Raw genomic sequence first — 72089 nt, forward strand, 5'->3', positions numbered from 1 at the left:
TACAGGGCGGTATCTTTCTTTAATGGTATTATGGTCACCAGTGGGGATTTGATGTTGAACCCCTTTTACCTGCCCAAAGTCTAGAGGGTGTTTGCTGAAAACCCGCTAATATTCTTGTACCACCCAATAAACCCCATGCTTTTGGTGTGAAGGGGTGGAGTTGGTGCCCACATGTAATCTTTGACACCAGTTCTCCAGCTGTCCCTTGGATCCGTTGTCTTCCGCCTGATCAGATGGGATCAAGGGTTCCACTGTCATGATGGCATTATTACTGACAGTGTACAGCTTAGCTACAGTCGCGTACCGGGGTAATTTGGCTTCCTCCTCCCACAATTCAGGATACGGACGGGTACTCTCCCCTTGCGGACGTTTGCTACCCCCCTGGCTATCAGGATCCCAGGCCTACTGTCTGAATACACAGGTTCTACCAGGGCCTGGTAATCTTGACCCTTGAGGCCTATTGCTGCCCGACACCATATCAACATCTCACTTCTTGGGGGTATTACAATGGGGAAGGATTCACTTACCCTTACACTGCCAACTTCACCTCCAGCCAGCTCTACCTGTTGCCTCGTCATCAGGGCTCTGATCTCCCTCAGTAGGGTACGCTGCTGCCCAGAGCTGGCAGTTTCAGCCACCTGTTGCAACAAAATTATTACTTCGGCAAGACAATTTTCCATCACATTTGTACCGATTGTCAACATTGGGTGAGATTCTTTGGATCAACATCCACAATTATCATGAGATTGCAATTCTACCCGCCCCTCTTTAATTGTTACTTCCTTGTACCCAATTTGAAGCAATGGCTGACCATTACTGGCTACAATTGTGAAATCATCATCTGGGCCACGGGTAATGTCTGAATCAGACCAGTATCTTTTGTACAGTACATAAGGTATGGTCGTTACCTGGGACCCCGTGTCCAGGAGGGCAGTTAAAGGGATCCCATCCAGCACAATAGGGAGGACTGGTCGTCCTCCTACATACTTGTTGCGCCAGGAAGTCGAGCCAGATTTTCTTACACCTGGGGGTTGGCTCCTGACCCCAGGTTCTGCCCGTTTAAAGGACAGTGTCTTGTGTAGTGCCCCGCCTGGTTGCAGCGGCGGCAGATCGGTTGTCCAGTTGAATCGTAACGGTCTGTGTCTTTTCCTCGGGTTGGCGGAATCCTCCTCTGCCGCATCCACGGGACGTCATCTGGACTGTATGCCAACTCGATTGTCGCAGGCGATGGGGTCACCTGTAGAGACTGCACCGTTTTTGCAAGGGCAGCCAAAGTCTTGGTCAGTTCCTGGACCTGATGTCTGAGGTCTGCAGAGGGGTCATTATCCAGGGTATGGCCTCAGCCCCTGCAGTGGCTCGGGTTGCAGGCACCACCTCTAGGTATGTGCTAGCAAGAGGCCGGAGGGGTACTGTGCCAGTTGGTGTAGAGTCTCTCAGCACCCGAATGGCCTGATCCTTAAACCTTGCAAAGTCCAGGGCTGGGTTCTGCAGGACCATAATACGCAGCTGCGTCCTGTGAGCGTCTGACCGGAGCCCTTCTATAAACTGTTCAGTTAGTAGTTTGTCTTCATCACGCACCCTCTCTGGGTCCACCTATTTAACTGCTCTCAGTGCCTCTTGCAAGTTTAAGGCATAGACCCGTATACTGTCTTGTGCCCTTTGTTTGCACCGAAAGAATTTCATTTTGATTTTTGCTGCAGTGCAGGTGTCAAAAGTGTTCTTTAACTTGGCCAGTATATGGGTTACTGTCCCTTTATCAGTGTCATGCCAGGACTTTATTTCACGTTGGACTGCGCTGGTTAACTGTCCCATTAATATGCCCACTCTGGATTTCATTTAGGGGATACACATTAAACAAGCTGTGCAGTCTTTCTCTGAAGTCGCTCAGGGTATATGACTCCCCTGAGTACTGCGGTAACCAGTCCGCTCCCGGGAGGTACGGCATTGTGAGTGGCATAACCGGCGCTACAGCGAGAGCTGGGGCGACGGCGACTGGGATTACATTGGCCGGTGCCATGGCGTCCTGAGCTACAGCAGCTACCTGTTCCTCCCCTGCGTTAGACATTTTTCTTCCCCCCTTAGTGAACCTTACCAGGCCCCACTTCTTTTTCACCTCTCTTACGGGTAGCATACAGTTAACGACCCTTCGACTGATGGCGGGCTTTCCTTGTGCTCTTTTGCTGGCACGCCCCCTTTCTTCTTGTGCCCAGCAGTTTTAATGGCGGCGTCAGGTTTTTTTTCACAAATGAACAGTTTATTAAACACAGTTCTTTAAGGCACACGTCACCCCTATCAACGGCTCTTGTTCAAATCCTGGTCGTGATGCCAGAAAGGTGACTCGCCCATCCCAGGGCCTTAGGTGACTTGGTGGCGGGCCGGGCTAGTCCGGGGTAATCAGCGGTGGCGGGGCCCGACTCCGTGACCCTGGTGGAGTCAATTACAATGGCGATATGGGGGACCATGGTGATAAAGTTTATATAAAATTCGTGACGCCACCTGTGGTAATTTGCAGCTATGGAGCCACAGTTCCTGGAAGGGACCTCCGGGGCTGATCTTATGACAGCTAAGGTGTTTCTTGCTCTCCACAAGTAGAGCGGGTACCCCGGGGCAACCTCTGGTGCTTGGTAAAGTCTATGGTGTTTGTTAACGAGGTGCAGGGCCGACAGGGCGTTATAAAGGAACAGACAATGATTCTCTTTACCTTCTCCTTTACTTGTCCTTACCAACAAGTGAAGTCCAGGGAGCCTGTTACAGGTGGTAATGGCGATCCAGTGGCCTGGAAGCAGTCGGGGGTCTCACACTGGCCAGGTGAGTAATGAGGCCTGCTCCCTACGCTCTGTTTGGGTAAATGGGTCCCACTGTTTCAGTATACTGAGACCCGTTCTGCTGCCCTCTGAGGTAATTTGTTACCTCCCCCGTTTGGTGGGCTGCATGGACTGTCAAAGGTGCTGTTCTTTCTATCTGGGCTCCTAGTCCTGGCTGTACAGATGCACCTCCGGGTGCGGGGTGGACAGAGACCTGCAGTCTTCTCGTCCTCCGGATGTGACCACCGGTACTCGAGTACTCGAGTGGCCCTGAACTCCGGTATTCAATTTCTTTAGCTATGACGTCGGGGTGAGCTGGCTGCGCTCCACTCCCAATGTTCTTCTCCTTTTTGCCTCTCTGTGGATGTGTTTTCCTGGGCCGAGCAATCTGGCTCGGCTCCCAGCTTACACACCACACTACTCGAGTTTCTTTCTCTCTGGACTCACCTCACAAAATAACTAACTCCTCCCCCAGGTCAGGGCTTAAGAAATGCTCCCTGGAACTCCAGGTTTAGAGCTCCCTCTGCTGGCCTGGGAGAGAAACTGTGTTGAATGATGGTACTTACTGGCCAATGGATTTCCCCAACTACCTCCAGGCTCAGCATTAAACCTTTTGAGGAGGGCAACACTGCTGTGGCAACCAGACCGCTGGGGCGCCACATAAACATAATACATGCACACATACAGACACATTAGAGGTATTTTAAATATGGGAAACCATCAGCAGCCTCATTCATCTTCCTTGCTTGTCTCCTGTCCAGCTCTTCTCGGCCATGTGTCTGTACCATGCTGATTGGTGGCCATTACTAACAGGCATGGCCGCACACAGAGCACACTGACACTGCTGTATATACATCACAAGAGAGACTGGGGACATACACATTACTGGGGGCATACACATTACTGAGGAGGGGGTCACAGCTCCGGAGGGGCGCATACAGCTCTGGTGAGACTATACAGCTCTGGGGGCATACAGCTCTGGGAGTACACAGCACTGTGTTTGGGGGGGACAAACAGCTCTGAGGGATATACAGCCCTGGGGTGGTGGGTGACATGCAGCTCTGGAAGTATACAGCATTGGGGTGGGGAGACATACTCCTCTGAGGGGTATACTGCACTGGGGTAAGGGGTATACAGCACTGGGGTGGGGGATATACAGCTCTGGGGATTTATTCAGCACTGAGGTGTAGGAGTTCATACAGCTCTGGGGGGAATAGAGCACTAGAAGGAAAGCAAAAACATCTCTAGGGAGTATAGAGCACTGGGGTGGATGGGACTTACAGCTCTGGGAGGTATAGTAGTATTCTGCCCCCATATTTCTCTATAGTGCAACCAATATTAATCTATATAATATGATGCACTCTATTTTGCTCAACATAATATAATGCAACCTCATATTCCTCCATATATGTTATGCAGCCCCCATACAGTATTGTGTAGCCCCCCACATAGTTTTATGCATGCCCCATATAGCACTATGCAGCCCCCCATATAGCACTATGCAGCCTCCATATAGCATTACACAGCCAACATATAGCACTATACTACGCAGCCACCATATAGCACTATGCAGCCCCATATAGTATTATGCACCCTAATATAGTTTGCAGCCTCCATATCGTTTTATGCACCCCCATAGGCCTCTGGCCACCATGATTAAATACACTTATCCTTGTCCCCTACTTCTCCAGTCTCCTCAGTGTGTCCACTGTTCTGCAACTCTGCATATATTAGCACAGCAGGCGCGCAGTAGTAATATCATCATGCAACGCTGTGCTGAGCTATCCGAGCGCAGACACAGCTGGAGCATGATGACAGAGGGAGCGCTGCGCTCCTTCTCATCATTGCTTTCAATTGTATGGGCATCTGCGATGCCGATACAATTAAAAGTGCGATCCTTGGTAGGGAGCCCGTGGGAAGCGGGGTCAGTGCTAGTGCTGGCACTGGGCCATATAGTGGTCAAGTGGCCTGCCGCTATTGGCAGTACGCCACTTGCTCCCTGTCGACTGTGAGTAGGCCCCCCTGGCGGTCCAGGGGCCTGGCACTTGCCCAGATGCTGACGCCAGCCCTGATGAGGAGGACATTAAATAACATTGGATTGTATGGCAAGGAGCAAGCTTCTGCTCTCCAAAAATATTGTTGAGGACTATCTTGAGTTTGTTAAATGTCACCAGAATAAGACAGATTGCTATGGGAACAATATTTGGTGGAAGAATTGGACCAAAATTGAGCTTTTTGGTTTAAATGAGAAGCATTATATTTGAATAAACAAAACCAGTGAATTATATTTACAAATTTCAAATGTTATGTAAAACTCGGTGGTATAGTATCAGGGTTTGGACTTGTTTTGCTTCATCCAGGTCAGAATGGCTTGCCATTATTGATGGAACAAATAGCTCTGAGTATCATCAAGAAATTTTAAAGGAAAATGCCAGGAAGTCTGTCCATGTGCTGAATATCATGGGAATGTGGGTCATGCAAGACAATGACGCAGAGCACACAAGTTTTTTACAATAGACATGTTAAACTGGTATTCCCATTTTCAAGATCTTATTCCAATATGTTGCAGGTGTAATATTAATAATATTATCAAATACCTCCAATTAGAAATGTAGTATAGTTTTCCTGATTAGCTATGTCACTTACCTCATCTGCAGGGCATTGCAGTAGCTCATGTATCCATGGTTATAACCACGGGTGGGATTCAAATTTAAAACAACAGGTTCTCTGTAAACCCCGTCCATTTGAAAACCACTCCCATTCTGTAACCACACCCATTTTGTTAGCCACACCCATTTTATTGTACTTTCCTCAACCAAAAATACAAGTAATTTAAAGTAAAATCTCTTTCCTCTTCTTCCCCTCCTCTACCTTCACTCTCCTGTCCAGCACCAGTTGTTCCAGTCACTGTCAGTCATATTGTATTAAACAGTTTTTCTACAATTTTTAAAAATTATTACTAAAGGAGCCCTGCTAAAATTGGAATGGACGACCTTCCCCATAGAGATCTCATCCCATGTGGCTGCTTTTCCAGTTGAGATCCCATCACATGTGGCTCCTTTCCCCCTACAGATCCCATCCCATGTGGTCTCTTTCTCCTGCAGATCCCATCCCATGTGGCTCCTTTCCCCCTACAGCTCCCATCCCATGTGGCCTCTTTTCCATGCAGATCCCATGCCATTATGGCCTCTTTCCCCTGCTGATCCCATCCCATTATAGCCTCTTTCCCTTGCAGATCCTATCCCATTATGGCCTCTTTCCCCAGCAGATCCGATCATAGCCTCTTCCCCAGCAGATCCCATCATAGCCTCTTTCCCTAGCAGATCCCATCCCATTATGGCCTCTTTCCCCTGCAGATCCCATCCCATTATAGCCTCTTTTCCATGCAGATCCCATCCCATTATGGCCTCTTTCCCCTGCTGATCCCATCCCATTCTGGCCTCTTTCCCCTGCAGATCCTATCCCATTATGGCCTCTTTCCCCAGCAGATCCCATCATAGCCTCTTTCCGCTGCAGATCCCATCATAGCCTCTTTCCCTAGCAGATCCCATCCCATTATGGCCTCTTTCCCCTGCAGATCCCATCCCATTATGGCCTCTTTCCCCAGCAGATCCCATCATAGCCTCTTTCACCAGCAGATCCCATCCCATTATGGCCTCTTTCCCCTGCAGATCCCATCCCATTATGGCCTCTTTCCCCTGCAGATCCCATCCCATTATGGCCTCTTTCCCCTGCAGATCCCATCACATTATGGCCTCTTTCCCTAGCAGATCCCATCCCATTATGGCCTCTTTCCCCTGCAGATCCCATTCCATTATGGCTTCTTTCCCCTGCAGATCCCATCATAGCCTCTTTCCCTAGCAGATCCCATACCATTGTGGCCTCTTTCCCCTGCAGATCTCATCATCACCTCTTTCCCCAGCAGATCTCATCCCATGTGCTATTTTCCACTGCCGATCTCATCCCACGTGGCCCCTTTTCCCATATAGTTCCCTTCTTATGTGGCTCCTCTCCCCTGCAGATTCTTGTCTCCCTGCATCTTCGGCTCACTGAGCGCTAACCTGCTCCAAGCACTGGGGCGGCCTCTCCTCTGTCTTCTGTCCCCCTCCATGGCACACTGCAGTCACACTGACGCTTGCAGGCGGTAGAAGGATGAGCAACCTCACCTCGCTGGCGTGACCTCTGCAGCGTCAGCGCGTCACTGCACGTCAGGTCAGGTAGCAAACAGGCTCCACTGAACCCGGAAGTGTGGCACATATGGAGGTATGGGGATTCATTTGTGTTAGTGTCTTAAAGACACTAACACAAGTGAATACAGAGAACCGGATCGCCGGAGCCGTTTCTTGCCAGTTCTGGGAACTGGCTGCTATTTTAACAACTGGTTCGCCCAAACTGGACGGAACCGGCTGAATCCCACCCCTTTTTATAACCAATAGCAACTAACAGTTACTATATGTGTAGTCATAACTTTGGATACCTATGCTACCGTAATGCCCTGCACATGAGGTAAGTGACATAGGTAATCAGGAGAACTATACTACATTTCTAATTGGAGATATTTACTAATATTATTATCATATAGTGCTTACTGAGATACTATCTTGGTGATGGGAATATCTTTTTAAAGAAGAATAAAGTTACATTTTTCTAATGTAAGTGAAGTCCTGACCTTAATCCTGTGGAAAAGTTGTGGAAGGACCAAAAACGAACAGTTTTTGGTAAAAAAAAAATAATCAAACAAACAAAAAAAGTAAACAAAAGGTTAAGGCTGTTTTGTAATGAGAAATGAGCTAAATTTCTCTAAGCTGATTTGCAGGACTAAGTAATAAACATCTACCGGAAACGATTTTAGATACAATCATTGTTGTACAAGGGGATCACAGCAAGTTTAAAGCAAAGGTTTACATGCTTTTAACACAAAAGTGAGTGGATCATTTTCCTTAATTAAAAATTGACATGACGACATTGTCTAATATTTTTGAATGCATTATTATTAGTTTTCTTTATTTACTTTTAGAACTTGTGTAAAAATTGAAGATAATTTTAGATTACATTTATTAAGATAAGCGTGAAATTCTGAAGGGTTCACAAACTTTCAAGCACAACTGTAGTCAGAACCTTTAAGATCTATAGTAAATTTTTCAAAAGATACAGTAAAAAACCTAATTCCGCTATTTCGTTTGGGGTTTCACATTTACAACTATCATTTTGCAGTGCTAATTACATGGAAAACAAATATTTATTTATTTACTCTCATTTTATAATTTAGATGTTAAAAACATTCTTACTTTAGTGAAAATAATTTTTTATTTTTTGTCAACATTTTCAGAAATCCATAACTTTCTTTTTTGTTAATGAGTCTTGTTTTTTGCACGCTGAGTTGACTCGTATATTGATACAATTTTGAGATACATATGACGATTTTGAGTGTTTTTAGGGGGACATGCATCTGCCAATAATGAGCATTCCAGGCATTTTATTTTTTTATCATTATATTTATAGTGCAGGTCTAATTTTTATATTTTCATAGACTGGACTTGTATGGCAGCTACACTAACAAATTTATTTTGTCATTTCTTTATATTTGAAATGTGAAAGGAGAGGGATAATAAACTTTTTTTCTTTAGATTTATTCATTCTTTTACTTTTTTTTACTGTTTAGCACTTGAGGTATTTGAGCCTAAGATTGATGACTCCATAATATTGGAGTACATAGTGAAAATCATGGTTGCTTATGAAATCCAGGGGTACTAAGAGAACAAAGACACATAGAAAGTGCTTAAAAAGAACCTGTCATCAAGTTCATGCTAGCTAGAATAAAGGTTTGGGCATTATGGCACTGTTATACTGGTTCAATAGGTACCTTCATTGTTCAAATACACAGCCTGGTTTTGTTTAAAGGGAACTTGTCATCAGAAATGTACCTGTAAACCTAAAAGTTTCCCCCTCTGCAGCTCCTGGGCTGCATTCTAGCAAGCTTCCTATAGTTTTTGTGGCCCCTTTTATACCAAAACAAATACTTTATAAACTTGTACCTTTTCGTATGCAAATTTTGAAAATTATCCATGGGGGCGGGCTGCCTGGTGTCGGTTACTGTCCTCCTGCCGATTTACGCCGCCCCCGAACGCTGAATTTCAAACCTCAGGACGCCGCCCCTGGGCGCCCGTGGTCCCGCGCATGCGCTGTGCGACTGTAGCGGTGCCGTGCACTGTGTGCACGTGTGACCGCTGGTGACGCTTTGCGCGGACACGAGGTTATGGGCGGCGCTGTGAGTGTCATCAGCAAGTGCCGCCCATAACCTGGTGACCGCACTTTCCCCTATTCCTCCAGCGTTCTGCACAAGAGCTTGCTGGCCAGATGATCGGACGTCACCTCCTTCCCATTCTGCTCAGCAGCAGGAAATAGATGGGAGGAGCGGACAGAGCAGGAGAGCATAGGTTACCGGGAGACACGGCGAGCATCTGAGCGACGTACACAGTAAAAAAAAACATGTAAAATCAGTCACACATTGTCTTCTGCAACGTCAAAAGCACTAAACGTTGTTTTTTTTTGTCTCCAACTCGCTGACTCTCCCCGTGTCTATATCTCTACCTTCACACTCTTTTTTTTTTTCTGTTTTTCTCACTCCGTTTCACTCTTTGTATTTGTCTATTTCTCTTTATACAGTTAGGTCCAGAAATATTTGGACAGTGACACAATTTTCGCGAGTTGGGCTCTGCATGCCACCACATTGGATTTGAAATGAAACCTCTACAACAGAATTCAAGTGCAGATTGTAACGTTTAATTTGAAGGTTTGAACAAAAATATCTGATAGAAATTGTAGGAATTGTACACATTTCTTTACAAACACTGCACATTTTAGGAGGTCAAAAGTAATTGGACAAATAAACCAAACCCAAACAAAATATTTTTATTTTCAATATTTTGTTGCAAATCCTTTGGAGGCAATCACTGCCTTAAGTCTGGAACCCATGGACATCACCAAACGCTGGGTTTCCTCCTTCTTAATGCTTTGCCAGGCCTTTACAGCCGCAACCTTCAGGTCTTGCTTGTTTGTGGGTCTTTCCGTCTTAAGTCTGGATTTGAGCAAGTGAAATGCATGCTCAATTGGGTTAAGATCTGGTGATTGACTTGGCCATTGCAGAATGTTCCACTTTTTTGCACTCATGAACTCCTGGGTAGCTTTGGCTGTATGCTTGGGGTCATTGTCCATCTGTACTATGAAGCACCGTCCGATCAACTTTGCGGCATTTGGCTGAATCTGGGCTGAAAGTATATCCCGGTACACTTCAGAATTCATCCGGCTACTCTTGTCTGCTGTTATGTCATCAATAAACACAAGTGACCCAGTGCCATTGAAATCCATGCATGCCCATGCCATCACGTTGCCTCCACCATGTATTACAGAGGATGTGGTGTGCCTTGGATCATGTGCCGTTCCCTTTCTTCTCCAAACTTTTTTCTTCCCATCATTCTGGTACAGGTTGATCTTTGTCTCATCTGTCCATAGAATACTTTTCCAGAACTAAGCTGGCTTCATGAGGTGTTTTTCTGCAAATTTAACTCTGGCCTGTCTATTTTTGGAATTGATGAATGGTTTGCATCTAGATGTGAACCCTTTGTATTTACTTTCATGGAGTCTTCTCTTTACTGTTGACTTAGAGACAGATACACCTACTTCACTGAGAGTGTTCTGGACTTCAGTTGATGTTGTGAACGGGTTCTTCTTCACCAAAGAAAGTATGCGGCGATCATCCACCACTGTTGTCATCCGTGGACGCCCAGGCCTTTTTGAGTTCCCAAGCTCACCAGTCAATTCCTTTTTTCTCAGAATGTACCCGACTGTTGATTTTGCTACTCCAAGCATGTCTGCTATCTCTCTGATGGATTTTTTCTTTTTTTCAGCCTCAGGATGTTCTGCTTCACCTCAATTGAGAGTTCCTTAGACCGCATGTTGTCTGGTCACAGCAACAGCTTCCAAATGCAAAACCACACACCTGTAATCAACCCCAGACCTTTTAACTACTTCATTGATTACAGGTTAATGAGGGAGACGCCTTCAGAGTTAATTGCAGCCCTTAGAGTCCCTTGTCCAATTACTTTTGGTCCCTTGAAAAAGAGGAGGCTATGCATTACAGAGCTATGATTCCTAAACCCTTTCTCCGATTTGGATGTGAAAACTCTCATATTGCAGCTGGGAGTGTGCACGTTCAGCCCATATTATATATATAATTGTATTTCTGAACATGTTTTTGTAAACAGCTAAAATAACAAAACTTGTGTCACTGTCCAAATATTTCTGGACCTAACTGTATATCCCTCTCTTTCTCTCTATCCCTCTATATTTCTATTTCTTTCTCTGTCTTTTTCTCTCTCTGTTTCACTGTTTGCATTTCTCTGTTTATTTCTCTCTTTATTATTTTTCTCTATCTCTTTCTCTATCCCTCTCTCTTTTTTATCTCACTATTTCTCTTTATTTCTCTTTCTATGTTGCTCTGTCTCTCTCTTTTCCCCTCTATCCCTCTCTCTTTTTATTTCCCCCTCTTTTTCCCCCTTTCCCCCCCCTCTTCCCCCCCTCTCCCCCTCTCCACCCCCCTCTTTTTTCCCCCTCTTTTTTCCCCCTCTTTCTCTATCCCCCTCTTTTCCCCCCTCTTTTTTCCCTCTTTTTTTCCATCTTTTTCCCTCTCACTCTGTTGCACTCTTTGCATTTCTCTGTTTATTTCTCTCTCCTCTTTCACTCTGTTTCTCTCTCTTTCTATTTCTCTCTATCCCTCTCTTTCTCCTCTCTTTCTCTATCCCACTCTAACACCTCTCTTTTTACCTCTCTTTATCACTCTGTTTCACTATTTGCATTTATTTCTATGTCTATTTCTCTCTCTCTTTTTCTCTCTATCCCTCTCTTTTTCTCTCTATCCCTCTATTTCGCTAACTTACTCTATCCCTCTCTTTCTATTTCTCTTTCTTTTTCTCTCACTCCATTTCACTCTTTGTATTTCACTGTCTATTTCTCTTTCTCTGTCTTTCAATCTATCCCTCTCTTTCTATATTTTTTTTCTTTCTCTATCCCTCTCTATATATATCCCTCTATCTCTAATTCTGGTTTTCTCTCTCTTTTTCTCTCTTTCTCACTCTGTTTCACTCTTTGTATTTATGTCTGTTTATTTTGTTCGTAATCTATTCGTCTGTTTCGTGCAATTTCTCTTTCTCTCTTTTTTTCTGTCTCTTTTTTTCTTTCTTTCTCTTTTTCTCTCTCCCTCTGTTTCACTCTGTTTGTATTTCTTTGTTTTTTTCTCTCTCTCTGTCTATCCCTCGCTTTCTGTATATCTTGCCCTTTATTTGTCTGTCTCTCTCTTTGTCTCTATTGCTCTCTGTATCTCACTATTTCTCTTTATTTCTCTTTCTATGTTGCTCTGTCTCTCTCTTTTCCCCTCTCTATTTCTCTCTCTTTCTCTCTGTGTATCTCTCTATCTCAATGTTTCTGTGTGTGTCTCTCTGTGTGCCTCTTTCTCTCTATCATTTTATGTCTATTGACGGCAAAGTAGCGGAAGCCAAGTTTGTTACATTGCAAGCAGAAGAGAAGAACAGAAGAGAAGAAAAGAGAAAAGTAAAATAAAAATAAATACACAACTATAAGCACATATACGCCAAGAAATAATAAAATATTAATGTTATTGCACATCTCTCCTTTTTGTTATATCTATCCTTCATATTTTTCCCTCTCTATTAACCTGTATCTACACCTATATGTCTCTCTACATCTGTCTATATTTCTCGCTCTCTATATATGTCTCTGTTACCTTCTATATTTCTTTCTATCTTTCTCTCTCTGTTGCGCTCTCTTTCTCCCTCTCTATCTATCTTTATATTCATGTCTCTTGTTTTCTCTCTTTCTTTCTATCTTTCTCTATTTCTCTTTCTCTATTTCTCTCTGTCGCTCTTTCTCTATCGCTCTCTTTCTCTCGCTTCTTGTCTCTCTGTCTATCTGTCTCTCTTTCTCCCTCTCTCTCTCCGTCTCAATTTATCTCTTTCTCTCTTTTTTTCTCTGTCTCTCACTATTTCTCTCTCTATATTTCTATTTCTCTTTCTCCATCTTTCTTTATCTTTGTTGCTCTCTCTCTATCTCTTTCTCTCTATCGCTCTCTCTCTTTCTCTCACTCCTCTCTCTGTCTATCTTTCTCTCTTTTTCTCTGTCGCCCACTATTTCTCTTTCTTTCTCTTTGTCAATCTTTCTTTATCTTTGTCGCTCTTTTTCTGTTTCCCTCTCTCTATTTATCTCTCTCTCTCTCTCTCTCTTTCTACCTCGATCTCTTTTTATATTGATTTCTCTTTCTCTATCTTTCTCTCTTTCTTTTCGCGCATTTTGATACAAACCAAAGTAAAGGCATAAGGCTGGTATTCTCACACTGGTGAGCCCCACGTTATGGGAAGCCACCCACCCTGATAATTTCAGCCATCAGGCGCACGTAATTGCCGCATCCATTAGATGCGACAGTCCTGGGACTCTACCAGGCTCATCCCCAATTGCCCTGTTGCGGTGGCAAGAACGGTAATAAGGGGTTAATGGAAGTAGACCATAGCTGCCATCAAGTCCTAGGTTAATCATGGCAGGCGTCTTCCCGAGATACCTTTCATGATTAACCTGTAAGTTACATAAAATACAAACACATATCCCAAAAAAAACTTCATTTTGAGTAAAAAACAAAAAAAAAATCCAACCCTCTTTAACCACTTTATTAACAACCAAACACCCTGCCAGGTACGGCGTAATCCACACGACATTACACGACGCTCTCAGCTATGTTACATGAAACTGACAGGAGCAGTCACACACCATACCACTCTGTGTCAGCTTCACGCAGCAACTTAAGTGAGCCGCACGATCAACGATGACGTCAGTCACGTGACACGCGGCCACTGCTTCATCCTCCAACTGTGACAGCAATTCGCCCGAGTGACTTAAGTGAGCTGCGCGATTGGCGATGATGTCACATGTGAGTTGTGGTTTCGGGTGGAGGACTCCAGCTGGCCTCGGGTAAGCTGAGCAACGGCATCGCTGATCACGCTGCTCACTTATGGGGATCTGCGGCCAGCGTTGAGTATTTTACGGGTGACCGATAATCAGGACGCGACACACAAACTGAGCTTGGGGATGACAATGAAGTCGGGTGAAGTTCATCCCAGTTCATTCTCATCGCGCAACTCTGTCTACTGTCAGCGGGCATGTAGCAGAGCTCAATGCCGTCGGACCGCACTGTCAAAAATGATAGCAAAATGCATGCACAACGTATGCAAAATGTTTCCAAAATGCAGTGTTTACAGTTCTGAGGGTGCGTTATTTTTTGCCCTGCTCAGAGCGTAAGGTGCCCACATACCCTAAGGGGTACTTTACACGTTGCGACATCACTAGCATTTGCTATCGATGTCCAGCGCGATAGCACCCGCCCCCATCGTACATGCGATATCTTGTGATTGCTGCCGTAGCGAAAAAAACTATCGCTACGGCACCATCACATGCACATACCTGGTCGGCGAAGACGCTGTGACTGCCGACCAATCCCTCCTTTAAGGGTGAGATGCGTTTGGCGTCACAACCATGTCACCGCGATGTCACTAGGCGGCCGCCCAATAGAAGTGGAGGGGAGGATATGAGAGGGACATTACATCCCGCCCACCTCCTTCCTTCCGCATTGATGGTGGATGCAGGTAAGGAGATGTTTGTCGTTACGGCGGTGTCACACACAGCGATGTGTGACGCCACAGGAGCGACAAACAACATCATATCTCCTGATGTAGTGACATTATTGAAATGTACGATGTTACACAGATCAGCGATTTTGAACGCTTCTGTGCTCGTTCATCATCGAACTTAGGATTTACACGTTGCTATGTCGCTACCGGTGCCGGATGTGCGTCACTAACGCCGTGACCCCGACGATATATCGGTAGCGATGGCGCAATGTGTAAAGTATCCCTAAAGCCCGCTTTACACGCTACGATATCGCTACAGCGATGTCGTTGGGGTCACGCAATTTGTGACGCACATCCGGCCACTGTAGCGATCTCGTTGTGTGTGACTCCTGTGAGCAATTTTGAATCTTCGCAAAAAAATTCAATATCGCTCATCGGTGACATGGGGGTCCTCTGCCAATTATCGTTTCTATGGCTTGGGCGAAGTTGTTCCTTGTTCCTGCGGCAGCACACATCGCTACATGTGACGACGCAGAAACAAGGAACCTCACCTTACCTGCGTCCCGCCAGCAATGATGAAGGAAGGTGGTGGGCGGGATGTTCGTCCCGCTCATCTCCGCCCCTCCGCTTTGATTTGGCGGCTGCTTCGTGACGTCGCGGTGACGCCGATCAAAGCGTCCCCTTAGAAATGAGGCGGTTCGAGAGTCATGGACGGGGGAAGCGTTGATTACTCGATAAAATACTGAGCGGACGGCATTTTCAAAATACAAGTCGCCAGACCAGTGTGACTGCTGTGCATCGCCGCGCCGACAATTGATGAGTATGACAGAGGTGAGAGAGGGGGGAAATAGGGGAGAGATACAGATGTAGAGAGAATGATAGATGTAAAGAGTAGATCTAAAAAAAAAAAGAGATAAAAGAGGTGCAATCAAACTATTATGTTTTTTTATATTTCCTATATCTGCTTATAATACTGTATTTATTTATAAATAAATAGAAATAGAGAGCGACAAAGAAAAAGTGAAATAGAAAGAAATAGTAATAGCCAGAGCAAAATATAGAGAGAGATAGAAAGAAAGATATAGACAGAGAGAAAGAGATAGAGAGCGCGACAAAGAGAAATAGATAGAAATAGTCAGAGACAGAAAGAAATATAGAAAGAGAGAGAAAGAATGACGGAGAGAGAGAAATAGAGATAGAGAGAGAGGGAGAAAGAGATACAGAGAGAGAGAGAGAGGGAGAAAGAGAGACATAGAGAGAGTGAGAGAAAAAGAGAGAGCGAGATAAAGATAGAAAGAGACAAAGACAGACAGACAGACAGACAGAGAGACATACACAGAGAGACAGACACACAGAGACAAAGACACATAGAGAGACAGAGAGACAGACGTAGAGAGACACAGAGACACAAAGAGACACACAGAGAGACACACACAGATACACACACAGAGACACACAGAGAGACACACAAAGAGAAACAGAGACAGAGAGACACACATAGACACACAGAGAGACACACAGAGACAGAAAGAGAATTAGAGCGCCAAAGAGAAAGTGAAATAGAAAGAAATAGTGATAGCCATAGATAAATATAGAAAGAGAGAAAGATAGACTGAGACAGAGAGAAATAGAGACAGAGAGAGCGAGAGAAAGAGAGAGCAAGAGAAAGACAGAGAGAGAGAGCTACAAAGAGAAAGAGAAATAGAGCGAGATAGTGAGAGAAAAATAGAGAAAGAGAGAGAAAGATATAGACAGCGATAGAGAGGGAGAAAGAAAGAGAGATAGACAAAGAGAAAGAGAGAGGAGGAATATAGAAAAAGAGAAAGAGAGAGAGATATGAATATAAAAAGAGGGAGGGAGAAAGAGACACAGAGCAACAGAGAGAGAAAGAAATACAGACAGAGAGAGCGACAGAGAAAGAGAAATAGAGCCAGGGAGAGAAAGATATAGACAGAGATAGAGAGGGAAAGAGACAGAGAGAAAGAGCGAGAGAAATAGAGATAGAGAGAAAGAGAGAGAGAATAAGAGACATGAATTTAAAAATAGATAGAGAGGGAGAAAGAGTGAGCAACAGAGAGAGAAAGATAGAAGGAAATATAGAAGGTAACAGAGACATATATAGAGAGCAAGAGATATAGACAGATGTATAGAGACATATCGGTGTAGAGATATAGGTTAATAGAGAGGGATAAATATGAAGGAAAGATCTAACAAAAAGGAGAGATGTGCAATAACATTAATATTTTATTATTTCTTTTCGTATATGTGCTTATAATTGTGTATTTATTTTTATTTTACTTTTCTCTTTTCTTCTCTTCTGTTCTTCTCTTCTGCTTGCAATGTAACAAACTTGGCTTCCACTACTTTGCTGTCAATAGACAGATAAAATGATAGAGAGCAAGAGACACACAGAGAGACACACACAGAAACATTGAGATAGAGAGATACACAGAGAGAAAGAGAGAGAAATAGAGATAGAAATAGAGAGAGACAGAGAGGGGAAAAGAGAGAGAGACAAAGAGAGCGACAGAGAAAGAAATAAAGAGAGAAATAGTGAGATAAAGAGAGAAATAGAGACAAAGAGAGAGACAAAGAAAGGGAAATATATACAGAAAGTGAGGGATAGACAGAGAGAGAAAAAGAGAGAAAAAGACAAAGACATACAAAGAGAGTGAAACGGAGAGAGAAAAATAGAGAAAAAAAAAGTGAAAGAGAAATAGCACGAAACAGAGGGATAGATCGAGAAAGCAATAGATAGACATAAATACAAAGAGTGAAACAGAGTGAGAAAGAGAGAAAAAGAGAAAATGAGAGAGAGATAGAGTAATAGAGAGAAAGAAAGAGAGAGGGATAGAGAGAGAGGGATAGAGAAAGAGCAAAAAATATAGAGAGGGATAGAGAGAAAGGCAAAGAAAGAGAAATAGACAGAGAAATACAAAGAGTGAAACGGAGTGAGAAAAAGAGAGAAAAAGAAAGAGAAATACAGAGAAAGAGAGGGATAGAGTAAGATAGAGAAAAAGAGGGATAGAGAGCGGGAGAAAGAGAGATAGAAATAAAGAGATACACAGGGAAAGAGAGGCATAGAGAGAGAGAGAAATAGATATAGAAAGAAATCCAAATAGTGAAACAGAGTGATAAAGAGAGAGAAAGAGTGATAGAGAGAAAAATAGTGAAAGAGCGAGGGAAAAAAGAGGGAAAAAGAGAGTGAGAAAGAGGGAAAAAAAAGAGAGGGAAAAAGAGGTAAAAAAAGAGAGGGAAAAAGAGAGGGAAAAAAAGAGGGAAAAAGAGTGGGAAAAAAGAGAGGGAAAAAGAGGGGGAAAAAGAGAGGGAGAAAGAGTGAGAAAGAGAGGGGGAAAAAGGGGGGGATAGAGAAAGAGAGACAAAAAAGAGAGAGGGATAGAGAAATAGAGAGAAAAAGGAGAGATAAAGAAATAAACAGAGAAATGCAAAGAGTGAAACCGAGTGAGAGAAAAAAAGACAGAAAAAGAGAGAAATAGAGAGAAATAGAGGGATAGAGAGGGATAGAGTAAGATAGAGAAAGAGGGATAGAGAGAAAGAGAAAGAGGGATAGAAAGAGAGATAGAGAGAGAAAGAGAGGAATAGAGAGAGAGAGAGAAAGAGAGGGATAGAGAGAGAAATAGAGAGCTGGAGAGAGATAGAAATAAAGATAGACAGGGATAGAGAGGCATAGAGAGAGAGACAGAAAGAAATGCAAATAGTGAAACAGAGTGATAAAGAGAGAAAAATAGCGAAATAGCGAGGGAAAAAAGAGGGAAAAAGAGAGGGAGAAAGAGGGGAAAAAAAAGAGAGGGAGAAAGAAGGAAAAAAAAAGAGAGGGGAAAAGAGAGGGGAAAAAAGAGGGAAAAAGAGAGGGAGAAAGAGGGGAAAAGAGGGGGGAAAAAGGTGGAAAAGAGGGGGGAGGAGAGGGGGGAAAAAGAGGGGGGAGAGGGGGAAAAAGAGGGGGGGAGAGGGGGAAAAGAGAGAGAGGGATAGAGAAAGAGATAGAGAAAAATAATAAAGAGAGAGAAATAAACAGAGAAATGCAAACAGTGAAACAGAGAGAGAAAAAGACAGAGAAAGAAATAGAAATATAGAGGGATAGAGAGAAAGAGAGGGATATATAAAGAGAAATAGACAAATACAAAGAGTGAAACGGAGTGAGAAAAACAGAAAAAAAAGAGTGTGAAGGTAGAGATATAGACACGGGGAGAGTCAGCGAGTTGGAGACAAAAAAAAAATAACGTTTAGTGCTTTTGACGTTGCAGAAGACAATGTGTGACTGATTTTACATGTTTTTTTTTACTGTGTACGTCGCTCAGATGCTCGCCGTGTCTCCCCGTAACCTATGCTCTCCTGCTCCGTCCGCTCCTCACATCTATTTCCTGCTGCTGAGCAGGATGGGAAGGAGGTGACGACCGATCATCTGGCCAGCATGCGCTTGTGCAGAATGCTGGAGGAATAGGGGAAAGTGCGGTCATGAGGTTATGGGCGGCACTTGCTGATGACACTCACAGCGCCGCCCATAACCTCGTGTCCGCGCAAAGCGTCACCAGCGGTCACACGTGCACACAGTATACGGCACCGCTACAGTCGCACAGCACATGCGCGGAACCACGGGCGCCCAGGGACGGTGTCCTGAGGTTTGAAATTCAGCGTTCGGGGGCGGCGTAAATCAGCAGGAGGACAGTAACCGACACCAGGCAGCCCGCCCCCATGGATAATTTTCAAAATTTGCATACGAAAAGGTACAAGTTTATAAAGTATTTATTTTGGTATAAAAGGGGCCACAAAAACTATAGGAAGCTTGCTAGAATGCAGCCCAGGAGCTGCAGAAGGGGAAAATTTTAGGTTTACAGGTACATTTCTGATGACAGGTTCCCTTTAATTTACATTAGAAGGTTGGGTTTTCTAAGATCTTTGTACATCGTGGGCAAGACTGTGGGTAAAGTCTTTTGGCTCTGTCCCAGTCATGTCACTGCCTCTGGTGTTTGTAGCTTTGTATTGTTTTTTAAATTTTGCACTGTTACCTGCACACTAACCTCCTGGTGGGCTCCAGGAAAAAGGCACCAGTAGTGCCACATGCACACACTGATCTCCCAGTGGGCTTCAATAAAATGGTTCCGGTAGCGACAGATTGTGATCTCGGCTTAACGGAAAGCTCAATGATGCCCACCAGACCAGAAGGTCAGTGTGTGCCAGTGTAAAATTTAAAACAATATGAAGATCCAGAAACCAGATACTGTAGATGAGCTGAAGACCCTACCCACAGTCTCGCCTGAATGCACAAGGCGCTTAGAAAACCCAAACTTCCAATGTATATTAAACAAAAACCAGGCAGCAGATTTGTACACTGCTTCACCACCACTACCACAGCTGCCGCCTCACCACCGCGCGGAGCTACCGCCTCACCACCGCGCGGAGCTGCGACCCAACCTACACCCACCTACTGTCTCCTCCCCAAAATCCGATAGAATGTGAGCCTGCAAGGGCAGGGTCCTCTTCCTTCTGTACTAGTCTGTCTATTGTAACTTGTATATGTATTCTGTATGTAACCCCCTTCTCATGTATAGCACCATGGAATTAATGGTGCTCTATAAATAAATATTAATAAAATAATAATGATAATAATAATTATAATAGTACCAAATCCTTTATTTTAACAAACATGATCCTGATTACAGGTTCTCTTTGCTACCTCTGAGATGGCATCATGGTGGTTTCATGGTCCTGGTTTCAAATCTCACAAAGGAAACAAGAAAAGAGTTTGAATGTTCTCCCTGTGTTTGTATGGGTTTACCCTTGCACAAAGGCAACAGCACACTGATAGGGAATTTAGATCCCCCAGTGCTATGGAATAAATGGTGCTATATGAGTAAAAAAAATAAATATTAGTGCTGTTAAAAGCAGAATGCAGCTATATTACACAGTGTGCACCAACACAGCACACTCAATTCTTTACTTCTCACAGCATAACACTCACAGTGAAAGTAATTAATTATGTGTTGTTTTTAGATTTCTCAAGGTTAAAATTATGATTGCTATAATTTTCTGATCTTTCCTGTTTTGTTTTTTTTTATCCAGCATCTACTTCTACTGGTAAGTTATAATAATGAATTTTCTGCAATTGTGTTGTAGCATTTATGTAATGTATTTGCATAACTATGGTCATAATAAAAGTATTTCAAGCAGCAGAAGGACAATATAGAAAATGAAGGACAGGCAGGATATGGTCCAACTGCAATATACAGAGCCAGTGCTCATGTGCTAATGGCAGATGCAGCACAGTATGGAATATAAAGGACAGGCAGTAATGTCAAGCTATTTAGTGGCAGTAGTTGTAGCTATTCTAGTAGTGGCAGCAGCAGTACAATAAGAAATATAATGGAAACAGAGGAGATGTTTGGCAGTGTAGAGACAGAAACCGTACAGTATGAAATATATTGAAGAGCATGGAGATGTTTTTCTATGTAGGGATAGTGGTAATTGCCATTCTAGGATGGGCAGGAAAGTGGACATCAATATATATAATGGTCAAGGAGAAGATGTGTGGCATTGTAGAGACAGTGATAATAGCAGTGCAAGTACAGTGTGTAATATAAAGAACAGAAAGGAGATGTTGGGCTGTTTCAGGGCAGTAGCACTGGCATCAGCAGCAGTACAGTATGAATCATGATAGACAGAGTGGCAACAGCATAGTTTTGCTAGTGATAAATAGCCAGGCTTCACAAATAGCAATGGAAGACTTAGGGGTACTTTGCACGTTGTGACATCGCTACTGCGATATCGTCGGGGTCAAATCGAAAGTGACGCACATCCGGCGCCAGTAACGATGTCGCAACGTGTAAAGCCTAGATGCGCCGATTTATGATCGCAAAAGCGTCGTAAATCGGCAATCTGTGTAGCGTTGGTCATTTCCATAATTTGGAGATGACCGATGTTACGATGTTGTTCCTCGTTCCTGATGCAGCACACATCGCTGTGTGTGAAGCCGCAGGAGTGAGGAACATCTCCTACCTGCGTCCCGCCGGCTATGCGGAAGGAAGGAGGTGGGCGGGATGTTTACGTCCCACTCATCTCCGCACCTCCGCCTCTATTGACCGCCTGCCGTGTGACGTCGCTATGACGCCGCACGACCCGTCCCCTAAGGAAGGAGGCGGATCGCCGGCCAGAGTGACGTCGCAGGGCAGGTAAGTGCGTGTGAAGCTGCTGTAGCGATAATGTTCGCTACGGGGCAACTATCACCAGATATCGCATGTGCAATGGGGACAGGTACTATCGCACTCGGTATTGCTAGCATCGGCCAGCGATGTCGCAGCGTGCAAAGTACCCCTTAAACATTGGCATCATACAGAGGTTTGTGATAAAACTTAAGGCTCCTTTACTGACTAATTTTCTCAAATGTAAGGTTTTCCGCACATTTGTTGAGGACAATCTTGCCTGTTTTGGAGTGATAACATCATCTGCAACATTACATGGGAGGGTGAACAAGACAGTATACTGATGGCAAAGTGGACTGGTTTCTCCCACTATTTCAATCTGCAGGCCCAGATGTTCATGACCTCAAAGATCAAAGCATCTGATGGAGGAAGGACACAGTTCAACTATGACTGAACTTTGTGTCTCGGTTTGCTATTGCATGTTGGTGCAGTGCTTGAGAAAAACAGGTCCATAATTGCTGCTGGTTTGGCTATTAGAGATGAGTAGTGATGACCAAATATACTCGACACTATTCATTACTCACACAAATATTAAGGTAGTTAAAATATCTACTACTACTTGAGTATTTTGGTATTCACCTCATGAGCTTCGAGTCCCCTCCTAGCATGTTTGGTGCCTGATTTAGAGCCACTAAACATTTAGTTCAATTACTTCACCTGAGGTCAAAGCTGGAGTTCCCATGGTATCCCAGCTATGACCTGAGGTGAACTGACCTAGGACTAAACCTTTGAATTCACAATACAATTTTTTTCTCGGTATTAAGGAGTGGCTGCCAAAAAATAGGAGGGACTGCAATATACCCTGGATGACAAGTAGAGAAGGGCCCCAGAATAAAATTTGTATAATCTCTGCCCATATGCCTCTTAACTAAACCTATCCCTCCTCCAGAAGCTAACCTTACATGGAATGCAGCTAACAGCGGTATTAATAAGGAATAGAATAGATGTAACCTTGAGAAGGGATTTTGGTTTTAGGGGGCAGCAGCAAGAATTGTACGGCTATAATCCCTGCCTATATGCTTTTAATTGAAACCTATCTGTGCTTCAGCAGCTATCCCTGCAAATGAATTCAGGTAACAGCAGTATTAATAGGAAATAGAATAAATGTAGTCCTGACAAGCGACTTTTGGTTTTAAGGTGTAGCAGCAAGGACTGTAAGGGGGGCTTTGCACACTACGACATCGCAGGTGCGATGTCGGTGAGGTCAAATCGAAAGTGACGCACATCCGGTGTCGCAGTCGATATCGTAGTGTGCAAATCCTTTTTGATACGATTAACGAGCGCAAAAGTGTCATATCATCGGTGTAGGGTCCGACATTTCCATAATGCCGGTGCAGCGACAGGTACGATGTAGTTCCTCGTTCCTGCGGCAACACACATCGCTGTGTGTGAAGCCACAGGAGTGAGGAACATCTCCTACCTGCGTCCCGGCTGCGATGCGGAAGGAAGAAGGTGGACATCCTGCTCATCTCCGCCCCTCCGCTGCTATTGGCCACCTGCCGTGTGACATCGCTGTGATGCCGCATGACCCGCCCCCTTAGGAAGGAGGCGGATCGCCGGCCAGAGTGACGTCGCAGGACAGTTCAGTGCATGTGAAGCTGGCGTAGCGATAATGTTCACTATGGCAGCAATCACAAGATATCGCTGCTGCAACGGGGGTGGGGACTATCGCGCTCAACATCGCAGCATTGGCTTGCGATGTCGCAGCGTGCAAAGTACCCCTTAGGCTATAATCCCTGCCTATATCCATCTAACCAAAACCTATCCCTCCTCCAGCAGATATCCCTACACTGAATGCACTTAACAGTCATATTAATAGGAAATAGAATAGATATAGCCATGACAAGGGATGTTTTGTTTTAGGATGCAGCAGCAAGAACTATAAGGCTATAATCCATACCTATATGTCTCTAATCCAAAACTATTCCTCCTCCAGCAGTTATTCCTCAGTACATGCAGCTGACAGCGGTACTAATAGGGAAAAGAATAGATTTAGCCCTAACAAGGGACTTTTGCTTTTAGGGTGCAGCAGCAAGTACTATAAGCCTATAATCCCTGCCTATTTGCCTTTAATCCACCCATATTTAGTGTCTATAAATCAGCAGAGAAAGATGTGAGGCAGGGACTCGAGCATGGCACTTGAACACACATGATACTTGATTAAGTACCAAAGTGTGCCCAAGCACTCTGTTACTCGATCGAGTATCGAGCAGTGGGGAGCACGCTCACCCATCACTACTGCATACCTTCATTTGTTTTTTCTGCATCTCAAGCAAAGTAGGGGCTATTGCTTCCTGGACCAAGAATTTTTACAGCTGTAAAAATAAAATCCGAAAAACAATTGCAGAATTGACCTTGTTCTAAGATTATGCAAAGTAATAATTGTTTTCTTTTCTCTTTTTTTATCTACTCAGAATCACTGATCACTGGTAAGTGCAACTAAGTAGAATAAGATTATAATGCTAAATCTATTCCTGTGCATAATGTCATGTCCTACAAATATGCAGAAACCCTGTAAATGCCAAAATGAGACGTTATAGCATTGGTCTGAATTGTAATTCCAGGCACGTACACTACTAACACTATGGAAATGTACCTTGTGAAAAAAGATGCTCTGTAGAGCATTATAGACCTTTTAGGTTACCAAAGCTCACACCAGCTGGGTCTCGCAGCAGCGGTCAACCCAATAACTTTAAGATAGCCTTTGAGGGAGGCTTTAACGTTCCTTGAGTTCCTAGCTGCTGTAACATGTGGAGGCTGTGAACTGTAGGAGCCTTAAATGTTCTCTTAAAGACTCGTTTAAGGTTTCCGGGCCTCACAACTGCCGGAAGACCCGGTGGCTGTGAGCTCCAGTAATCTTTTAGGTTACCAGAGCTCACAGCCCCGGGTCTCACATCAGCTGCCAACACAGGAATTTTAAAGGAGCCTTTAAGGTTCCTGGAGTTCTCAGTTACTTGGACATCTGGAGGCTGTGAACTCTTCTTGACCACCATGTTGGTGTGGCAATGCAGCAGTCTGGCAATGCGGCAGTCAGGTCACCAGAGATCACACCCAGGGGCTCCCTCGTGGTTCTCGGTGAACTCATTGCTGGATTGCCAGACTGTTGGATTGCAGGACACAGCCACGCAGCAATCCAGAAATTTGGCAGCGGATTCAACTGAGTTAACTGAAGGCAGTGGGGAAGTGACCGAGTGTGAACTCCGGTGACCTGACTGCCAGATTGATGGACTGCAGTACCGGCGTGTGCCACAGTTCAGCAGTCCAGAAAGCTAGTAGTGGGTTCACCAGTGGTCACACTTGGTACTATGGGAACCCAGCTGTGATCTTCGGTAAACCGACTGAAATCATCACTTCTGACAGACGGTTCTCCCGCTACCTTTTCCAGGAGATGCAGTGTTCAATCATATTTTCCATCACTGGAACTTCTGGATGTAGCAGAAATGGGATCATTGGGGGATCTCATGTAGATTATCTCGGACATGCGTTGGGTTTTGGAGGGTTAATAAATTGGTGAAAAGGGATGCTTTTCATTATTTAAAATAAAGGATTTTGGTATGTTTGTGTTTTTTTCTTTTTACATACAGAGTTGGAAATGTGGGGGGTCTCATAGACACCTCTCCATTACCAACCCAGGGTTTGATGGCAGCTGTGGTTTCTGACAAATCACAGCTGACATCAACCCATATATTACCCCTATTGCCCCTGCACCAGGGCAATCAGGATGAGTCTGGTATAGTGTCACTATTGGCGCATCTAATGGATGCGCCAATTGTGGGGCAGCTGTAGGTTGCTATTTTTAGGCTGTGGAGGGTCCAATAACCATAGACCTTCCCAGCCTGAGAATACCAGTCCCCAGCTGTCTTCCTTATCTACGCTGGGTATCACAAATCACAGTTATGCCAGTTGCAAAGATGGCTACAACAGTACTGTGATTGGCAGGCAATCCCTGCATGTTTTAGTAGTTGGAAATCAGGCTCCAAACAGATATGAAGGGGACTCAAAACTTATGAGGCAAATACCAAAATACTCGACAAGTAACAAATATCCTGAATACCTTAATATTCATGCAAGTAATTAATAATATCAAATATATTTGTTCTTCACTAATATAAAATGATACATTTTTTACAAAATATTGATACAATATATATCTAAATATAATATCTAACTTCTTTTTACATTTCTGATATTGCAGATGAACTGAACACCAACAGTAAGTGAATGTGTTTTTAAAAAGTATATAAATTAATACACGACACAGAATGCATTTTACATAATTGTATATATGATTGTGCATGAATTATGAAAGCAGCAGCTTTTGTAATGTTGTAATAATGTAATGAAGGCACCTATGTCAAGGGAAAAAGTGCAGTAGGGTCTAGTTGTTAGGATAAGTCCATCACAATGTTCTGTTTTATTTTGAAGAACCAACAAAAATTTGAAATATATATGTGACTGGACAGCCTCATTAAAGGGGTATTCTCAGAATCTAAAGTTATCTGCTATCTACGAGCTTTATTGCTGGAGGTCCAACTTCTGGGATCCTGAACGATCTTGAAAACGGGTTTTTGAGTAGACCATTATTGAGCATGCTCTCAATAAATTGTATATGGAACTGTTGGAAATACCTAAAAGCAGAACTTGGTCTTCTCCAGCAGTCTTATAGACAGGGAATGGAGAGGAGGTCACTCAGACCCATAGTGATCAATAAGTTGTCCCCAATCCTGTGAACAGGGCATAATGTTCGATTCTGCAAATACCCCTTTAATAGAGCCTAGGATGCAAATCTGCTCTGAAACGTAACAGAGAATTAAATTCATTACTGATTATTATAAATATTTTCTAAAACCTGAATGTTACACAAATAGTACAACTTTTCAGAGTTTTTCTGTATAAAACATTCTGATTTCATAGCAATTTCAATTTCCATTTTATCGCTACTAAATATATTCACATTTTTCTTACATGTAATTCTTGTGAGCTCTTAAGCCTGCTTTACACACTTCAATAAATCCTTCAATCCGTCGTCGGGGTCAAGTTGTAAGTGACGCACATCCGGCATCGTTCGTGACGTGTTTGCGTGTGAAACCTACATGCGATCGATATTCAACGAAAATACGGTGATCGCATACACGTCGTTTATTCCTCATACATTGGACGTTTGGTAGTACGAAACTAGTGAATTGTAACGTGTGACATCCCTCATACGATTTTGGTGTCTGATGCTATGTGCGCAGGTGTGCGCTCTGCACCGCAGCTTAAAAAAGGTCCGCTTCAGAGCGCAGCTGAAAAGCTGCGTTCTGAAGCGCCTCACAATGTCTGTCATGCACTAATCTCTGTCAGTCCGTCACTATCTCTGTCCCTCTCTCTCTGTCCATGTCAGTCTATCCCTCTTACCCCCTCTCTCATATACTCACCGATCCCCGATCTCCAGCGCAGCGCTGCACGGCATTCACACTGCTCCGGCGGCTTTTACTGTTTTGAAAAAGCCGGCCGCCCATTAAACAATCTCGTATTCCCTGCTTACCCCGCCCACCGGCGCCTGTGATTGGTTACAGTGAGACACGCCCCCACGCTGAGTGACAGGTGTCACACTGCACCCAATCACAGCAGCCGGTGGGCGGGTCTATACTGTGTATTGAAATAAATAATTAAATAATTAAAAAAAACGGCGTGCGGTCCCCCCCAATTTTAAAACCAGCCAGATAAAGCCATACGGCTGAAGGCTGGTATTCTCAGGATGGGGAGCTCCACGTTATGGGGAGCCCCCCAGCCTAACAATATCAGCCAACAGCCGCCCAGAATTGCCGCATACATTATATGCGACAGTTCTGGGACTGTACCCGGCTCTTCCCGATTTGCCCTGGTGCGTTGGCAAATCGGGGTAATAAGGAGTTATTGGCAGCCCATAGCTGCCAATAAGTCCTAGATTAATCATGTCAGGCGTCTATGAGACACCTTCCATGATTAATCTGTAAGTGACAGTAAAAAAACACACACACCCGAAAAAAATCCTTTATTAGAAATAAAAAACACAAACACATTCCCTCATTACCAATTTATTAACCCCCGACAAACCCTCCATGTCCGGCGTACTCCACAGTCCTCCAGCGTCGCGTCCAGCTCTGCTGCATGGAGGTGACAGGAGCAGCAGAAGACACCGCCGCTCCGGTCACCTCCACGCAGGTAATGAAGACAGCCGCGCGATCAGCTGATCTGTCACTGAGGTTACCCGCTGTCACTGGATCCAGCGGTGGATGCAGCGGTGGCCGCGGGTAACCTCAGTGACAGCTCAGCTGATCGCGCTACTCACCTCAGTTGCTGACTGGAGCTGACCGGAGCGGAGGTGAGTAGCGCGATCAGCTGAGCTGTAACTGAGGTTACCCGCTGTCACTGGATCCAGCGGTGGCCGCGGGTAACCTCAGTGACAGATCAGCTGATCGCGCGGCTGTCTTCATTACCTGCGTGGAGGTGACCGGAGCGGCGGTGTCTTCTGCTGCTCCTGTCACCTCCATGCAGCAGAGCTGGACGCGACGCTGGAGGACTGTGGAGTACGCCGGACATGGAGGGTTTGTCGGGGGTTAATAAATTGGTAATGAGGGAATGTGTTTGTGTTTTTTATTTCTAATAAAGGATTTTTTCGTGTGTGTGTGTTTTTTTACTGTCACTTACAGATTAATCATGGAAGGTGTCTCATAGACGCCTGACATGATTAATCTAGGACTTATTGGCAGCTATGGGCTGCCAATAACTCCTTATTACCCCGATTTGCCAACGCACCAGGGCAAATCGGGAAGAGCCGGGTACAGTCCCAGAACTGTCGCATATAATGTATGCAGCAATTCTGGGCGGCTGTTGGCTGATATTGTTAGGCTGGGGGGCTCCCCATAACGTGGAGCTCCCCATCCTGAGAATACCAGCCTTCAGCCGTATGACTTTATCTGGCTGGCATTAAAATTGGGGGGGACCGCACGCCGTTTTTTTTAATTATTTAATTATTTATTTCAATACACAGTATAGACACGCCCACCGGCTGCTGTGATTGGGTGCAGTGTGACACCTGTCACTCAGCGTGGGGGGCGTGTCTCACTGTAACCAATCATAGGCGCCGGTGGGCGGGGTAAGCAGGGAATACCAGATTGTTTAATGGGCGGCCGGCTTTTTCAAAACAGTAAAAGCCGCCGGAGCAGTGTGAATGCCGTGCAGCGCCGGGGAACGGGGATCGGTGAGTATGAGAGAGGGCTGCTCAATTCAGTCACTCAGGGGATTAGCGGTCACCGGTGAGTCCTTCACAGGTGACCGCTAATCAGGACGCGACACAGACAGAGCCACAGCATGACAATGAAGTCGGGTGAGGTTCACCCGAGTTCATTCTGACAGTGCGGCTCTGTCTGTGTCTGCTGTCATCTGCCATTCAGCTCTGCTACATGGCTGTCTGTGGCTGCTGTTAGCGGCCATGTAGCAGAGCTGAATGGCAGATGACATAGTAAAAACGCATCCCTACACATTACACACGCTTGTCAAGTCAATAAATAAAAAAAAAAAGGGTGCCCAATGCATACGTCACGGAACACATGAGCTAAAGGATCGCACACAAAATTGATCAATTTAACATAGACTACTAACGCACGTGTGACAGCAAATGAACGACCTACGTGCAATCTCATTCAATCGCATATGCGACCTGGGCGTGTCACATCGCATACGAGATCGCATCCCTAATTGTAAGGTGTAAAGCTGGCTTTAGACTATGTGCACACACTAAGTTTTGTGTTGCTGAAATGTTCTGCTCCAAAACTGCACCTTGTGGCAGAAAACCCCACCAAAAAATGCATGTATTTTTTGTGAGTTTTTGGTGCGGTTTTTTTTGTGAGTTTCTTTTTCTAGGGAAATCATTGGCTGAAAGGGCTAAAAAATGCAGGCAAAAAAACGCATCAACAATTGACATGCTACTTTTTTTTCTGCATTCAAAACTGCAAGGAAAAAAGAAGCAACGTGCGCATAGCACTTTAGAATTCTCAGTGGCTTTCCTAGCGTAAGGATAAACTTGCATTTTTGGGCATCAATCTGCACTGAAAAAATGCGGCAAACCACATAAAAACGCAGTGTGTGCACAAGGCCTTAATGTATTTACCTAAAATATTAACACAATAAAGTAAATACTTTGTTAAACAGAATGTTTTATTTTTACTCTTTACAGACACATGTGGAGACATTTTGACAAATTTGAATGGGAACATTTCTTTGAATTCCGATATTTCCTCTGGGTCTGATTATTGCGTTTGGTACATTACTGTCCCAAACAATTATAAAATTCTTCTCAATTTTGAAACATTTCTGTGAGTATACCACAAAATAAGACTTACACTTATTTGTTGATACAATTGTTACAAAATAATTTGTCCCCTAAAAAGGTTTTGATGACATGTAAAGAAATTTCAGTTAATGGAAAACTATCAACTAGTACCACTACTTGTCCTGTTCCCCCAATAAATGGAAAGGTGATTATTGGGGATGATCGAATACCACAAATATTTGCCAAATAGGTCGCCACTATTCGATTATTCGCGAATATTCGATGCGCAATGTAAGTCTATGGGAAACCCGAATAACAATTATTCAGGCTTCCCATAGACTTACATTGCGCAACGAATATTCGCATAGCGGTGACCTATTCGTCGGATATTCGTGAAGGTGAATATTTTGGTATTCGATCATCCCCAGTTTGGTCACTTTTAGCTGACATTAATAGGAATCTGTCACCAGGGTTTTGCTACCTAATCCAACAGCAGCATAATGTAGAGATAGAGATGTTGTGACACTCACTGGGCTGCTTAGAATAGTTTTTATAAAATTATTGTGTTATCGGCAGGAAATTATCACAGGAGGATTAATAAACCTACTTTCATGTAGTCCACCTATACCCCATCACTGATTGGTAACTTTCTGCCTCTGCACAGTGTACACAGAAAGCTGCCAATCATTGCTGTGGACAGGTTATTTAGATCTGTTTAAAGAGTAGGGGAAAGTAGACAGATAAGGCATAAAAATTACAGATTTTATTAAATGCCTTTTTAAAAGGTGCACACACAAAAAAAGGAAAGTCGAACAGTAAGTGTGGGGACTGTATTCTTGAATCAAACTGAGTATACAAAGTACGTCAAGATAATATGTAAATAGACAATATAATGCACAACAATTGTGTCATGACAGTACAAATATATAATAATATACAAAGTGGCTGGTGCAGCAGCAATTGGGGCAAACCAAGACCATGTACTGTACTTCAGTTAGGATTAGGAATACAGATACAAATTCAACCCATATAGGGTACTTGTATAATACAGGCACTGCATTACCTCAGGTTCTTGGGGTATAATAGTGGTCGTACAAAGGAAGACTCCCAGAAATTCCCCGACGTACGTTTCATGTGTTTGTTTGCTCGCTCAAGGGGAGTAATCAATGTACCTGGCAGGACCATTTTACAGCATGTGATTGCACTCACATGGGTTGTGGAAGCCAATCACAGTGGATCCAGTGGCGCACTAGCCACAACAATTTGTCTACCGCGGTCACGGTGTCACAAAACTGGTGCACATGTCCAGGGGCAACACAGCGTAACCATGGCACCCAGACATGCACACCAGCGCATAAGATGCCGGGAAAGGGGAGCTTAGCATTCAGAGAAATGATAAATCTGCGGCAGATAACACAATACTTAATCAATACTGGACAATCACTTTTTCCTATTTCTTATTGATATTTCACATCTAATGCGGGTGTCACACGAGGCGATCTATCTTGCAATAGATCATCGGGGTCACGGTTTTCGTGATGCACATCCGGCTTCGTTAGCGACGTCGTCCCGTGTGACACCTACGAGCGATCGTAAATCGGTGACAAATCGTGAGTCGTGTACTCATCGTTTATTTTTAAAAAATCGTTTATTTTACTTTGCGCCAGTTGTTCATCGTACCCGGGGTAGAACACATCGCTCCGTGTGACACCCCGGGAACGACGAACACAGCTTACCTGCGTCCCACGGCTCCCGCCTGTAATGCTGAAGGAAGAAGGTGGGCGGGATGTTTACGTCCCGCTCATCTCCGCCCCTCCGCTTCTATTGGCCGGCTGCTGTGTGACGACGAACATCCATCCCACTTCAGGAAGTGGATGTTCGCCGCCCACAACGAAGTCGCTCGGCCCGTAAGTACGTGTGACGGGGGTTAAACGACTTTGTGCGTCACGGGCAGCGATTTGCCAGTGACGCACAAACGACGGGGGTGGTTACCATCGCACATGCGATCGCATGATAGACATGCGATCGCACGATAGATCTCATCGTGTGAAGCCCGATTAAGCTTAGATTTTTAATCTTAGGCTTTGAAGACAATCAATAATAATACATGTTATTGTTTATAGTTGTGGTCTCCTTCAATAATTTCACATCAACTGTAAATGCTTACTGCATAGAAACATTCAATACTGAATTTGATTTCTGATATTGCATTGATGACTTTCTCATGACCAGACCGAAGACTCCTCAATGCTGTGACTCATCGTCTTTGTCAGTTTATGATGGAGCTCCTGTTGGATCAGCTTTACTAGGAGATCTCTGCAGAATAAATAAACGAGATTACGTCTCCACCTCTAACAGTTTAAGCGTTGTCTACACACGACAAGCTGCCAAACAGACAGATTTGGATTTCTTTGCAACTTACTACTCTATCTTCACCAACAATCAAAATGGTATGTTTATTTTGAAATTGGTTCTATTTTCTGCTCAAGTTGTCATTTGCCTGCATTAATGCACATAATAAAACTTAATGGCTTATTATACAAAAGCAATCTAATTTCTTAAAATAAATAATTATGTATAGCTAGTTTTAGTATAATTGAGAAAATAGTTACTTTTTGTTAGAAATCAAAACACCGTTTATATTACATGTTACTGAAGATTCTTTTCCCCTGCTACATATTTTCTCTAATAATACCACTATTTACTAGAGTTGATAAAAAATATTTCCTGGTCCAGTGGCCACATTGGTAGACCACGGCCACCATACTAGAGCCCTGTTGTCCTCCACCTACCTACCTGAGGAGCAGCTGGGGATACTGGCAAGAAGAAGGTTCAACAGACATGGATTACCAATATTGTCCCTGACCAGGGTCCTTTAAATCTTTTTACTCAACTCTTCTATTTACCACTTGATCTAATAAACCAATCACTGTTTTAAATTGTTAGTGTCCTCAACTATATGTCCTGTTACCAAGATCAGAAAGAAACACATTGTAATGACCGCGATTAGTGATGAACAAAACCGTGGAAGTTCGGGTTCAATGGGATTGTCTGGACTTTAGTAAAAAGTTCATTTTGGGACCCAGACAAGACCAGAAGATGACCCTGACCCTGAACCTAATATAAGTCAATGGTGACCCAAACTTCTGTACTGTAAAATGGCTGTGTAATGGTCATAGTAAGGGCTGGGGGCCTGTAAAAGGAAGCAAAATGTGCGCACATGCCCTGCAACTAAATGTTGATATGGAATAAAAAAAAAATGGCTTGGATATCCTTCTATTTTTGATAACCAGTGCAGGTATAGCCAACAGCAGCAGGCTGAAACCCTCAGGTGTATGCTGTACCTTGGCTGTTGCTGGTTATCAAAAATAGAGGGAATCCCACACTGTTTTTCTAAATTATTTATAAAACATTGTGAGGCCCCCCCTATTTTGATAACCATTCAAGGTAAAGCTGACACCTGGGGCTAATATTGTCAGGCTGGAAAGGTCAATGGTTATTTTGCCCCTCCCAGCTTAAAAATAGCAGCCCACAGCCAGGCACATGCATTAGATGCCCAAATTTTGCTCCTTTGCTGGACTCTTCCCAATTACCTGGTGTGGTTGTAATCAGGGTAATACTTTTGGGGCTGATGTCAGCTGTGAATTGACTGCTGACATCAAGTCCAGAGGTTAATAATAGATAGGACCGTATCAGACAACCCCATTACTAACTTGGTAAGTGTAGATTTATAAAACAGATTCCACCACACCCCCACATTCATCAATATATTGCATAAAAAAAAAATGCGGTAAGTTCCAACATAATCCAATTGGGGAATTAAGAATCTGAATTCCATACACCTCTACACGTTTATGGGTGCATGTGAAACATCGCACTGCACTTGCATCCGAGTCATCAGAGTGCAGTGTGATATACGGAGAAGAGGAAGAAGGTACTCACTCCTTCGCCGCAGCTGTGATCCAATCGCAAAATTGGATCACAGTCGCATGACACTCGGCTCACGCTTGCAGCAACATGAGAGCCGAGGGTCATTAGCATATCGCTTCCAATGGTCTCACATTAGAAGTGAATCGCAAGCGGAGCCATGACCTTATGCTTACATTGATATGGATTTTGAAGCTGACACATGCAGTTAATAACAAGACAGTTTATAGTTCATTTGTGCTGGTGTAGTGGCTATAATATGTTAATCTGTTAGACTAGTAAAATTTAATTTATACACTTTAGCGGGCTTTACACGCTGCAACATCGCTAGCCGATGCTAGCGATGGCGAGTGTGATAGCACCCATCCCTATTGTTATGCCGATATTTGGTGATCGCTGCCGCAGCGAACATTATCGCTACGGAAGCGTCACACGCACTTACCTGGTCGGCGGCGTCGCTGTGACTGCCAAACAATCCCTCCCTCAAGGGGGAGGGACGTTCGGCATCACAGCGACGTCACCGCGACGTCACTAAGCGGTCGGCCAATCAAAGCGGAGGGACGGAGATGAGCAGGACGAACATCCCGCCCACCTCCTTCCTTCCTCATTGCTGGCGTGTGGCAGGTAAGGAGAGCTTCCTCGTTCCTGCGGCGTCACACGGAGCGATGTGTGCTGCCGCAGGGACGAGGAACAACTTCGCCCACGAGACAGCAGCGATATTTGAGAATGGACCCCCATGTCAACGAGGAGCGTTTTGGACGTTTTTGCAACGATCCAAAATCGCTCCTTGGAGTCACACACAACGAGATCGCTACAGCGGCTGGATGAGCGTCACAAAATCCGTGACCCCAACGAGATCGCTGTAGCGATCTCGTAGCGTGTAAAGCCCGCTTTAGTCTTCCATTAACCATGGCATTTTTAAAATCTTATGTTTTTAGGGTGTGAAAAAAATTCACTTTTAATTATTATTTTGTTCTTCCTTCATTATTTTTTCCTGATTTTATTATTTTATTCCAGAAACAGTATACTATTGGTCTGTTAGCTGTTTCTGATATTACATCCCACCCCTGTGACTGAACTGTTGTATGCCATAGACAACGGCATCTCTGCTTATAGGAACAATAAAACCGACCTCTCTTTTTAAAATCCTTAAAAAGGGTGGTCCAAAATCCAAAGTAATTTTCCTCCTATATCCCTATCTAATTATTGTCATAATCTAAACTATTTTCTAATACACTTGAATGAAAAATGTTCTACCGTTCCCTATCTGAAGTATCTAACTGCTTTTCTATTTTTTTCTTCCACTTCATTTTTAATGCCACTTTGATTGAGAATCCCAGTTTATGCTGGAATAGTTAAACAAAGTGTCATCAGGAAACAGAGGCTACAGTCACTACTGCAACCTCTGTCCTCTCCCTGGGGCCTCTTTCACACATACGTGCCTCGGGTTACGTGTTTGGCAGTTTTCTTACGTACTGGAGACACGTACACACGTGGACCTATGTATTCCTAATGTTTTGGTCACACGTAAGTGTTTTCAAACGGAACGTGTGTCCGTTCCGTACTTACGTGTGTCCGTTCCGTACTTACGTGTGTCCTTTCCGTACTTACGTGTGTCCGTGTGTTTCTCACGCCGACATGTTCATTTTCTCTGGCATCACAGGTGTCACACTGAACGCAAACGTGTCACACGTAACACACACGGACCACACGGATGTGTTCCATGTGACACGCACCGGAGAAAAGACATGTGTCTGCGAGAAAAAAAACAAAACATTACTCACCTTCTCCTGCCCTCCTATCTCTGCCGCTGCCGTCACTTGCTGCCGATCACACGATCATTATGCTAATTGAATATTCACTTCACTGCGGCCAGAAGCAGCAGCAGCGGGGAGTCGGCAGGACCGGAGACCGAAGTTCAGCACCACGGACAGTGACGCCAGGGACAGGTGAGTAGAAAGTTCCCGTTCTCCGTGTGTTATCACAGATAACACACAGAGAACACACGTAGGCCATGCACACAGCACACCGAGGGCAATACGCACCTCTGACACGTCCGTGAAAAACGTGCGTGTTTTTCAGGGACATGTGAAAGAGGCCTGAAACAAAGCACCATCAGTGAGGCTCATTTCAGAGGCTGGGCTGGTCCCAGCATGATGTTTACAATGTCAGCACGCTCTTAGTTGTCGACTCTGATTAGTATTAATGAATCTGCAGGAGAGCACGTTGTCAACATACCCTCGGTGCAAAGACCAGTGATGTCACTTGCAAGGACGACACTGGTCTCTGCTCACCAGGTATTTTGACTAAGGTTTGCACAGGCATTTAATTCAACATGTTTGCTCTATTTTTTACCATGGAAACAAAAGTCAAGTTTTAATTACCCTTTGCGAATGCTATATTTTCTTTCCTTGCATTCTAATTACCTGAAGGCCGGTTCAGAGTTCTACGTGCTTCACACCCAAATTGTCAAGTTCTTCGAATTTGTGAGATGAATAAGTTTTAATTCCTCAATTTGTTCCTTTTTGGTTTGATGCTTACAATGTGTTCTTCTTCCTTTTTATTACAACAGAGAGAGCATTGTCATTGTGCACATCGTGCAATGCAAAGCATGCAGGGTCTAGATCAGCTACGGAAACAAGCATCACTGATAATGCTTAGTTTCAGTGAGGTGGCTGAGACTGTGTTAGTGAATGCAGCCTCTACCCACTGATGATGCTTTGTTTGAGTATTCCAGCATACCCAGGGATTCTCAAACAAGGCATCATCAGAAAAAAGGTAAAACAAAAATAGAAAACAGTTAGTGTAGTTTTGGAATGGTAGTGTAGTTTTTATTCAAGTATATTAGAAATTAGTTTAGATTATGACACTAAATAGATAGGGATTTAGGAGTAACATTTCTTTGGACTTCAAAGTACCCCTTTAAATCAGATTACTTTGATTCATTTCTTTATATTTCTTAGTGTAATCACATTAGTTCAGAGTAATACAGTCTATCAGAGTAATGTATCATACTGCAAGGTCTAAATAAAATATTGATTACATTTTTTTTTTTTACAGTCAGGCTCTCATGCCATTCAGACTACATGGAAGTCCAAATCTCACTTTGGTATCTTCAATCTTTGAGATATTCTTCAGATGATCTATTTTTGAATGATCCTCAGTGTCGTCCTCAACTCGTAGCAAATTGGCTGCAGTTTCACATTCCTTATGATAGCTGTCTAACAGTAAAACAGGTATGAAAATGTATCTCTTGGGAACCACCAACAAGTCAAAAAATGTTGTACCCCTGTTAGAAACCTAACAAAATGGCACGATGGCAAAAAAAGCACGCTGGTACCTATCATTTTACATAATTGCAAATGTTAAATTAGTATTAGTAGACCTAAATTAGGAGGCTGTGGCCTCTTGGACCTTGTAAATACATAGAAATGACAGAACAACATGCAAAAAATTATTTAGTTCACTGTAAAAATCAGTTACGGTGCTTGATGACAACAGCCATCCTAAAGTGCCAATGAGTGGTACAAAATGGGTATACAATATTGAAAGCGACATGGGGAGTTGAAGTATTCTAAGTACATAGGACCAGATCTGACAAAATTCAAATTTGCCAAATTGTGTGGATTTTCCTGAGAGATTAAAAAAAAACAAAAAAAAAACAAACCCAAACATTTACACATCCCACTGCTTACCATCTTTCCCCCTCTACTGCTCGCCATCTGGTCCTATGAATCGACACTTCTTTTCCCCACCCAAGCCACAAGTTATTCTCCACAAATGGAATGTGCCTTATTACATTAGGGGACATTTAATTAAAATGTAAAACAGTCAGCTTTTGTAATTGATTATTTGAATTTCCAACATTTTTTTTTCCTTCTTACAGGATGAAAATGGCTTAATAAGTTATACAAACAACTTGGTCACCCAATCAGCCAAGACAATCGTCATTTACAGAAAAAATGTAGACCTAACTCTTAAATGTCGGTTCTACGAAAACACTCTAGTAGAAGGCATGTACACAGCAAATGACTTCATAAAGAACACAATAATCCAATATGGCCAGTATTCTGCTGACCTGATATTCTTCCAGTCCTCGAATTTTATATATCCAGTAAATCATCAGCCATACAATGTGGAGCTAAATCAGAATTTATACCTGCAAGCCACCTTACGTACATCTGACCCTACCCTGGTCCTATTTGTAGACACTTGTTTGGCATCCCCTGATGAGTTTGACTTCACAAGAAATATTTTTTATATTATTCGCAATGGGTAAAGTACTGTTATTTTTATTTTATGATTATTCTTTATTATATTTTTTACTTTAAGATATAACTTTTTGATGTTAATATAAATATTGTGCAATCATCTGAGATCTGTTTGCAAAATGTCACTGGAAAAGACCACATTTACTGATTCTGGATACAAACAAGCTACAAAACTACATAGGAGAGACTCACACATCTATCATTCAGAGAGTTCTCGAGGGATACTGCCTAGTGTACCAATTGTGCACAAAATTACGCTAGCTCTATTCTTTCCTGCTTGTTGTACTTATTCTCTCCTCAGTCTCCTGCTCGTTGGGATTTCCTGTTCTACCTCTAGTGCATGTAGAATGACTCTCAATTTTTTTAGGGCTGCCCATCAAGCCAATGGTCTTTCTACTTAAGCTTTTTATTGACTTTTTCCCATCCTTGGGTTCAAATATGGTGCAAGTGCAAAGGTGTTCTACTGCTCTCTCTGACTATAAAGCCTACATAGAAAACTCCACACATAAATGCAATAAAATAAGATATCTTTATTAAGTTCCAAAAATTAAAACCAATTAAAAAAGAGAAGTAGACACAAGATACACCTTGGTCCACGCGGTATATTAGTAGAGAGTTCACAATCAATAATCCATGGCATGACAATATAAGTATAAAGTGCAATACATTCACAGATCCACAAGATGGCAGTAAAACCATAGAAAAATAGGAAGTCCAAGGAAAGTACTAAATAGACCAAGTCCTCACTAAGTACATCTCACACCAACAAGGAATATAGATTGTGAGACACTAAGCTATAATGTAAAAGAACCAAGGACAACGCTAGAAAGGAGAAGGGATCACTATCACAGATGGTCACATGGAAATAAAGCAGGTTAGTAATTACCGCAAGGACTCCCCTTGACGTACGTTTCGCCGTCGCTTCCTCAGAAGGGGTGCTCTCTCTGACTACCCTGATACAAGTAACTACCGGACTATGATATCCTGCTGACTGCCCAGACCTACTGCCAATTCGCCGTTGAAAAAAATACATCCTTCTGCTCACCTGCCAATAATATAGCCACATGAATGCTTGTTTTTTGGAATATCTTTCACTCTGCAACATAGTGTGCTTAAAAACGTTAACAAAAATTCCAAATGCGGTAAAATTAGAAAAAAATGTGACACAGACTCTCTGGAACACGCTGTGTTCTGCATGACCCAGAAGGGACTTTTACTATGTAAGTCTATGGAGCATCAGAATGAGGCCCCATAAGCTTTCATTCAATGACCTGGTAGATCTTATGCGCGAAGGCGTCACAGAGAAGAACAGAATATATAAGAACTTGACACTCGTATAAAGTAGCAAATTTATGTGTTTTATTTACAGGTGCAATCCATAGTTTAACCCATAATGTTTCAGTCAGATGACCTTCACCAGGTGTCACGCGCTTGCGGTGACACACTATTCTAAGAATGCACGTTTTCATTTTCTCCACCTTTGCCTAAAGCCGTGTTTCTCAACTCCAATCCTCAAGACCCACCAACAGATCATGTTTTCAGGTTTTCTTCCATGTTAGACAGGGAATAATTCCATCACCTGTGCAACATTAAGGAAATCCTGAAAACCTGATCTGTTGGTGGGTCTTGAGGACTGGAGTTGAGAAACACTGGTCTAAAGCAATCCAGCCATCTGATGAAGGTGAGGGATCTGGCCAAAGTGTAATGCATTGTACTAGGCATTGCAAACGTAAATTGCAATTTTCTACGAGTTCCAAGTGCTTGTATATTGCTACTATGTGAGCACTAGCCAATAAGAGAAATTACATTGAGAAGAGCAGAAGACCGGCACTGGACACTGTAGACAGCAGCAGCAGATGAGTATATTAATACATTCACGCTTCATTACATGGACATATTGTATACTGTACATTCATTTAATCAATACAAGAAGTTAGTGGGAATGTTTCTATAAAGTGTAACCGGCATTTTAATTTTTTTAAAAAAACATCAATAGTACACATTGAAATAAGCAAATTTGTAATATGTTTAAGCAGAAAAATCCGCTCCTTTGTCCCCCAGGACTGATGTCTCATTCTCAATATGTCAATTCTGGGGCAAAATCTGACTTCAGTGACTGCAGATTTTTGTATTACGGAGATAAGAGATTGCAGTTGTTTACTTATAAGATTGTATTGTAGAAGAGGGGAGGAAGGATCTAGAGGCGAAGCTCCGACATCCCCTTCTCACCTACTTTCTGCATAGAATCTTATACAAACAGCTGCCATCTCCTATCTCGGGGATATAAAAATCTGTATTCACTGAAGACTGATTTTACCCAGGAATTGAGAATTTTGAGAATGAAACATCAGTCCACGAGGACTAAAAAGCAAATTTGTCTGATAAGATATAATACAAAGTTGCTTATTTTCATGTGTACTATTGACTTATGAAATAAAAATTATAATGACGGTTACGCTTTAAGGTCCTACCTCAACATTTTAACTAGGTTGTATTGGACATAGCAATGGCAAAATATGCAATGAGAACCAAACATTTCTGATAGGCGGATTCCTAGGAAATAAGAACTGGAATCTTTGACGCTGTATTGGTGGATATAGCACCACCAGTTAGTGCTAAATTGTATGTGAGGATACTAAAGATCACAGAAAATGGATACTCCAGTATGACTCATGCAAATTGTAGCCCAGGTGCAGAAGAAAAGAAACCATATGGTCAGTCTGCACACCTACCGGTCTTTCCATTGACATGTCCTACCATCATTAGACAGACAATATTCAATAGGAGAAAATTTTTAAATACTTTATCTAGGGTTCAGTGCCATAATCTGGTAGATGTTTCATTTCAGAACATTCCATGGTTTTCTTTTATGTAAATGAGCTGTTCCAGTTATCAGATACAGTAGTTCATAAATCAGAGTAGTGGCAATCTAGATTACTATTTGCCAAAGGCAACTAAACCTCTCAACTAAATAAAAAGTCATGCTCAGTAGCGCAGAAACTCTGGACTTGAAAATGAACTAAGTCCAGTGTCATGTTCAGTAGCCCCCCGCTGGGTCTCCCTGCTGATAGGAGAGCAGAATTAGCTGGAGATACAAAATCATTGATTGGACACTGAATTTGAATATAAATTCTTACTGGCTTAATTCTGTGGTGATTGACCAATACAATGTACTAAAGGGCCTGTTACAGCTACCCCAAGGAACCACTGGCCAGGTGACGAGTACCCTAAGGCTATGTGCCCACGGGGACAGTGTTCTGCGGTTATATCCATAGGACATTCTGCAGGAGATCGCAGAAATCCGCAGCACAACTTTTGCCTGTTTACATGCTGCAGATGCACAGCAGAATGTCCTGTGGATATACTGCGGGCATTCTGCATTGAGGATACTGTAGCATGGCTTCGGCACTGCATCCTCAATGCAGAACAAGTGCAGGAGTGACGGGGGAGTTCACACATACCTCCATCACGCAGCACTTCTCTCCAGCCATGTCTGCTCTGTGCAAGAGAAGGTGGGCAGGCCTGAACTAGCTCTGGCTGTCACATGACCGGAGCTCGTGCAGGCCCCACCCACCTCCTCCTTCCTGCTCCTAGCTCCACCGCGCTCCACAGGAGGAAAGTGACTCCGGTGTCTGCTATCAAAGCAGGTAAGTATGGGACCCTGCGGAGAAATCCGCAGGAATAATTCACATGCTGCAGATTTTTCCGCAGGGAAATTCACATTATTTCCCCTGCGGAAAAAAACACAGCATGGGCACAGCACTCCCCAAATGCCATAGAAATGGCTGGGGAATCACTGTACTGCGGAATTTTAAAAAATCCGCGTAATTTCCGTGAAAAAATCGCGGCAAATTCCGCAAATTTTCTGCAGTGTGGGCACATAGCCTTAAGGCTCCCGTGGTATGCTACACATCACACAGGGATAGGAACCCAAAATGAACCCAGCCAGCACTAAAAGGCTCGGCTGCATGTAACAAATAAAGATGAAAAAGATGTAAAAGTAAAAAAATAGATGAGATATTGGTCAATATTTTGTCCAAAATACGCAAGCTTGCAACCCATGTCAAAGGTTCTCATTCTTTTACAAATTCCTATACTCAATTTCAAAGCAACTCGCTGAAAATGACATATAATTCAAAAAACATTGCAGAACATCCAACTTTATCAGTGGAAATGGCTGCACCCTGGAGTGCATTAGTCTATGGAAATATCCATGTCCTTTTTTACCCCTATTAATATAGATTAATAGGGTCAATACAAGTCTATGGGTCCTTGAAAAACATGTATAGTACATGGATGGCATTTGAGTGTCTTCTGTGTGCTGTAACTTGTGTAACATTGCAAAGTGTAGAAGAAGCTGTGCACTTTACCTATTTCTCACTGATAAGTGATAAGAATGGGCACATAGATCATACACTGATAATTCCATAACAACCATTAAAATTGTAATGGTTGTTTAGTAAACATTGTATTAATTTTCTGAGATCTCCAAACTTTTTTTGGCTTATTACAATATCTGTACTCAGAAAGTTATCACTGTGTTATTTTTGGTATTACTTTTTTTAGGGTGGGGAGGTGATTGCTTCAAAACATGTCCCCCAGGGCTTGTGCCGCTTATTATTATTATTATTATTATTATTATTATTATTATTTTATTATTATAGCGCCATTTATTCCATGGCGCTTTACAAGTGAAAGAATGGATCCTTTCTTTAATTTAAGCCCATGGGATCTCTGAATTTTCTGTGATCCTCTCTTTAAGCCAATGGGATCTGATTTTTTTTGTAATCCTCTTTAAGCCAATGGGATCTCTGATTTTTCTGTGATCCTCTCTTTAAGCCAATGGGATCTCTGAATTTTCTGTGATCCTCTCTCTAAGCCAATGGGATCTGATTTTGTTTTTGTAATCCTCTTTAAGCCAATGGGATCTCTGATTTTTCTGTGATCCTCTCTTTAAGCCAATGGGATCTCTGAATTTTCTGTAATCCTCTCTTTAAGCCAATGGGATCTGATTTTGTTTTTGTAATCCTCTTTAAGCCAATGGGATCTCTGATTTTTCTGTGATCCTCTCTTTAAGCCAATGGGATCTCTGATTTTTCTCGTGATCCTCTCTTTAAGCCAATGAGATCTCTGAAATTTCTATCTTTTATTACTGTACATTACCAATTCCCAAGCCCTCTTTTCCGTCATGGTAAGGCTTATACAAAAAGTCTATTTCTTATTTTATCTATCAAAACAAATTTTAACATTGTCCCATGCTTTTTTCAGGTGTTGCAAAGTTCCGGATTATAGAAGCTACCAATCCCCATCAAACAACATAGCCCGCTTTGGGTTTAAGGCTTTTACCTTTTTAAAGAAACATTCCAATGTATATATTCAGTGCAAGCTTGTGGTGTGCAAGGAGGTCAGTGCCAACTCTCGTTGCAGTCAAGGATGTATAAGAAGACGCAAGAGATCAGCTAAGGCCTATCAACATGAAGAGATTAATGTGATGGCTGGACCTTTACAGCTGCAGAATGAATGAAATAAGAAAAACTCAATGAAAATGAATACAATAAATTCTATGCTTGTTAAATTTTGATAGTGATGATTGCTGTTGAAAAAAACTATAAAACCAGCAACTCTGTATGATTTTATTAAAAAGTAAAATTACGCTTTCACAATGGCTTATGTGTAAATATTCTTTATTCTAGCACATTGAAAGATCTGTAAATCAATGTTATAGCATGCAATTACTAGACAGCTGAGTCCTCACAGATTTTCTTCATCTGTACATTATAATAAAAAGGCGCTTGCTAAGATATCCAGCCATGGGGACTGATCACTCAACTCAGTAATGTTTTTTGGGAATACAAGCATTTAGTACGTATACGCGAGCCTCATTTGCGTGTATGCAGATACTTATTCACATAGCAATTTTACAATCGACCACATCTTGCTGCCCAGCTTCAATACATTAAGAAGACTGATGTGCACATCTAACATGTGTGAACAGGTGCCAGCTGCTAACACATTATAACTATAAAAATACATACAGCTGCACTCTAAAATGCTAACATTGAATAAGGGGACCATGGTATTACATTACTGCTTTAGGAATATTTTAAAAAAAGAGAAACTTAGCTAATGTTCTAGACAATGCACGTGAGCCCGGTAACCACGGCAAGGTGACCTCTTTTTTATATCTATATTATATATATATATATATATATATATTAAAGAGGTCTTTCTAAAAAATGTATACACACTTTGAACTATCATAGAATTTATTTGCCGTTCTACAAGATTAAATTTCTGGAAATGGAAAGCTTACGGTCCAATTTGACAAATACATTAAATGTAAATAAAATGTAAATTTAACCATGTAGAATGGGATATAAATATTCTATGCAGAAAGGATACTATTATTAAAGAGGGGGACACAGCCTGGTTACAGGGCGTGGTGCTCATTCAGAAAGCAATGCTGTACAAATATATCAAAAAGACTGACCCACACATTCAACATGTGCCAGCTGATAACTCATTATAACTACAAAAATACATTGAAGCTGCACTCTAAAATGCTAACTATGAATAAGAGTACGATGGTATTCCACCTCAAATAGGCATTTATGGCTGAAAATGTCCATCTTCATCTAAACAGTAAATCAGGGATGGAAGCAGAGGTAGGCACCTCTTGCTTCACTGATAGGGGTGCACTTTGGGGAAAGAAAAAATTGACATTTATAGGGTTAGTAATGGGGGTGTCTGATAGACGCCTATCTATTACTAAGCCATGGGATTAATGCCAGCTGACATTACATAGCTGACATCAACAACATTAACCTATTCCCCAATGGCCAACACATCAGGGCAATCGGGAAGAGCATATGATGTGCCACTTCTGATGCGGCCATTTTTAGGTTGGGAAGGGCCCACTAACTATGGACCTTTCCATCCAGATATAAACCAGCCAGAAGCTGTCTGTTTTACATTGCCTGGCTACCAAAAATGATGGGGACCTCACAGCATTTTTTTTAATCATTTAGTCATTTTTAAAGAAATAATTTTTTAAAAAAATAGCACAGGATCCTCTCTTTTTTTCATAATCAGCCATGGTCTGCTTTACCTTGGCTGGTTATCAAAAATCTGCGGGACCCCGTGCTTTTTTTTAAAAAAGTTATTTAATTTTTTACTTCCAAGAAGCAACCTGGGAGTCAGACATTTTCTGCATGGATTTTTCAGGCCTCCACTGACTTCTACTATACGCGTTACTCAAATCAGGCCTGTCTGAGCATCAGTCCTGCTTGATTCTTGTAACGAGCACTCGAGCATTTTAGTTCTTGCTAATCCGTACTTATGACCAAAGGCCGCTTTACACGCTGCGATCTCGCTAGCGAGATCGCTAGTGTGCGTACCCGCCCCCATCGTTTGTGTGTCACGGGCAAATCGCTGCCCGTAGCGCACAAAATCGCTCTGACCCATCACACTACTTACCTGCCTAGCGAAGTCGCTGTGACCGGCGAACAGCCTCCTTTCTAAGGGGGTGGTTCGTTCCGCGTCACAGCGACGTCACTAAGCAGCCACCCAATCAAAGCGGAGGGGGGGAGATGACCTGGATGAACATTCCACCCACCTCCTTCCTTCCTCATTGTCGGCGGCCACAGGTAAGGTGATGTTCCTCGTTCCTGCGGTGTCACATGTAGCGATGTGTGCTGCCGCAGGAACGACAAACAACATCGTACCTGCAGCTGCAACGATAATTGGGAATAGGGGGGTATGTCAACGATAATCGATTTTGCACGATTTTGCGACCTTTTTTGATTGCATTTAGGAGTCACACGCAACGACATTGCTAACGAGGCCGGATGTGCGTCACGAATTCCATGACCCCAACGACATTGCTTTAGCGATGTCGCTGCGTGTAAAGCGGCCTTTAGGCTACTTTCACACTTCAGTCTTTTTCCATCAGTCACAATCCGTTCCCTTGAGAAAATACGGTATCCTGCAACATATTTTGAAGGATTCAGTTTTTTCCCCATAGACTTCAATTAACGACGGATTGCGACTGATGGCCTTGCGTTGCATCCGCCGCGCGATGGATCAGTTGTGGAATGACTGACCGACGGGCGGAAGGAACTGACACTGTAACATTTTTTGGAGCATCAAAAAAATGCACTGCGCAGGATTCCGTCATAATCCGTCAAGACGTATAATGGTTGTCTATGATGCAGGATTCTGCCGTAATCTGTCTCACGATGGAATGCAGTGCTGGATTCCGTCATGTTCTACTGAGCATGCTCAGTATTTACACAATCACATTGCAAGGCTCCAGAGTGGCTTGATAGGAATATTCCACACACAATTTTAGCTATAACAACATTTATTCTGCCCCTTTCTCTACAAACTGTCACAGATGGCCTATGAAAACACAGCAATAGGTAAACAAAATGTCTGGCACTCCCATCGTAAAACGGATGCACAATGGATCCAACGGACCAGTTATTTCACAGGATTCCTGTGAATGGATCCTGTGAAATAACACATCCGCTGCGTCCGTTGACAGCTGAAAAATGATGGATCTGTCGTTCCGTCACAACGACTGACCTGATGGATTTGAAACGACTGAAAGTGACACACACGTGACACACGTATGACACACGTATGACCATAACCATGTGTGTGACTTGTACCTGATTAAAAATGGACATCTGAAACCGGCCTAAGGGGCAGCCTGTTCAGGAAACTAACTGCACTCACCTTAGCAAAATGGAATAATTTGCTTCCCATCTCAATAAGAAGGGGAGCTATTTATATCCCCTCTATGACCTGAGCCAGAGAGAAATGATTTTGTGGCGCACATATATACCACATATGATACTTGTCAATCTCCACTGAACATACAACCAGTAAGTGGATATAAGGCACTGATAAGCGGTTGTGTGGTTTTTTAAGTGCACACACATGTTGGAACTAGTGTGTGCAGATGTGCGGTAACTGATATAAATTTGCAAATAGTTGGGAACAATTTTTTCCACTTACTCGTTGTATGTTCAGTGGAGGTTGACAAGTATCATATCTGGTATATATATATGTGCGCCACATAATCATTTCTCTCCGGCTCAGGTCATAGTGGGGATATAAATAGCTCCCCCTCTTATTGAGATTGGCATGGGCCCGATACGCTTTTTCAACTGTCGGGTGGCTGGAACAATTTTGGTTTTAATAGGTGAAGGATCACTTTGTGTCTATTGTTTCTTTTAGACCATTTATAATAAAGGTTATTTTTTAATAACACATGGTGCTATTTTGAATTAGATTTGCATGTGAGATCTTGAGATTGGATACCTATTGGTAATCATTAATTTCTTTTTCCAATAATTAGCTTCCTCAATATGTTTCACCACACTGGCATCATCAGGGGTCTGAGACTAAATTAATTAATTCCGCCAACCAACCATATTGTCTTAGCACTGAAGTCAAGCATGGACCATACATGGGGTCTGAACCAGAATTTACAGCTTTCAAATCATGAGGTGAATCAATGACAGGAATAGGTCTGTTTCTCTGAGAACCCTGCCACTACACATAAGACACAACTTGGAGACCCATCTTGTAGTCTCTAAATTTCCAAAAATTACGGGCAGCCAGCAAGACAGTGGCATGAAGTGACCCACAGTACCGATAGTGTCTTTGCAGCACAGTCAGCCATGAGCCTTGCGCCACACAGGGTCTGACTCAGCATTTCCAGCTTTCAAATCATGAGGTGAATGAGTGAAGGGAGTGGGCCTGTTGCTCTTGGAGTCTCCACATTTCCAAAAATTATGGGTAGACCGTAGAACAGTGGCATCAGTTGGCCCACAGTATCCATAGTGTCTAATTACTGCAGTCAGGTATGGGCCATGCACCAGACAAGGCTGGTCATTGTAACTCAGAAGAAAGCATAAGGAGGAGGAATAGGAGGAACATTAGATGTTTCACACATCTAAAAAAGCCAAATTGTAAAGTCACAGCGGTGGACACACTGATTGCTGCACCACCAAGGCACTTGTTAGTAACACCGACAGCAGTAACACAGAAGCCTCAACAAAGGTGTCAGACTGCAATAACGCGAGATCAATGCAGAACACTGAAAACTACACCATCTGCGACATATGTAGCAATGTGGTACAATCATCTATTGGCATTTGGCAGTTTAGCTACTTTTGTATTAGGTTTTTCCTGACATACAGTATCTATTATTTTTTATTCATCTGCCATCTTATTGATTCTTAGATTGTTTCACATTGCTATCATATTATGCCTATGTCATCTTACTATGTAGGTTTCACCATTCATTTTTTGGGGGTTTTGGCACAGCTAATACCTGATATGTTTTTTATTCCCATATTCCCCCTGTTGGGTGATTGTAAATATTTTTTTGCACACTGTCAACTTTCATATAATTACCTATGATGGTTTAAAATTTGCGCTGGCAGCTGTGCGTTTTGTATGACTATCAATTTTTTCATGTGCCATATACTCATTTCTACATTCTAAAATGCTGTGTATTCGTGTATTTTTTTGTATTTTTTTGTAATAAAGAATTATTTTGATTTAAAATCTTTTGGATTTTCTTCTGGGTAGTTTTACAGGCATTAATTTGTGAATCATGTTGCAGATAGTGCAGCAAGAAGGCACTCATGAGTCGGATTCTTCCGTGAGATCCAAGTTCATGATGTGTTGGTGGCGTGGTGATGCTCAAGCTTGCTTCCTCCATCTTCTCCCACCAACCATGGACAACAGTTATGGGATGAATATCATCCTCATTTCCTGACTGTTTCACCCATCACCTCTTCCCCTCATCATCCTCCATTTGTTCCTTGGCTCCTGCACCTTCACAAACAGTTTGTCTGTGCAATGGCAGATCGGACCTTGGATATATTGGTCTCCTTTCTGCACCTTACTATGCTTCCTCCACTTCCTTTGGGACCACCATCTCCTCCCGCAGACTATTTAAAGTTTGCTCTAGCATGTAGATAACCAGAGTAGTGATGCTGATGATAACATCGTCAGTGCTAACAAGCTTTGTAGCTATTTTAAAACTCTGAAGAGGGGTGCAAAGGTATTTTATCTGTGCCCATCAGCTAGCATGATTTGCCCCATGATCACACCATGTTGGCTCAGGCTATGCAACATGACATACTGCACCAGGGCTCGTCGCTACACCCACAGTCGCTGCAACATGTGCAGAGTGAAATTTCACCATTTCGGCAATTCGCTTATCAACCAGTAGGCCAACAGACCTCTGTAGCGATGGAACTCTATTAGCTGCAATGTGCAAACGGCAAAGGTGATCACACAGCAACCGTGCCTTCTGCAGCAATGAATCAACACCAGGATAATGGTTTGAAATTGCCAAGCAAGGCATGTGTGTGAGGTTGTCCCGGCGTAGGGCCCCTCCAAGTTTACACCATTATTGCACACAACCTTTCCTGGCTCCAGGTACAGTAGAGACAGCCATTGCTCAAACTTGGCCTGGATAGCTGTCCACAACTCTTCAGCTGTGTAACTGCATTCTCCTCTGCATTTTAATTTTAACAGTGCCTGATTGCAGTGAACCCTGGCTGCGCTATTTGGAGGTGGGGAAATACACTGTAGAAATGCGTGTTACATTAAACGAGATGTTGATGGTGCAGGTGGCGGCCCTAGAGAAGGTAGAGCAGGCAAAAGCAGTGGAGGAAGTGGTAGATACATAGGTTTGTCCCACATCCCTTCGAGATTCCATGCCTTGTGGAGCAGCCGCTTGTGTGCCTGTCCCCAAAGCCACCGGAGTCACCCAGTGCCCAGTCATCGAGATGTAATACCCCTTACCATGCTTGCTTGTTCAGGTGTCAATGGTGAAACGCACCTTGTCAGACACAGAGTTTTTCAAGGAATAGATGATGTTGTCTGTGAATGCTGACATAGCACGTGGACAGACTTTTAGAGAAGTAATGGTGACTGGGCAACTGATACTGGGGGACTGTCACGGCCATCAAGTTTCAAAACCATTTGTATCCACCAGATGGACAAGAAGAATTTCTGTGGCCAACGGTTTAGATACCGTGAAGTTCAAGCACTTAGCTTTGGCATGTTTAGGAGGAAATAATCTTTTACATGACCACAACTGCGGGCCCGATGGCTGGCTGTTGTGCTGAGAAAGGGTGGACAAAGTTGTACATGACAAACTGGTGGACTGTAAGGGAGGTGTAGTTGGAGATGTTATGGTGGATTGAGAAAAATGTGGTGTGCTCAGTGTCTGACATCTGTTAAAACACCAAGCATGTCTACTTCTGTAACAGCTGACGCGCTCTCACTCTCCTCGACTGTAGTGGATAAAGAAGTGGATATTCTGCAGCCAAAGACCTGCATGCAAACTGCAAACCACCAACCGCTGTTGGCCACAGCCAGAGTTGTGACTGAGGATGCAGTGCTTCTTATGGTTGCATCACTTTTTGCTTGTGCGGGAATTGCCACTGTAACATCCACGCCTTCCTCCTCCTCCTCCTCACCTGCTGAAATACTCATCTGCCTCTAGGTTGAGAATAAATGGGATCCCCAACTTTGTTGTCCTGCTCTATGTTGTCGCTCTCCTCCTCTTCCTGACCTGACATTACAGCACAGTACGTATGCGCTTCAAGTATATGAGTCTCATCATTATCACCTCAACCCCAGGGGGTTCTCAGTTGATGAGTGTTGGCATCCTGCTGAGACAATACTTCATCCAGGCCAGGATCCAACTCACAATTATTTTGGACATCGGTGTAGATGCTTTCCTTCTCTTCAGTCGGGCACTCTAAGGAGTGGACCTGTGAAGATGTCCATGTGATAGAATGTGTGAACAGCTCTTGAGACTCACCGATCTGTGGTTCCTCACAGTAAGTTTGCTGGTTGGAGATTTGTGATGCAGGCGCAAACAAATGTAACTGGGGGTGGCACCTCTGAGGAATGAACTGAGTGTGATGTGGAGGTAAAGGAAGAGAAGGAGAGGTTATTTGATATAGCGCTTGAAACCTACTCTACCACCTGATGTTGATGAGCGTCATTTTACAGTTGAATCAATGTACAGATGCCAAACAGATCTAATGTAGTAGCTGTCCAGTAACGTGAGTTGCTCTCATTTCTTTTGGGATAGGCTGAGCTGGTGTTTGCTCAATAGATCATTGACTAACAGAAATCTCACACGTGCAACTCCAATACCACGCTTGTTTCCCCTTCCACGACCACCTCGTCAGGATTTACCACTCATTGTATATGTACCCTTCCCCTTTCAAACAAATGTTTCTCATCCCACCTGTCAGACAAGTGACTCAAAGATAAATTTTTGATTACTGACTGTGTTGCCAATATTGTGAAAGCACGAAAAAGTACCACTACCTACAATAGTGTTTCATGACCTAGTTTTGAACAGACATGGAAAAGTTAGAAGAACACTGTTTTACCTTGTTCAATAGCAATTTTTCACCAGGCAGCAATACTTATACATTTATTTCAGTGCGTAATTTAGAGTAGACCAAGAAAAGTGGCAATAAACACTTTTTAAATACTGCACTAAAAACTTTATTAGACCCATTAATAATACATGGTTATACTCAGATTGGTATTTTTAAATTTTCTAAAGGCAATTAAAATTGGCAATATACAGTGTGTAGATACTGCACTAACAAATTTTTAGGACCGCCAATAATAAGTGGTTATACCCAGAGCGTTGTTTTTTAAATTTTCGTAAAACCAATTAAAATTGACAAGATACAGTGCGTATTTACTGCACTAACAATACCTATTAATGTGTAGGCCTGTGTAGTTTGGAGCAGGCAGCAATACCTATTTGGATGCCTCACTGGCAACTGTTCTGCAGGCACTACAAGTACCTCCAATACATATTTCTAGATTTTAATGTGCTGATATATGGCATACCAACACCTCTCCTAGTCCCTACATGTAACGCCTGCCTGGATCCACAGACTCAAATGGGCTGTAATGGGGAGACTAGAGGGAAGCCACTCACCAAGCAGGACCCCCAGAAGCCTGAAACCCTTTAACCCCTATACAGGGATTTGGAATTACACAGGGCCCTGGTGATCACTACCTGTGGAAGGCTGCAGTCCGATGAGAGTAGTAGTCAGGCAGGGTCAAACCAGGAATTGCGGAACAGGGACAGAATCGTCAGGCAATGACGTAGTCAACAAATGTAGCAGAGGTAAAATCCGGATCGGGCAGCGAGGTACAAAAACAGTAGGCAGAAGGGTAGTCAGAAAACACGCAGAAGTCAGCACACAGGAATCACCAAACAGAATAGGACATAACAGGAGCCAGGAAAATCAGAACTATCTATGGCAGTGGTTATTTGACAGGAGGGGGAACAAGAAGGGTGGGGTGTCTTCCCATTGGCTGTAGCTGAACGCTGGCAACTTCAGCTGGAAGACACATGCCACCCACAGTCAGCCAGCGGTACTGCAGATCCCAAGATAACCCTGCCCAGTGGATGATCGGAGCCTGCGCCCACCAGTGCCGCTGGCATCGACCCCTCTCCCATCACCAGCACCATCCACGGCAGGAACACGGCGTCGCCTGGAGATCGGAGCAGAAGTTGCTGGAGCATACTCCGGCGGTGATGTAACACTACACTGCACATCTCTATTCTAAACTATCACTGGCCTATCTAGCTAAACTGCCGAGCATTAAACACCTAATCTCACTGTCTAGCAGCAGCACCTTCCCTGGCGAGGAACAATCAGAAAATGGAGCCGACTCAAGGTGGCTGCTATATTTATGCACACTGACATGTGACTTAGCAAGCCAATCACAGAAACCCTTCTGTCTCGACTTTGAGAATATTTGCTGCACTGTGATTGGCTGCAGGAACCTCTGCAAATAAAGTTAAGAAAAAAGAAAGCCTTCTCCCGAGGTACCGCGCCCCTCCATTGATTTTATACATCCCTCATTCATCAGACAGCACCAAAACCCTATACAAAAGCAAAACATGTTATTCCAAATTTATTTTTGAAGATGCAGTGTTCGTGGAAAAACCAAATTGAACCCCGAATATCGAGTAAGCAAAGTCCTTTGCACTTGCAATTGGCAGGATGTACTGGTACATTCTTGGTTGTTAAGTTACCTAAAAATAGGACATACCGGTATGTCCTTGGTCAGAAAACGGTTACTTGAGTACATTAACTATAATAAATATAATTTAAATTCATGTCTTGTTTTTACTGTGAACGCATTAATATTTTGGACATCAACCTCAATACAGACAGGAGGAAATTGAGGGTAGACACCTTGCCCTTTTGTAAAGATACGGAATGAACATCATCTCAAACACGTAATAGTTTATAAACCTATGGGGGAATTCATTAGAGCAAACAGGAACTGTTCTATAAGCTCTCAAACCAAAGTGGAAATGGGAAGAACATACAGTATACCAGATAAAGAGATTGGGTACCAACACTGGAACTTAAAACAGGCTATGACAAGGGTTACAAAAATGGGTAGAAACAATATGATTGAGGATGAATCTCCCACATCTAAGACTAAAGAGAAATTTATTGCATTGACCACACAGTATAGTAAAACTTACACACAAAAAATTAATATTTAAAAAAAAATCTACATATGCTACAAACTGACAAACGTAGAAAAATCTTGCAAGAAAATATCGTAAGTTCATGTATAAGGCCAAAAAAGCTCCCACATTAGAATCTATATTATCCTCTAGTCTTTTTACTAGACAAAGTCACAGGGTTGGTACCACATACGGTAGCTGGACTGTGAGGGCTTCTTTAAATGACACAATATTTGCTTAAAGTGTAACTTTTTAAACAAAAGCACAAAATTTACTTCTGTTTCAAAATGGGAAACTTTTATTTTCAGAGATTTCATCAGTTGTAACAGTAAAGGGGTAATTTACCTGATTGATTGTGAAATATGTGGGATCCAGTATGTGAGGTGTACCATGGGGCCCTCATGAGTCTACTGGCACTCTAAAATTGAACTGTGCTGCTGTATCCAGCCATTTTTCCAGAGAACATAATGATGCTACGTTGTCCCTGTCTTCAATGGGAATTGAAAAAATTAAAATAAAAACAGTAAGAAGAGGTGACATTAGATGTAAATTATTGAATCGGAAGAGTTATTGGATTTTCAAGCTAAATACTAGACACCCTAGAAGATTGAGTGTCAAAAAGGATTTAATATTGGAATACAATTGATAAGTTGGTGGTTACATCCCTTGATCCGGTTAGAACTTTTTTGCAGGATCCTTGAATGACATGACATGGGCCAGGCTTTCAGTGAGAGGGATGTTCACTAATTAGTTTCTTTAAGACACTCATATAATTATAACCAATGATATAGTGAGAGTTTGGAATGAAGTTGGCTTCATGTTACCTATTCTTTTATATGGAGTTCACCTCCTATATGTGAGAACTCCATAAGCCGATGACTAAAATGAGCTGGTATGAATCGTATGGATAAATTAATATATATGATTTTACCTTCCTGTTAGAATTACATTCCAGTTATGGGTGACTATTTTTGGATGATAAGAGTAGGTCCGGTGAGTCCCCCCAGGGTTCTCAGAGCACGTGGGTTTTACCCGGGTGAGAGAGTTACTGGTGGTCCATTCCTTTGTGGAGAGGTGTGATCTAAATGTATTTTTGGTTCCTTATTTGGATTCCTCCAGTATAATGTGAGTTCCATTATGTACATACTGTATATGAGATACTGTCAACTAATTGGATCAAAGGCCTGTAGTAATATATGAAAGAATCTATTAATGTGAAAAAGTCTTATCACAAGGATGGTTTTATTATATTTTTATACATATTTCTTATTTCATGTATTAAGTTAATTCCTAGCTAGTAATCACGGAAATGAGACCTTTTATTTATACTGGTCTGGATATAAAATCGATATTATGAACTTAACTGACAAATTAACATGCATAAATTTACTTTCCATCTAGATTTCATCTTACTGGCGTACAGACATCTATGAATGATGAGATAGGTGTTAAGGGCACTTAATACGCAGCGATATCGCTAACAATATCGCTAGCAAGCGTACCCGCCCCCGTCGGTTGTGCGTCACGGGCAAATCGCTGCCCGTGGCACACAACATCGCTTACACCCGTCACACATACTTACCTGCCTAGCAACGTTGCTGTGGCCGGCGAACCGCCTCCTTTCTAAGGGTGCGGTTTGTTCGGCGTCACAGCACCGTCACTAAGCAGCCGCCAATAGAAGCGGAGGGGCAGAGATGAGCAGGACGAACATCCCGCCGACCTCCTTCCTCATTACCGGCGGCCGCAGGTAAGGAGATGTTCCTCGTTCCTGCAGTGTCACACATAGCGATGTGTGCTGACGCAGGAACGACAAACAACCTGCGTCCTGCAATAGCAACGATAATGGGGAAAGGAACGACGCGTCAACAATCAACGATAAGGTAAGTAATTTTGATCGTTAACGGTTGTTCGTGCATTTCACACGCAACGATGTCGCTATCAAGGCGGTATGTGCGTCACAAATTCCGAGACCCCAACGACATCTCGTTAGCGATGTTGTTGCATGTAAAGCGGCCTTTAGTGAGTTTCCCGAAATTCTTTACGCAGTGCACCCTGAGTTCGTGGGGTCTGCTTAAGGCTATATGCGCACTAGAAAATGGAATTTTCTTAAGAAAATTCTGCACCCTCTGAAAGAATTCTGCACCTGCGGCAAAAAACGCAGCAAATCGCACCCGAAAACCGCATACGGTTTTACCGTAGTTTGTTGCGCTTTTGTTGCAGTTTTAGTGCGGTTTTGCTGCAAATTTTTCCTGGGTTGTTCCCTACGGTTTTTTACCATCATCTATGGAAAAACCGCAGGTACCTGCAGAAAAGAAGTGACATGCACATTCTTTTTGCTGCAGAAATTCTGCAGCAAAACCTGTAGGGGAAAAAAACACAGTGTACACTTTTTTTACCATAGGTTTTGCTGGGGAATGACTGCAGAAAAGTTATGAACATTTTCTGAAGCAATTCATGCAGCAAAACCGCGGCAAATCCGCAGCAAAATCCGCAGCGTGAGCACAGGGCCTAAAGGTGATGGTAGTGAGTATATTATACCACCTTTGAGTTATTTGGTCCATGGAATTCCAAATAGAACAGTTTTTTCTGATAACTTACCTAGTGAGAAGGTGGAGGAAGTGGGTGAATTCAAGCGGGGATTCCAATAACAGGATTATAAGCTGTGGCCGTGGATTGGCTTTCTTTCTACATATGTACATGTCGCGGGCGGGGAGGAGGGTGTCAGCACACTACGCTCACCCCTTCTGCTCGGGTCCGGCGGTTGCTGCTCAGTGGTGGCTCGAGCTGTGGGCCGGATCCCGGGGTTTTCTCGAGCGGCACTCCTCGCCCGTGAGTGAAAGGTGTTGGTTGGGTGTGGGGATTGTTTATTGTCCGTGACGCCACCCACGGTTGTGGTGATTTCACCACCGCTGCTCGGTGTGGGGATCCCGGGAGTGATGGTGGGGGGGGAGCAGCTAGTTGTTGTGTTGCCCCTCCGTGGGTAGGGGTTGGTGATCCCGGGGCCCAGTGATGGGATGGAAGATGCAGGGCCTGGTGGGCGCAGGGACGCGGGGGCAGCGCTGTGCCTTGCGGCACGGAGGTACTCACTCAGCCAGTAACCACGACTCAGTTCTCGGTAAACAAACGGCTGGTTGGACGGGTCCCTCAGACGGTTCACGGCGCTGCGGTTCCCTGCAGTTGGCGGTGATGGTCACTCTTCTCTGCACCTATGTTACGTCTATTGGTAGCGATGGATTCCCACCGGTTACCCGCTCCCCGACTACAATCTGGGCCGGAGGAGCTCCACACTTTGCCCGCAGGCGCTGGCCCTGGGGAAACTGGTGCCCTGGCGGTGGCGGTGTCTCCCCTGTAATGGTTGAGTTGTTGCCTTCAATCGAGACTTGGTTGTTGGGGGATCTACGTCCCCTTCACTGACGGATTCGGCAAATTTGGCAACTCCTAGCCTTGCCGGGGTCTGAGAGGCCCCTGCCCTGGTGCTGACTGTCCTTTGCACGCTGCTCCAGACCGCCGGGTCACCACCCGTCCGCGGTCCTTCCAGGAACCTCCAAACAGTCCCACTCCAGACAATCTCCGCCGTCTGCTGACCTTGCTGTCTCTGTCCAGGCACACAGCCTCAGACCACTTCAGGCTGTACTAAACTGCCACTTTGCACTTTCTCTACTTTCACTTCTCTGTCACTTCAGCTTTCTTTCTTCAGCTCCACTACACTTCACTTCCTTCCACTTCCTCCTCCCTGGCTGAACTCCTCTCTAGCCCTCAGCTAGACTTCCATTCTCTTCAAACTCCACACTCTATCTGCCTGCTTCTTCCTGCCTCCAGGGCTGTGAACTCCTTGGTGGGTGGACACCAACCGCCTGGCTCCACCCCCTGGTGTGGACATCAGCCCCTGGAGGAAGGCAACAAGGATTTCTGGTTAGCTGATGTACCTGCAGGGAATGTGGGGTGTGTGTGTTGTTGTGACCTGTGTCCCCTGGCTTGTCCAGGGCGACACATACACATTTTGCAGTGGCATCTGTGCAAGAATAGTGGATTGAACCAAAGGGGAAGAAGCTAAGCTGACACTTTGGTGTGTTGTTTGTGAAGTATCTGCTATCCTCCTACAGTTGAAACCAGACGTTTCCATCCACTCTCTATAAAGACACATCTGTATGTTTTTCTCACTATCTGACATGAAATAAGAATAAACTTTTCCCATTTTAGCTCAATTAGGAGCCAAATTTATTTATATTTGCCAAATGTGAGAATAATGAGAGAGAAAATGTTTAATGCATTTTTATAACTTTATGAAAAGTCAAAAGTTTCCATCCATTTCATTAGTATTTGGTGCCATTGCCCTTAAACTGTATGACTTAAACATTTTGGATCTCCTTCCACAAGCTTGTCACAATAGTTGGTAGGAATTTGGGCCCATTCCTCCTGACAGAACTGGTATAACTGAGCCATGTTTTTAGGTCGCCTTGCTCGCACCTAATTTTTCATCTTCGACCATAAATTTTCAATGGGATGGAGATCAGGGTTTTGTGATGGCCACTCCAAAACATTAACTTTGCTATACTTAAGCCACTTTGTAACCAGTTTAACAGCATTCTTCGGGTTATTCTACATTTTAGAGACCCATTTCCGTCCAAGCTTTAAGTACCTGGCTGATGTCTTGAGATATTGCTTCAGTATTGCTACAAAATCTTCTTTCCTCATGATGCCATCTATTTTGTGAAGTGCACCAGTCCCTCTGGCTACAAAACAACCTGCCAACATGGTCTGCCATCCCCGTGTTTCACTGTTGGGATGGTGTTCTTAGGTTTCAAAACTTCTCTGTTTTTCCCCCAAATATAATGCTAATCATTATGGTCAAACAGATCAACTTCACAGGACATGTCTCTAAAAATTAAGGTCTTTGTTTCTGTGTGCATTTGCAAACATTAATATGACTTTTTCGTTTCTTTTGGATTAATGGCTTATTTTTGGCAGAGTGGCATTTCAGCCCATGTTGATACAGTATTTGTTTCACTGTGATAATGACACAATCTTACCAGCTTCCACCAGCATCTTCACAAGGTCTTTTGCTTTTGTTCTTGGGTTGATATGTACATGTCTGACCAAAGCATGTTCATCTCTGGTACACAGAGCCTGTCGCCTTCCTGAGTGGTATGATGGCTCAACCTTCCCATCTGGTTTGTACTTGTGTATAATTGTTTGTACAGATGAATGAGGCACCTTTCATGTATTGGAAATTACACCCAAGGATGAACCAGACTTGTGCAAATCCACAATTCTATTCCTGAGATTGTGGCTGATTTCTTTTGACTTTCTCATGATGCTACATAAAGAATCTGTGTGTTTCTAGTGTTCATTAAAATACTTCCACAGGTGTGTCTCTAATTAACTCAGATGTTACCAATAAACCTATCATAAGCTTCCAAAAACATGACATCATCGCATGGGCTTATCCCATATTGTTTAAAGGCATAGTACGTTTAGTATATGTAAACGTTTGATGTTATAATCCAGTGACCAAGGAGAATCAGAAAAAGAGCAGAACTCGGACCCAGAAAATAACCAGAGTGGCTGTTGATAACGTAATGGACTGCAGACCTAATACTGACACACAACTAGAAGTAGCCATGGGACGAGCCTACGATGACCTAGTTGTCTCTACACAGCCGTAGAATATATAAATACTCAAACAGAGAGAAATGTAGAAAAGCTAATCTGCCTCGGAGTAGTTCCCAATGATATAGATAGCCCTCCACATGTAAAGATTACAGTGATATAGGAAAACACAATGCGTAGCCAGAGAACAGAGTCAACAAAGATGAGGCCCAAAACTATCTGCATAGGAAAGAATAGGAAAGGGCACTGACTGCAGCCGTAAAAACCCTAATAAATACCAGCACGCCTGACATGAAAAAATACTGAGCTTGAACAGGCTCTCCCCCACTAAATCAGTACTCTGGTGTTAATGGAATCCAAGAAAAAAAACACTGATATAGAGAGGGGATTGAATATTGTACCAAGCATGACAAAATACAATACATAACAGAACATGGAGCAATGTACACAGACACTCCCGGCAGGGAACAATCCAATTCCACCAGGAACTCCACACAGGCAAAATTACAAGAAAGTGAAAAACCATAAGCAAAAGGTACAAGAACAACTTATCTGAGAGGAGTTCTGATAGACACAGAGAACAGGGCTGGTTTCAGGAAGTCCTTAGAACACAGGAAATACAATTGAGCACCGGCAAGGAACAAAAGGAAGGCACATAGTTATATAGGCCCAAACCAAATGGCCTGATTGCAAATCCTACTCAGCAGTCCAGTTCCCACTCAGCAAGTCAGCTGCATTACCAGCACTAACCACAAGAGGGAGCCCCAAACTGGAATCTAATTCAAATGTATTCATAACAGTTTGACTTTGCAGAAAGTAATAAAAATGCCTTAAAACATTCTCTCTCATTATTCTGGCATTTGGCAAATATAAATAATTTTGGTAATCATAATTGACCTAAAACAGGAACGTTTTATTCTGATTTCATGTCAGATAGAGAGAAAAACATACAGATGCGTCATTTTAGATAGTGTATGTAAATTTCTGGCTTCAACTGTATATATACACAGGCTGGACTGTTCTTGTAGTGGTAGCTGTAGCTTGTATATTCTGGTCCAGAGGGTGGATTTACCCAGACTTACTGGTGGTTGTATTTTATATTATTGTCAACCGATTGGGTGTAAGCCTTAACGTTCCTTTTTATATCTTTGTGTTGCTGCCTTGCCTCACTGGCCCTTCACTTAAATTGTTAATGTTAATTTCTGAGAGTGTGCCTGTGCTTCTGTAATTCCTGTCTGTCTTATCTGTGACTTCCCTTACACTAGTGCCCCTTCATTCCCTGGTAGGGGAATGGTAACAGATTAGTATTTTTTAGGAGTATTGCAAGGTATACAAAGGCATCTGCACCAACAGGATTAATCCTGGGTCTCCCAGCATGAGGGACAGAATAGGAGCCCTTTTGTCCTTTGCTATCCTACAGTTACATTGTGACAGTTTGGGTGAAAATAAATTGCATTCAATTTGCTAATTTCTAGTATTATGAAATCATATCGCTTAAGAAAGCACAGACAAACCTTTGTTTGTGTAAATAGAGGAAATTCTATTAGATACAAAAGATAATCTACTTACAACCCAAAGCCCGATATATATACTTCCGTGCTCTATAATTAAGCTCCAAATAGAGTACAACTTAATTCTTAAGTGACAGGACTGACAGAGCTGCATTCCAAGCTGATATGCTGCCAATGTATATTTTACAACAACTTAATGTTACGTAAGAAAATTATCTGTCTAAAAACACAACATAAATAGAGATTGTACTTTATAGTGATGCAAATATGTACTTTTGTGTATTTTAGCTTATTGAATTCTAAGCCAAAGCTACGGTGAGGGGATAAATGAGGATAGGTGCATGCTGAGGGTGCTGCCTTGCACCATGTGAACATTTCAGAGAAATAGAATTGCCTGTGGCAAAGTCAAAGAACGCCTCCCTTCTTTGACAACAAAACTTACTTCTCTGCCGTCCTCCTTTAGTCCAGGTGCTGCCGCTGTTCTTCAGCACGCCTCACTACTAATGATTGAACGTGCTCGCCAATGCTTGATACTTGCTTGGGCACCCTCAGTACTTGATCGACTATCACAGGTGCTCAATCACCAAACTCAAGGCCCATGGTTATTTAACCTTTACATATACCATAGTTACATAAGTTGAAAAAAGACCTTCTTCAACCTTCTTCCATCAATTATATATTTTATCATAATAATAATAATCTTTATTTCTATAGCGCCAACATATTCCGCAGCGCTTTACAATTCAGAAGGATCATATACAAACAAGTAACAGTTATAGAAAATACAATATTTAGGGGGGAAAAAAAAGACAACCCTGCTCGTGAGAGCTTACATCTACAATGAGATATGGGGGGGCAAGGTACAAGTGCTTATTTACAGTGACAATCCAGCTATCTGGAGGAAATGAGGGATAGATAATGGCTTCCTGGACCAATTGGCCTGAACCTTGATATGCATTTGGGTGGCATGGAGTTTGACATGGGGTTATGTTGTGAGAAGTTGTAGAGAGACTGTGTGAATTTGAGTTGATTAGGGAGTGTGATAGGCTGCCTTAAAAAGATGCGTTTTTACGGAGCGTCTGAAGCAGAGTAAGTTATGATTCGTCCTAACTTCTTGGGGTAGAGCGTTCCAGAGGATTGGTGCAGCTCGGAAGAAGTCTTGGATCCGGGAGTGGGAGGTTCAAATTAGTGTGGATGTTAGTCAAAAGTCGTTTGCAGAGTGTAGAGAATGGGTGGGGTGATAGACAGAGATGAGGGTGGAGATGTAGGGGGGGCCGCACTGTGGAGAGCTTTGTGGGTGAGAACAAGAAGTTTGAATTGGATCCTGTGATATATGGGCAGCCAGTGCAATGACTGGCACAAAATCATTTAGAACCGACAATGTTGTGTGTACTGAGGAAATCATACAGCCATTTCCAAAAGCTGTTATAGTGTCTGCCATTACTACCTCTTGTGGTAGGGCATTCTACAATCTGACTACTATAACTGTAAAGAACTCTTTCCTATTTAGCTGTCGTAAACACCTTTCTCCCACTCTCAGTGAGTGCCCTCTGGTCCTTAGTATTATCTTAGTCAGCCTAAAATGAGTAGGCCGCAGTCGCCCCCCATAATTGGTGCATCACATTAGACGTGCCAATTCTGGCTTGCGGCCCCAGCTCTTCCTGATTGCCCTGGTGCAGTAGCAATCAGGGTGATAAGTTTATGGCAGCTGACATCAAGCCCAGAGGTTAGTAATGGATAGGCATCTATCAGACACATCACAGAAGGGAAGAAATGATCCATCAATCCTGCAGGTAAAATCCAACAAAACCTCTTCAGAAGCTTTTAAAAAACATGTGATGAACATGGCATAATGGAAAGAAAAAACATATAAAAATAGTGCAATTATTAGCACGTGGTGCTCCACCCAGTAGCCAGCTAGGTTACTTGGATCTGTGTAGCCCTATACCCATAATACGTGGACTGTGAGACTGCCTGTTTTTAGATTGGTTAATAAGTATTTTTTTTCTTTTTTTGTAAATTTATTGCAGTCTATCAGACACTCACATTACTAATCCAGTAAGTGTAAAGTTAAAAACACATACACACAGGAAAAAAATTGTTTACTTGAGTAAAGACACTTTCCCTCGTTTACCAATTTATCATAAAAATGTTCCCATTATAGGGGTAGATAGCAGGATGGGAGTATTTATCAGGATGGGGGTATATAACATGATGATGATATATAGCAGGATGGGGGTATTTATCAGGATGGGGGCTACACCAGGATGAGGGACATATATACAAGGATGGGTATCATATACAAGGCAGGAGGATCATTACCAGGATGGGGTACCTTAGTAGAGAATTTGGGAACATTACCTCCATAACAGTGTCAGCAGCAGATCCTCGCCCCATAACAGTGTGTGATGACCACATTTTTTGCTTAAAATTTTATATTCCTATTTTCCTCCTCTAAAACCAGGGTGCGTATTATAGTCCGAAAAATACGGTATAACACTTTACGTAAAATAAAATGTAATAATATGAGACATACATAAAGTTTTCATAATTTTTTGATATCTTTGAGTAATAGGAAAAAAAACCCCTCAAGATTATTTCTGTATAACATTATTTTACATTTTTTTTGATTACACGTACCTAGGTTCATATATTTGGATTGGCACCATCTTCTATTTACTTCCTGATACTTTATCTATGAATGAGATATTAATATTAACTCTATTGATGGTTAAGAATAGCAAAGTAGCCTGCTTGCGTAAGTGCAAATATTGAGAAAACTTTAACACTCCAAACAAAACATTCTTATGCAGTAAACAATTGTATTAAGCTCATATAAAACATTTCCTTGTTTAGTTCAAAGAGTGTATAATTAATTATACTTATGTAAATATTTTAAACAGGTTATGAAAGACTAGTACAGTATATACAGGTGCATCTCATTAAATTAGAATATCATCAAAAATTTAATTTATTTCAATAATTCAATACAAAAAGGGAAACCCATATTTTATATAGAGTCATTACACACAGAGGCATCTATTTCTATATATTATATAGAGTCATTACACACAGAGGAATCTATTTCTATATGTTATGTAGAGTCATTACACACAGAGTGATCTACTTCCTGAGTTTATTTCTGTTAATGTTGATGATTAATGAAAACCCAAAAGTCATTATCTCAGAAAATTAGAATATTGTATAAGACCCACTAAAAAATTATTTTAAACTCAGAAATGTTGGCGCCTACTGAAAGGTCTGTACAGTAAATGCCTCAATACTTGGTCGGGGCTCTTTTTGCATGAATTACTGCATCAATGCGGCATGGAGGCGATCAGCCTGTGGCACTGCTGAGGTGTTATGGAAGCCCAGGTTGCTTTGATAGCAGCCTTCAGCTCGTCTGTATTGTTGAGTCTGGTGTCTCTCATCTTCCTCTTGACAATACCCTATAGATTCTCTATGGCGTTTAGGTCAGGTGAGTTTGCTGGCCAATCAAGCACAGTGATACTGTAGTTATTAAACCAGGTATTGGTACTTTTAGCAGTGTGGACATGTGCCAAGTCCTGCTAGAAACTGACATTGCCATGTCTAAAAAGCTTGTCGGTAGAGGGAAGCATGAAGTGCTCTAAAATTGCCTGGTAGATGGCTGTGCTGACCTTGGTCTTGATAAAGCACAGTGGACCTACACCAGCAGATGATATGGCTGCCCAAACCATCACTGATTGTGGAAAATTCACACTAGACCTCAGCAGCTTGGATTGTGGCCTCTCCACTCTTCCTCCAGACTCTGGGACCTTGGTTTCCAAATTAAATACAAAATTTACTTTCATCTGAAAACAACACCTTGGACCTCTGAGCAACAGTCCAGTTCTTTTTCTCCTTGGCCCAGGTAACCGCTTCTGTCATTGTCTATTGGTCATGAGTGGCTTGACACAAGGAATGTGACAGTTGTGGCCCATGTCCTGGATACGTCTGTGTGTGGTGGCTCTTGAAGCACTGACTCCAGCAGCAGTCCACTCCTTGTGAATCTCCCCAAAATTTTTGAATGACCCTTTCTTAACAATTCTATCAAGACTGCATTCATACCGGTTGCTTGTGTACCTTTTTCTATCCCTCTTTTTCCTTCCACTCAACTTTCCAATAATATGCTTGGATACAGCATTCTGTGAACAGCCAGCTTCCTTAGCAATGACCTTTTGTGCTTTACTTTCTGAACATCTGTCAAGTCAGCAGTCTTCCCCATGTTTGTGTAGCCTACTGAACCAGACTAGGTGACCATTTTATACGTTTAGGAAGCCTTTGCAGGTGTTTTGTGGTAATTATTCTGATTTTCTGAGATAATGACTTTTGGGTTTTTATTGACTGTAAGCCATAGTCATCAACAGTCACAGAAATAAACACTTGAAATAGATCCCTCTGTGTGTAATGACTCTATATAATATATGTTTTTCCCTTTTTGTATTGAATTACTGAAATAAATTAACCTTTTGATGTTCTTCTAATTTATTGAGATGCACCTACATGTACAGAGCCTGATTTATTGTTGCATTTGTATCTGTTTCTTTGTTCAATTTTTAGTGATTTGAGTCTTTTTTTTGTTGCTCATCATTCATCTATCAATTTACACCTATTTTTAAGTCACATTTATATGTGTAAATCTGTTTCTTTATTGTTTTCCTTTTCTTTAAGCTGGCCATTGTAGGTGAAGCTTTGTGCTCCCAAATGTGTTTGCCTGAGGCTTCACTCATGTCTTTTCCAGGCATTTACTCAAAATTTGTGTTTGATGTACACTTGTGCTTGCATGGACGTCTGTGATCTCCGTATTACGAAGCATAGGAGCAACCTTCACTGCCATGTTTGTCAAGCCAGAACTAATAGATCTTGTGATGAGCTGACTTGTTAATTCTGATATTTTGCCTGGACGTCAACCTCTTGACTTTTGAATGGATGGATGGACTTCATTTTATTTTTTTTACAACTGTTTTGGTAGTCACATGAAGCAGTTTGGCAATTTCCTTGGCTGAGAGACCGCTATCGATGAACTGGATGATGCCGTTTCTCTTTTCTTTGGAAATCTCAATTCAAACCAGTGACCTTTCACTTGGAAATCAGCCTAACAAAACACTCAGCTATTAGGAAATGTGAGAACAGGTTGTAATTTGTAGTATACAGTACAGGAAGAAAAATATTTTTTCACCATCAGGAGCAAACCAGTAACAATGCAGTGACGTGAGAAGAATCTGTATAACTAATTATATTCTAAATAGTTGCAAGTAAAATTTATGTATGAGATAGCAAGATAATTGTCTTTAAATCAAGTTAAACTCAAATTTGAAGCTCTTATAGATGGTGAGATATGGAGCCCGAAAGTCAAAGCATTAAAACATTGTTACCCTTTTGCTCGTCAGTGTATGTATTTGATAACTGATAAATTGCTGATCATTGGGACCCCATTATTCTGAGATCAAGGCTCTAAAATGCAGAAGATAACCAACAACAGTTTTATGAGATCTTGTGAAATTGCATCATCCGTCACTGTTTCGGCCAAAGTGAACCACATGGAAAACAAGCAGGGAGAAAACCACAACTGAAAGCAAATCATAAAAAATCATAAAAACGTTAGACTTGAATTTGACAAAGGCAAATTGACAAGCTACAAAGCTTCTGGCAGAATGTACTTTGGACAGGTAAGACAAAATGTAGAGCTTTTTAGCAAGTCACACTAGCTCTTTTTTCATAGATGCAAAATTGAAGCATACAACGAAAAGAACATTGTACCTACTGTGGAACATGGAGGAGGCTCAGTTGTGATTTGGGGCTGCTTTGTTGTATCTGGCACATGATGTCTTGAATCTGTGCAAAGTACAATGAAATCTCTTGACTACCAAGACATCTTGTAGAAAAAGGTGCTAGCCAGTGTCAGAAAGCTTGGTCTAAAGGCTACTTTACACACTGCGATATCGGTCCCGATATCGCTAGTGTGGGTACCCGCCCCCATCTGTTGCGCGACACAGGCAAATCGCTGCTCGTACCGCACAACATCGCCCAGACCCGTTACATATACTTACCTACCCGGCAACGTCGCTGTGACCGGCGAACCGCCTCCTTTCTAAGGGGGAGGTCCGTGCGGCGTCACAGCGACGGCACTGAGCGGCCGCCCAATAGCAGTGGAGGGGCGGAGATGAGCGGGACGTAACATCCTGCCCACCTCCTTCCTTCCTCATAGCGGCCGGGAGGCAGGTAAGGAGAGCTTCCTCGTTTCTGCAGTGTCACACATAGCGATGTGTGCTGCTGCAGGAGCGACAAACTATATCGTTACTGCTGCAGTAACGATAATCGAGAATGGACCCCCATGTCACCGATGAGCGATTTTGCACGTTTTTGCAACGATGCAAACCATTTTTTGCGGACCGCAAAAACGGAACGGTCATGTGAATGTAGCCTACATGTGTTCCCTATTGGGGTAGGGTTCGGTACACAACGATGGTGAGGGGGGGGGGGGTCAGTGCAGAACGATGGGGGGGTCGGTACAGAGTGCCGTGTGTGTGTGTGCTTGGGTGGCAGGGGAGGGTTGCAAAGCCTGATGTGGTGGGGGGTGCAGAGCCCGATGTGGGGCTATTATTCCCAATGCTCTAGTGATAACAGCTCAGGTGCTGGGGCAGAATACTGATAGGGAATGTGTGTGCAGAGGGTGGGCAAGGGACGGGGCTGGCAAGGGGCGGGGCTGGACACTGAGGCTGGGCGGGGCCAGCTCTGACTGGAAGGTTTAGCACAGGAAGTTAATGTTTGCTGGAGCTGAATGTAAACAAAGAGCTGCAGAGAATAAAGTAATAATTCAAGAGGAGCAAAAGTTAGAAAACAAAAAAAAACAATGTAGGGGTGTTTTATATTACAATACAGCACAGATAAACTCAAAATTTTTTGGTAAGCTAATGTCGGACAACTCCTTTAAATACCAATCATTGCAATTAAAATTATTGTTTTTAAATTATCTCTCCCAAATGAAATTTTAATTAATGTAATTATGCTCCTCCTCTTTGTGTCTAGTTTGTATCACAATCCTGGCTCTTAAAATTATCAACAACCTCAAAAGAACATTCAATGCCAAAAGATAAAGATGTTGACAGCTCATTAACTTCATTATATGTCACCTGTACACTGTGCCAATTTCCTTATTCTTTCATGGATTATGATATGTCACAATCATTTCCAACATATATAAGCAGTGTAACGTACTCATCAATTTATTAGCCAACATGAAGACCTTGATGATCATATCTATCTTTATGCATCTGATCTTGAACCTTCTTTCTGTTTCAGGTGAGAAAAGACTATTTTCATATTGTGACTCTATTCTTATTGTCTACTAATAATTCAAATTGTTGAAATTCATGCAATCACATATTTTGTATTCTAATACTTTATGCAGTTTTGAAAATTAAACTCAACAATGGGTAATAAATGAAAGATGCCTGTAAAGAAAATTTAGGGAATTTTCCTTCTTTTGAGACTTTTTGTTTACTTTGCTTTCAACAACTGCATCAAAAAATTGAACGTGTGAATGTAGCCTTAAGAGTCATCAAAGTCGTAACATAGAAAATCAGTGCACCTTTTAATTATCACTTTGGAGAAATGGACATGGCTGAAAAATTGTCTCAGGGAAGATATTTATGTCGACATTGAACTTGTGGATTTTTAATGTGAATTTGTCACTAGATTTTTCCAATATATTAAAGCCATCAACTTTAATGCCTCTTTTACATCAGTCTAAATATCTATATATAAGTCCACAACACATTTTGATTATCTCAAAAACTACATTTTTTAATCTCCTCCACATGGCATAGTCTGATCTGCTGGATATTCATAGTTTCATAGTTTTTAAGGTTGAAGGGAGACTCTAAGGCGGGCTTTGCACACTGCGACATCGCAGCCCGATGCTGCGATGCCGAGTGCGATAGTGCCCGCCCCCGTCGCAGCAGCGATATGTGGTGATAGCTGGCGTAGCGAAAATTATCGCTACGCCAGCTTCACACACACACTCACCTGCCGTGCGACGTCCCTGTGGCCGGCGACCCGCCTCCTTGTTAAGGGGGCGGGTCGTGCGGCGTCACTGTGACGTCACACGGCAGGCGGCCAATCGGAGCGGAGGGGCGGAGATGAGCAGGATGTAAACATCCTGCCCATCTCCTTCCTTCCGCATATCCTACGGAAGCCGCAGTGAGGCCGGTAGGAGATGTTCCTCGCTCCTGCGGCTTCACACACAGCGATGTGTGCTGCCGCAGGAGCGAGGAACAACATCGGACCGTCGCGTCAGCGTAATCATGGATTACGCCGACGCTGCACCGATGATACGATAACGACGCTTTTGCGCTCGTTAATCGTATCATCTAGGCTTTACACACTGCGATGTCGCATGCGATGCCGGAAGTGCGTCATTTTCAATTTGACCCCACCGACATCGCACCTGCGATGTCCCAGTGTGCAAAGCCCGCCTTAGTCTATCTAGTTCAACCTGTAGCCTAACATGTTGATCCAGAGGAAGGCAAAAAAACCCCAATGTGTCAAATAAGCTCCAATGGGGAAAAAAATTCCTTCCTGACTCCACATACGGCAATCAGACTAGTTCCCTGGATCAACACCCTGTCATAAAATCTAATATACATAACTGGTAATATTATATTTTTCAAGAAATGCGTTCAGGCTCTGCTTAAATTTTACTAGTGAATCCCTCATTACAACATCATACGGCAGAGAGCTCCATAGTCTCACTGCTCGTACAGTAAAGAATCCTCATCTGTGATTATGATTAAACATTCTTTCCTCAAGACTTAGCGGATGCCCCCTGTTCCAGTCGCAGGCCTAGGTGTAAAGAGATCTTTGGAAAGGTCTCTGTACTGTCCCCTCATATATTTATACATTGTGATTAGATCCCCCTAAGCCTTTGTTTTTCCTAACTAACTAACCCCAAGTTTAATAACCTGTCTTGGTATTGCAGCCCCCCCCATTCCTCTAATAATCTAGGTCGCTCTTCTATCTACCTGTAAGATTATGCTATTTATAACCTTCTATACTTTTGCTAACAAGAAATGCATCCATTCCTCTCTTAAATTCATTCAGTGAGTTGGCCATCACCACTTCCTCAGGAAGAGAGTTCCAGAGCCTCACTGCTCTTACCGTGAAGAACCCTCTTGTATGCTGATGTAGGAATTTTCTTTCCTCCAATCGAAAAGAATGCCCCCTTGTTCTTGTCATAGTCCTTGGTACAAACAGATCATGGGAGAGATCTCTATATGGCCCTCTGATATATTTGTACATATTTATTAGGTCTCCCCTAAGTCTTCTCTTTTCTAGAGTAAATAGACCTAATTTTGATAACCTTTCCGTGTATTGTAATGCACCCATTCCATTTATTATTTTAGTAGCCCGCCTCTGAACCCTTTCAAGTTCAGTAATGTCTTTCTTCAGCACCGGCGCCCAAAATTGCACACAATACTCCAAGTGTGGTCTGACTAGTGATTTGTACAGAGGGAGAATGATGTTTTCATCTCGTGCCCCCAGACCTCTTCTAATGCATCCCATCACCCTATTTGCTTTGGTGGCTGCTGCCTGACACTGGGCACTCCAATTTAGATTCTTATTCACTAAGATGCCTAAGTCTTTTTCCATGTCTGATTTCCCCAGCAGTTTCCCATTTAGTAAGTAATCGTAGCATCTGTTTCTCCTTCCCATGTGCATAACCTTACACTTATCTGTGTTAAACCTCATTTGCCATTTTTCAGCCCAATTCTCCAATTTACTCAAATCCATCTGTAGTTGCAAACTGTCCTCCTTTGTGTTAACTACCTTACATAGTTTTGTATCATCTGCAAATACTGATATTTTACTCTGTAAACCATCCACCAGATCATTAATAAATATATTAAATAGTAGGGGGCCCAATACAGACCCCTGTGGCACCCCACTAGTAACCCTGGCCCAATCTGAGTATGCACCATTAATAACCACTCTTTGTTTTCTACCACTAAGCCAGCTACCTACCCATCTACACACATTTTCCACGAGCCCAAGCTTTCTCATTTTACTTAGCAGTCTTTTATGTGGGACAGTGTCAAATGCTTTACCGAAGTCGAGATAAATGACATCCAATGATTCTCCTCGGTCCATGTGAGAGCTTACATCCTCATAGAAGCTGATCAGGTTAGTTTGACAGGAGCGATCCTTCATAAATCCATGTTGATATGGAGTTAAACAGTTATTAACATTGAGACATTCCATAATAGTATCCCTTAAAAACCCTTCAAACATTTTACCCACAACAGATGTTAAGCTTACCGGCCTATAGTTTCCAGGTTCCCTTTTGCACCCTTTTTTGAATATTGGTACCACATTTGCTAGCCGCCAATCCAGTGGAACAGACCCAGTTTCTATAGAGTCTTTAAATAAAAGGAATAGAGGCCTGTCTATCACATTACTTAACTCCCTTAATACCCGAGGGTGAATGCCATCAGGGCCTGGTGATTTGTCAATTTTAATGTTACTAAGTCGGTTCTGCACTTCTTCCTGGGTTAGGCAGGTCATACTTAATGGGGCATTTACATGATCACTCTGCATTTCCCCTGGCATATGCTTTTCCTGTGTGAACACAGTTGAGAAAAAAGTATTTAAAACATTTGCTTTTCCCACATCGCTTTCTATGATTTTACCCTCATTATTCTTTAAAGGGCCAACACCATCAATTTTAATCTTTTTTCTGTTTATATAATTATAGAATAGTTTGGGATTTGCTTTGCTTTCCTTAGCAATGAGTCTCTCAGTTTCTACTTTTGCTAAATATATTTGTTTTTTACACATTTTATTTTTTTCTCTATATATTTTTAATGCTTCCTCGCTGCCTTCTTGTTTTAGCTTTTTAAATGCCTTTTTCTTATTATTCATTGCCCCTTTTACATCCTTATTTAGCCACATTGGTTTTCTCCTGTTCCTAGCCCTTTTATTTCTGTATGGTATGGCTAGCCCGCAGTGGGTGTTTAATACCGATTTAAAAATGTCCCACTTATTTTCTGTGCTCCCATTTTTGAGGACATTGTCCCAATCAATTTGGCGAAGGTCTTCTCTAAGCTGATCAAACTTTGCTTTGCTGGGTACTGCTGGCCTGGCGAGGCACCTCCTCTATTCCAGCAAATCACTGTCCT

The 72089-nt window shown here is 42.7% G+C and overlaps 1 protein-coding gene across 1 annotated transcript; it reads left to right on the forward strand.

Annotated features, from left to right (window-relative positions):
• The first annotated feature begins 25717 nt into the window (after positions 1 to 25717).
• On the forward strand, positions 25718 to 38213 carry LOC142312630 (CUB and zona pellucida-like domain-containing protein 1). The gene is made up of 6 exons (XM_075351626.1): positions 25718 to 25781; positions 25907 to 25924; positions 29912 to 30050; positions 32240 to 32457; positions 36995 to 37170; positions 37821 to 38213. Exons 1-6 carry the CDS (start codon positions 25718 to 25720, stop codon positions 38211 to 38213), a joined length of 1008 nt encoding a protein of 335 aa, XP_075207741.1.
• The last annotated feature ends 33876 nt before the right edge of the window (positions 38214 to 72089 follow it).

Source organism: Anomaloglossus baeobatrachus, chromosome 5 (assembly GCF_048569485.1).
Source record: "Anomaloglossus baeobatrachus isolate aAnoBae1 chromosome 5, aAnoBae1.hap1, whole genome shotgun sequence".
NCBI classification, from domain to species: domain Eukaryota; kingdom Metazoa; phylum Chordata; class Amphibia; order Anura; family Aromobatidae; genus Anomaloglossus; species Anomaloglossus baeobatrachus.

Coding starts and splice junctions, on each gene's coding strand:
- LOC142312630 (XM_075351626.1), top strand. CDS start 25,718: ATGAGGCAAATACCAAAATACTCGACAAGTAACAAATATCCTGAATAC. Junction 30,051..32,239: donor CTCAATTTTGAAACATTTCT/GTGAGTATACCA, acceptor TCTCATGACCAG/ACCGAAGACTCCTCAATGCT. Junction 37,171..37,820: donor GCTGTCTAACAGTAAAACAG/GTATGAAAATGT, acceptor TCCTTCTTACAG/GATGAAAATGGCTTAATAAG.